Genomic DNA, 72089 nt, shown 5'->3' with positions numbered 1-72089 from the left:
CGGTGAGAAGCAACGTACTTGTATTCACCACACTGTAGATCGATTTTTACATATGGCTACGGATACATATGGAGAATAATATTACTACTTTAAAAGTCCCAAAGTTGGGGAGGGATAAATTGGGAGACTGGGATTGACATATACACACTACTATATATAAAATAGATAACTAATAAGGACCTACTCTATAGCACAGTGAACTCTACTCAATACTCTATAATGGCCTATATGGGAAAAGAATCTTAAAAAAGAGTGGTTATATGTATATGTATACCTGATTCACTTTGCTGTACACCTGAAACTAACAACATTGTAAATCCACTATACTCCAATTTTAAAAATACCAGAAAAAATAAAATAAAGTCCCAAAGTTAACTGTGTATTTTCCCTTTCAGAAAGGAAATTCAATGGCACGCTCCCTTCACTTTTCACATCTGTGCTGCAGAGCCAGGGCGGATCATATGACAAAGCCAAGAAGTTGGCACAAAAAGACCTTCAGAAGGAAGAGTCTAGTAAGACGGCTATTTGGAATCTGCTATTTCCAAGGACCAGTACTGCTCATGTCTTGGCATCTCTGGGCACTGCTCTTGTGCTGTGGGCAATGTCGCAAGGGTGCAGTGCTAAGCTCTGGAAATCTCTGATGTCGGCTCAAGGGCAAACACTACAGATCAAATTCTTGACTCTACTCGATCCTCAGTTTTACCCCCTACTTCCTAGGGCTTATGAAGGTTAATAGAACATTTCCTTAGAACTGAAAGCTGTTACTCCTACGTTTTCCCCTTTGACAAAAAAGATCATAAAAGGAAAATGGTTGTCAGAGGTTGGGAGGACAAGGGAGAGATGAAGAGGCAGAATGCAGAGGATTTTCAGGGCAGTGAAAATACTCTGTACAATATCATAATGCTTGATACATGTCATTAGACATTTGTCCAAACATATAGAATGTACAACAGCAAGAGTGAACCCTAATGTAAACTGTGGACTATGCGTGATGAGGATGTGTCATCAACCGTAACAAATCTACCACTCTGGTGGGGGCTATGGATAACGGGGGAACTATGCGTGTTTTGGGATAAGGGCATACGGGAAACCTCTGTACCTTCCCCTCAATTTCACTGTGAACCTAAAATTGCCCTAAAAAAAGTCTTAATTTAAAAAATTGGGGCTTCCCTGGTGGCGCAGTGGTTGAGAGTCCGCCTGCTGATGCAGGGGACACGGGTTTGTGCCCCGGTCCGGGAAAATCCCACATGCCGTGCAGCGGCTGGGCCTGTGAGCCATGGCCGCTGAGCCTGCGCGTCCAGAGCCTGTGCTCCGCAACGGGAGAGGCCACAGCAGTGAGAGGCCCACGTACCGCAAAAAAAAAAAAAAAAAAAATTGGCATGCAAAATGATAACCAATCTCATTAGAATTATGTAAATTCTAATAAAAAATAATAATGAGATTGGACTTCCCTGGTGGCGCAGTGGTTAAGAATCCGCCTGCCAGTGCAGGGGACACAGGTTTGTGCCCTGGTCCGGGAAGATCCCACATGCCGCAGAGCAACTAAGCCCGTGCGCCACAACTACTGAGCCTGCGCTCTAGAGCCCCCCAGCCACAAGTACTGAAGACCTTGCTCCTAGAGCCCGTGCTCCGCAATGAGAGAAGCCACCGCAATGAGAGGCCCGCGCACCGCAACGAAGAGTAGCCCCCGTTTGCCGCAACTAGAGAAAGCCCACGAGCAGCAACGAAGACCCAACGCAGCCAAAAATAAATTGATTTAAAAAAAAACAGGTACTAGAAATCATCATTAAAAATAATAATGAGATACTATTCCCCAACATAGGGACCTTTTAAATTGCTACAGTAATAAGGTGCTCATATACAGAAGGTGGGAGTATATGTTGGTGTGTTCCTCTGGACAGTAATTCGGTAAGATGCGTAATGATCCTTTTGAAGAGTTCTTGACAATGTATGCAGAAACAGTTCCAAAAGATTACACAATAAAGTCTTAACTCCTTTTAAGAAAGTCATTAGTTGCCATGTAGATAGCGTCAATGTAAAAAAGCAACAAGATTAGCTCAATTCAAAATCCATGTCAAAAAAAATAAAAAACTTTTTTCCAGTCACCCATGAGGCCTTTCCTTGTGTGGCCTGAACATCACTGAATAGGGAGCGTCATACAGAGTTGCATCAAATGCTCCCCACGATCCAAAATACCTCCCCCCTCTTATCCTTACCCATACCTAACACCCCTGTATTATTGATTAAGATGCTGAGCCTGGAGTGTCCTCTGGGAAAAGAAAGCAAAAATCCAACTGACCCCCTTTACCCAGAGAGCCTTGAAGGACTGTTGTAAGGTAACCCCATGGGGTATGTCTGCATGATCGCTGTGGACCTGGTGCGGGTGTGACAAAGGACCATGTGAGATGCACGAGGCAATGAACTCTCATTATGGAAAATTTTCTCAAGAGCCAGTCCTTCTTATTATAAAAAATATAATCTGGAATAAAGTGATGAATTATTCCATATAAAATCACCAAATCCTAATTCTTTTCAACTGTTGATGTGTTTTTAAAGATCCATGATTCAAAGCACTCCTTTCACTTTTACTCAATCCCCTAATAAAAGCAGACTTGCTCTCCTCCTTAGGCCCAATTTATTGGCATTCAAAGTGTATTGACTTACTAGTATGTGATTGCCCTAATTACACTAATTACACTGGAACTTCCAAAGCCAAGAAACTCTGCTGATGAAAATAATCCCTCCCAAGTGTCTCCTTTCTGACTGGGCACCTCTGTGTATTGAAAACACATTTCAATGCAAACTAGGAAGGGCTTCCCTAGTTCTTATCACATTAATTTTGTGGTTTTAACTTTTCAACTGGAAAGTCAGTTTCTTCCAGAAGTCCTTTTCTTAAATCATTTGAGGATAGCCTGAGGTAGCTCGTCCATGAGAAGGCCCGGAGCAGATGTGGCAGGAAGGAGAGGGGAATCAGGGACCATCTTCAACATTTGTTCTTTAATGACAAGTAGCTTGACCCTCCTGAATAGATCGTTTGAGTAAACTACTCACTCCTGAAACTCTTGGAAATAATTCTATCAGAAAAAGAAGTCCCTCATTATCATATGGTTTTCATGAGCAGATATTTCTGGGGGGACAGGAGGCAAGTTAAGGACAGAAAAATGTCGAAATATGGCTACCAAAACCTAACATTGCAAAGCTTACAAAACACTCATAGCTACAAGCTGGAGTCAGTCCCATCCCCAGTATGTCACAGAGACGTTTCACAACATTTACAACATCACCTCCCGGGCACGTCTACAGCTTGCTCTGTGCCCTCGGACAAGTGCCTCCTTGCCTCTGAGTCTCATCTCTCATCCACAGAAAGACAAGGCTGGACTAGGAGACCGCTACAGTCCATCATGATCTACTCTGTTCTAGAATCCAGTCCACAGAATTACCTTGATGCTCCCCTAGTGGCCGTGCTTTGTCTTAGCGCCTTAATTCTTTATGATATCACTCTTCCCAAGACTCCTCAAGGAAGTGAACTCTGATTTTTTTCAACACCATGCCCAAAATGCCAAGAGAACCACTTCAGGTGCTTGTTAAGAGTGGTTCGTGGAGAACAGTTGGTAAAAGCCTATTGTCTGTTTGATGGACCTTCTGAACACCATCCATGCAGAATGACCCAGAGCTAGAGGTTGATTTTCCCTTCGGGGTACATCTGGCAACGTCTGGAGGTATTTTTGCCACATCCTCGGGGCGAAGGGTATAACGCTCTTGACATCTAGTGTGTAGAAGGCAAAGATGTTGCTAAACATCCTACAATGTACAGGACAGCAACCAACAACAATTATCCAGCCCAAAGTGTCGACAGTACCGAGGTTGAGAAGCCTGGCCAGTCCACAGAATGAGTGGGATGGTGCAGCCAGCTACTCTATCCCCCTAGAGTTGTCTGTGTGCATCTCTCTTCAATTCCACATTCATAAGGTTACTCTGATAGCTAGAAATTGGCCATTGTGGAAGTATTTACACCACAGATATTGGCACACTCTACAAACCAAGGCAATTTTTTTTTCTTTTTCTTTTTTTTGGCTGTGCCACATGGCATGGGGGATCTTAGCTCCCCAACCAGGGATGGAACCCACGCCCCTTGCAGTGGAAGCATGGAGTCCTAACCACTGAACTGCAAGGGAATTCCCACGGCAATTTTATTTCTGAGAGCTCGCTGTGAAACATTAGCCAACGCACTGCTACTCAGAGCCAACACCTAAAATAACTGATTCGAAACTCAAAAGTGCTTTTAGCAAGAAGGCTGCATTGTAGGGAAACTAGAGACGATTTTACCAATGAGCAAGGAGTCTGACCTCATAGCAGCATCATGACAACGAGGACAAACAGGAAAGGAACAGTATGGGGGACGCTGTGGGCAGATACTTGAAGACTATTGTCTTGTTGTTTTGTTTGCTTACTCATATGTACCTTGCCTCCTTCCAAAGAGCATTTGAGGGGACGACAGCCTTATTTATTAAACTCCTCAGAGGAAAAGCATGATGGAATGATAATAATTCAATATATTTAAGTTTGAAAACTTGACATACAAAAATAAAGATCAAATCACGACAGGTTGCGAAGCCCGAGGATCAAAGCCGAGAAGTCCGCCTTTCGGCACCTGGCCCGGGCGCCTGAAAGATGCGCTTCCTGCAAGAGCACGGGTCCCAGAAGTCGGCAGAGCTGGACTCCACTAGATCCCTGATGATGGACCGCAGGGACCACTTGTGCCCTTCAGGGCTCCACGCAGACGATGGATGCCCTACAGAAACTCAAGCCACATTGGAGAGAAAGCCTTTCCCCGAGTTTGCTCATTACTGTCTTCATATTTGCCTCTGGTTGCTATAACAAAATCTGGCCTTGGAATTTTTCTGGGAACAAATAGGAAATAGTTGGTGCCGGGGGCAGTGGGGGAGGAGTTCAAGACTCTACGCACATTTAGGTTTGGTTATAAACACTCACTGTAAAATAAAGCATTGACTCGTTAAACCCAAAACGAAACCAAAAAGTATGTTTTTAATCCCCATTCAAAACCTCTGTGTTCCAGAGGTGACCCGCTAGAAAGCTATTTGTTCTTGACAAGGTCACCAGCAAAATGAACTAACAGGGTGGAGTACTGACCAGCTGGGGTACTAGTCATCCTGTGCTAAGACACCCTCTGCTTCTAGAGTGTTTGATTTCCGGAGCTGGGAGCACTAACCCGACAGCAGACATTTTCCACTTGCTGGAGGTGATTATTGGGTCCAGTGATTATTTTTCACTGAAGAGAAAACCAGGGCTGCAGCCATGCAAACTCCAGCACCAAGGGTCTGGAAAATCTTACAAGGGCATTCAGACCTATGACACACCTCAGACCCAGATGTGCTGGGGTGTCTCTGTTTTTTTTTTTTTTTTTTTTTTTTTTTTTTGCGGTACGCGAGCCTCTCCCTGTTGTGGCCTCTCCCGTTGCGGAGCACAGGCTCCGGACGCACAGGCTCAGCGGCCATGGCTCATGGGCCCAGCCGCTCCGCGGCATGTGGGATCTTCCTGGACCGGGGCACGAACCCGTGTCCCCTACATTGGCAGGTGGACTCTCAACCACTGCACCACCAGGGAAGCCCGTGTCTCTGTTTTTGTCGGAAATTTTTTTCCTGAATCTCCACCTTTCACCTAAGCCCAAATTAATCTCCCAGTTCACATCCACTGACTTGTCTTCTAAGACCAGCCTTATATGTGGGAAGAAGCAGCTGTCACCCCGACAGAGTGATCTGAAGAATGGGACGGCCTCTCCACCTACATGGGCCAGCCAGTGTGACTGGGGGTCCACAGGACAGCTGCTGTCAAACACAAAGGCTACAGGAGATGTACCGGGGAGATACCCTACGGATCCTTCAAATGGCCATCTGGCTGCATAGCTCCAACCTATCATTCCCATCCTATCTCTTCTGGCTCCCCAACAAACCTCCTCCACTCCCGTTAAGCTCATACCTCACTATCTCTTACACCCAACCTAGATGCCTCAGAAATAGCGATAAAAATATGTTCCACACCGAGCAATTTTTCTCTCTCATTATTGCTCAAAAGAGAGAACGGATTTGTTTGGAGGAGATATTCAAGTAAGCCACTTGGGGAGGAGAGGCAAGATCTCAAGAGGTGTTCAAATAGCAAACAGTAGTCACTGAACTACTATTTATAAAATAAGGAAGGAAGGAAAAAGCAACAGGCCACTGGAGGCTGGGCCTGTGTGGGAGGGGCCTAAAGAGGTAATAACTATAAGAGTAGCTCCTCCTCTAGTATTTACCACTATCGGGCACTGTTCCAATCTCTCTATATGTATCAACTCATTGAATGCTTACAACCCCATGAAGCAGTCGGTACTATTATCCCCATTTCACAAATGGGGAAACAATGGCCCCGAGTGGCTCAACGACTTGCCCAAGGATACTGGCTAGTGAATGGTGGAGCTAATGAGCAACGGTCTGACCCTAAAATCTGTTCTTTGTACCACTCTACTCAACTCCCTCTGTGGGTAAACCTCTGGGAGTAGCTGAGGAGGGACAGCAAAGCAGAAGAATTTTATCAAACATAAGAAGATGCTAATGTAAGACACACCATAATCTTACGGATATGCTGCCAATTATACTATGACACACCATCGCACTAAGAAAGTAAGTGGTTTCAGAGATAGCAATTATTCAAGTATGAAAAAGGTGCATCTTAGAACTGATGAAATACAGCACTGAAGGGGGGCGATGAGCCTGTTTGCTGTGGGTTGTGCAATGAAACCTCATCTCCCCTTGGAATTCCTGAGTGAAATCTTACATTCCTCACCGATGCTTTTGTGGGTATGGACTCTTGGGGGGAGATGGTGGCGGGAGAGAACTTACAGAAGTGCCATTTGTGCACACGTGCGTGCACATGCACACTCATTCATCCATGCAGGCATGGGGGAAGAGGTGCAGAACAAAGACAATTTTAGCAAGTTCAGAAGCCCCCTACAGTTAGTTACACAAAGAAAATGCAGCTTATTTTCTATAACTGATCTAATCTTTCTCCAGAGCCCTTCAACTTACTATGTAGAGACAGAAAAACGTCAGCCCACCCAATAATTTAAACAGTCTCCTGGATATTTCAGTCTTGTAATTTTCCTCCCCAACTTTCTCTTCTTCTCCAAGACGACGTCTGGGGGAAGTGTTTAACTTTTCCTGGTGATGGCATGAAAGGGAAGGGAGGTCCTTGGTCCCCATGATTCATATGTGCGGGTCCTGTACCATCCTCCACATCCTCTGGGTCCTCCCCAGAAGGCCTCAGTGCTGCAGTCTGCAGCTGATCAAGGTCTGCTATGAGCTCTCTTGGCTTGGCCAGGGCTCCGCTGACTGAGCTCCACTCAGGCCCTCACAGGAGTCATGGACCCCTGAGGTCTGGCTATGCCTCCTATTTGAGCTCCAGCCTGGGCAGTCCCCACAGGGCAGCCCACTAGTAAGTTCATCAGCATGGCACTCATAGAACTCTTGCCCAATGAGCCTGGGTGTGACTGCAGAATCCTGCCCATCACAGTGCCCTGCCGGTCACCACACTGAAGTTGGCATATTAAATAAGCTCTTGCCATCCTGGATCTCCTAGTGATTCTCTAAGAGGCACACCTGTTGGTAGTTAGTTACCTGTGCCCAGAAGATAATAATCACCCGAAGTGGAAACCCAAACAAATATATAGACCTGCAGTTAGTACTAACGGAATTAATAAAGATCATTACCAATCGCTTATATGTGGAATCTAAAAAAAAAAAATGGTACAAATGAACCTATTAACAAAACAGAAATAGAGTTACAGATGTAGAAAACAAACTTACGGTTACCAAGGGGGAAAGGGTGAGAGGGATAAACTGGGAGATTGGGATCGACACATACACGCTACTATATATAAAATAGATAACTAATAAGGACCTACCGTATAGCACAGGGTCTACTCAATACTCTGTAATGACCTATATGGGAATAGAACCTAAAAAAGAGTGGATATATGTATATGGATAACCGATTCACTTTGCTGTACACCAGAAACTAATACAATATTGTAAATCAACTATACTCCAGTAAAAATTAATTTTAAAAAAGATTATTATCACCTACTGAACACAACAGCGTGTGTCCCAGTCCTAGTTCTAGTAAATATTATCTATCTTCCCCAGGAGAGAGAGGGGAACACACGCTAGCGTGAGCACGTACTGTTCGGGTCAGATACCCTTCTATCTGACTCCCCGAGGATAATCTGACCCAGTAAAGGCAAGCACTGCTTATGTGAGTGTTTCAGGAGTTTATCCAGAGCTTTGGATCATTATGGCTGGAGAAGTAAATAGGCCGACGAGCTGATGCTACTTCCGGAAGTCTGGGATGAACCCATCAGATCTCAGGACAGAGGGCTGGGCTGCCTATCTTCGCCCTCTGCAGACGGGAGCAGCTGAGTGTCGACTTGGTCAAGGTCCCAGGGAGCCAGGCCAGCGGGTCTCGTTCCACAATCCCCACCTTCCTCCTTCCCCAACATCTACCCTCTGTCCAGCTCAGCGGACCATCCCTCTGTTCAACAAGTGGAGTGTTTGAATTCCACGTTTTATCTTAAAAGAAAATCCTCAAAAGGCCAAATCTCAAAAAAAAAAAAAAAAGCAGGTGAAGGTGAGTTTTAGAAGAGAGACTGGAACAGGGGGCAGTACTGCTCTTAGGCCCAGTTAACAGGGGCCCCTGGACCTGGCACTACGGGTCCTCCACTGGCTGTGCTCCATTCCATGAAGACATGCCCACCTGGAACCTACACCTCCTTTTCCAGACCACGCCTTGGGTACCAGAGACCCCAGAATTCCCTGCCTGGTCCCGAGCCCACTTCCAGGTCCTTCTCCAGGCCAGATCTCCCAAGGGCAGGCCACGCCTCCAGTAATCACACCCCTGAGAAGTAGCCACAGGGTGGCCGTTTGCAAGGATGGAGCTGGGATGTGCAGGCCGGGGCTTCCAGGGGAGGAAGAGATGCAGAGCAGGCAGCAGGCCAGGGCAGGGAGTCCACAGCCCCTGAGCCAGCACATTCCTGTGTGGCACCCCAGGAGTCCACAGATTTTAATCCAGCCTGGCCTCTGTGCGGGTATATTGGTCGAGGCAGGAGGATGGAACATAGTTCACAGTCAGCTTGATTGACAACTGTTAAATATTTCGACACGTCCATAAGCCTCCATTTTTACACTTGCCAGGGCCTCACAAAAGTTAGTGGAGGGCCTGGGGAAGGGAACATGGGGGAACTCTCTGGATCCAAAAGGACCAAAATTGTTTCTGTGCTGTGTGGTGCTTGAAACAGCGTCTAGCACCTAGTAAGTACTCAAAATATTTGTCAGAAGAGAGAGGAGAGAAGGAAAGAGAAAGGGAAGGGTTTTGTGTTAAACCTTTCATACTTTCAGGAGTTTGTGATATAGCGTCAGAAAAGCCAGAATTCAAATCCTGTCTCTACTGTTCTACCTGTGTGTCCCCAGACAAGTTATTCAACACCTCTAATCCTCAGTTTCCTCACCTGGAAAATGGGGAAGCCATGCCTGTCATACAGTGAGAACACATAAAAATAAGTACGAGCTACTTGTATTATTCCCCTTCTCATCATCATTTTCATTATATACTCCAGCACTCAGTCCCATTTAACTTATGTCACATTCTGAGGACCAATTTGTTTCAAAGTCTCAGGAAGGCTACTGCTACTGATGTGCCCAATACAGAGACAGAAATATTTCATGGTCCCCATTTCAGCCCCACCAACATCCTCAAATGCCCACCTACCCCCATAGTAGATGCAGCTGGTGGACCACCCATACCATTTCAGTACTCAGCAGCCTGACTTGCGATGGCCAGCACCAGCACTTCTTTGCATAAGGGCAAAGTTCTCCAGAGCCCACTTTGCCACTTGAACAGCAGGACAGAAATGTCAGAGAATTAATGCCCAGGAAGCAATCTTCAACCAATGTCAAATGGGAGTGGGTAGAGATACCCCAGCTCTCTCACTCCTAGGGTAAGATAATTCTGAGGTGCATGTTCTATACTGAATCCCAGCAGGATCACGTTCCAGTTACCCTCAGTAATAACTTGCTGGATAACGAACCTTTGGTTGCTACACAACTATGCATCAGTACAGCCACGCCACTTATTATGGCCAGTGAGTGTTCCTTTTAATTGCTCAGTGTTCATACCTTACTACTTGTTAATTTTTTTTTTTTTTTTTTTTTTTTTTTTTGAGATATGTGGGCCTCTCACTGCCGTGGCCTCTCCCGTTGCGGAGCACAGGCTCAGGACGCGCAGGCTCAGCGGCCATGGCTCATGGGCCCAGCCGCTCCGTGGCATGTGGGAGCTTCCCGGACCGGGGCACGAACCCGTGTCTCCTGCATCGGCAGGCGGACTCTCAACCACTGAGCCACCAGGGAAGCCCACTTGTTAAATATTTTGAAAACCACCTCTTCACATTTAACCAGTAAGTTGCTACCACAAGTGCTTCTTGAGAAATGTCAATGTTCTATAAAACTAGATCTGACAGCAATTCACCTAATAAAGTAATAAGTATTTGTTATTTTTCCCTCCTGCCTACAATGGCATTAAAATTCAATAGTTAAGTGGTAGAGAACAGACAATAAAAGATCGTTCAGCGCTTCCACCTACATCCAAAAGCCAGCAAACACCATGGATTTTTTTTTTGGTTGTGGTTGGAAAATTTCCCATATATTTAAGTGAGGTACCATGACCCTACACAGTGTGTCATATAGGGCATCTGCTCTCAAATACTTTTGTACTTGGCAGTGACCGCAGGGCTTGACAAATATGTTGTCTCCATGTTTTTATTTATTTCATAATCCTTTGAATAGCGACATATTCTGAGATTACAACAAATATATTAAGATCCCAATATGAATATAATGTAACCAAAAAGATGACCTAGGTCTAGAGGGGGTGAAAGCCAACCCCAACAGTGGCTAAACTGGCAGCTGTTTGCAATTAGGTCCAATTAACACATTTTAAACACAGCATTACTGGGAACCTCTTTGAAGTGTGTGCTCCCGGAAGGTTTTTCTTTTTCTTTTGTTTTTTTTTAACATCTTTATTGAAGTATAATTGCTTTACAGTGTTGTGTTAGTTTCTGCTGTATAACAAAGTGAATCAGCTATACATATACATATATCCCCATATCTCTTCCCTCTTGCGTCTCCCTCCCACCCTCCCTATCCCACCCCTCTAGGTGGTCACAAAGCACCGAGCTGATCTCCCTGTGCTATGCGGCTGCTTCCCACTAGCTATCTATTTTACATTTGGTAGTGTATATATGTCCATGCCACTCTCTCACTTTGTCACAGCTTACCGTCCCCCCTCCCCATATCCTCAAGTCCATTCTCTAGTAGGTCTGTGTCTTTATTCCCGTCTTACCCCTAGGTTCTTCACGACTTTTTTTTTCCCCTTAGATTCCATAGATATGTGTTAGCATACGGTATTTGTTTTTCTCTTTCTAACTTACTTCACTCTGTATGACAGACTCTAGGTCCATCCACCTCACTACAAATAACTCAATTTCATTTCTTTGTATGGCTGAGTAATATTTTTCTTGAAAGGGGTTCCTAATGGGAAGCAGGCAAAATCCACAGCTGAGCAACTTAACTTCCTATTTTGACTTAAGTGCCACGTAGAGTTCACAGTTTTAATTCATTTTCCCCAGTTATGTGTATAAATATTTCAAACATGTAGTGAAATGTCTGAGAAGGCACCTTTGCTGAAAAGAACGTTTGTAAAGCCAGGAAGAGGAAAGCTAGGGGCTGAGCTCCTGTGCTCTAATTTGCGTGCTGTTGAATTGCCAACCTGTACCAGAAACGTAAATTGTAAAATCATAGTTATTCGTTTAATAAGCACATAAAAACACTGTCTATTCCGCATTCAAAGCTCCGTGAGAACAAGAACTTTGTCTCATTTATCACTGTATCCCTACCACCTAGACTGGCACATAGCAGACCTACAATAAATATTAGTTGACTGACTGAATGAATGGATGAATGTTTACTGAATGAATAAGCAAATGCATAAATGAAATAAAGAAATAAATAAGTCCTATACATGTGTTTGGAAAACACAAGCTAAAGTCCTTAACCCACATATATGCATATGTTACACAAAGGCACGCACATACTCAGAGAAAGGGAGTGAGCTGCCTTAATTCCCCTAATTATTTTGCGGGTGCTGCCTATTTGGGGATAATTTGGGAGTTAAACCTCAGCTTCACTTTTCATATCTGACAAAACGTTGAGGAATGCAAAGTTTGGTAGAGTGCCCCTAGAATGATACGTGGCACATGGCAATTAACACTAAATAAATATGTGAGGACTAATGAGTGAAAACACTAGATGGTGCTTGGTTCCATCGCCCCTGACCAGAAGAGGCTCCAAAGCTCCGACTTGGAGGATCTGGGGTGTGACCCGGGAACCTGCATAGTAACTACCACCCTGGGGACTCTGGTGTGGATGGTAAACCGTTAGAGACAGGGCTAGAAAGAAAGAATTCTGGAAGGAGGAAAAGTTTCATCCCAGAGTGCCTCCAGGAAAATAATTCCCACATCTGGATGTTTGATGTCATCCTGGGACATCTCTTCAGGGAAATTCTCAAGCATTCTCTAAACGAGACTTTAACTTACTTTAATTTAAAAGAGAATGCTGTAACACATATTCTGTCTTTTCTGTGGTGGTACGGGACACACACATACACACACACACAATCCAACAATCAAAGTGTCTGAGCTCCCCAAAAGTCTAAAAACTAAAGAAAGAGCCCCCGAGCACAATTTGGGGAGCCACACACTTCTATGTAGAAGACCCACTTTGCCCTCTAGGGAAAAGGCGAGGTTTGAATGTATCACAGAAACAAAAAGAAAGAGAAGTAGGAAAGAGTAGCTGAAAATGTTGATGCTAAAGAAGCAAATAGGAGGAGAAGAGGCTCTGACATCTGGAAGCAGAAGAGCTCTGACACTGACCGTGTGACAGCGTCTCAGGACGGGAGCAGGGCTGGGGCAGAACTAGACTCCACTAGAGCACTGGAATGACTAGTTCCTGCAACTTGATAATTTAGGGACTTGTAATGTATCTGTCCACACATCAGCCAATTTCAGAGCCAATGGTATACTCCTTGAAGACAACCTGGAAACGTGGAAAATCCAAGATGAACGGTCTGTTAGCACAAAGGATCTCAATGGTTTAAATCCTCCATATATCACGCCCACATGAAAGGGCTCCGCTGTAAACAGAGGAGCATTGGTATCTCTGTAAACAGAGAGATACCTGCCTTGTATCAAGACCTGCTCAGCCTGTTTAAAAGGGGCATTATTTTCCACTGCACATGTGGTTTCTTCACAATTTCACACACACACACACACACACACACACACACACACACACACACACACAGCCTATCTGTGCACACAGCATAAAACTCTTCGGGCAGGTTACTGAGTAATAAAGGGCTTAGCCTTTTTGTATTACCTTGGGAAATAAAGCTACAGACTAGACTTGTGCCTCTACGGTACCAACTGGTCAGGCTTCCATCTCTTGCTGAGCTGGTCATCAATATCTCTTCCCTACCTACTACCTTCTCACCCTGCAACCATCAATCTATTTGTTCTTGAACCACTCTGAGTAAATAGAGGTGCTTATTTTTGGTCTACTTGCCATCAAATACGGTTTTTAAAAAATTAAGTAATAACTGTATATGAGCACTTTATGTCAATTCTCCAACATATGAAATTCAAATCCATTTCTGTTGACTCCCAACCCTTAGGCTCATGGCAAAGGCCTTATGACGATATGATGGATATGGGTGAGTTACTCATAAATGAAGTCAGGAGGAAGAGAGGGAGGAGAAGGTACTGCATTGAGAACCGGCTAGTTTACGCTGTGGTAGCAACACTACCAAAATTTCAAAGTCAAGAAGAAGGCATCTTTCTCACTCCACTACATCCCCATCATCTGCAGCCAGGCACGTGGGAGAGGAAACATCTGCACAACCTCACACCAGCAATTACACGCTTGCACTGGTGGTGACACACATCACCTTCACTCACATCTTATGGCCCAGAGCTAGTCAGATGACCCAACCACAGTCACCCGGCTACAAGGGGGCCAGGAAGTGAAAACGTACCCTGCGCTCGGACGTCACAGAGCCAGAAGATTTGGAGAGCAGCGCTAATGACCACCAGGATGGTGGGGAGGAAGGGAGAAGAAGCCAGCAACTGCCCGCTGCTGAGAAAGGCACACGGAGAAACCTTACCTGCTGTCACCAACCGAACCCTAGTCCTGACTCAACAGCATCTACCACTGCCTGGAACATCCTGCAAAGCTGGTAATTAAAAAAAAAGATTTTGGGGGCTTCCCTGGTGGCACAGTGGTTGAGAGTCCACCTGCCGATACAGGGGACGTGGGTTCGTGCTCCGGTCCGGGAGGATCCCACATGCCGCGGAGCGGCTGGGCCCGTGAGCCATGGCCGCTGAGCCTGCGCGTCCGGAGCCTGTGCTCCACAGTGGGAGAGGCCACGGCAGTGAGAGGGCTGCGTACCGCAAAAAAAAAAAAAAAAAAAAAAAAAAAGGTTTTTGTTTTAATTATACAATTTTTTAAAGTTTTCAGTTGCCATGAAATAGACATTCTCGTATATTAATTTTAGTAACAAAGTTATGTCGGGTCTCTGTGGAATATTGTTTGTTGTGCGTGGAAAGAACATTTTAAGAGGTTCATTTCCCTTTGAGCCTGTAGTTCCACATCTAGAACTTAGTCCTTAGGAATAAGTAGAAATGCAGATAAAGATTACGTAAAAAAGATATTTTCTATAGCATTATCACTAATGCTCCAAACTGAAAGTAATATAAATGTCCAATGAAAGGGGATTGGTCTAATAAATTCTCCCATATCCATACGCTGTAATATTGTATAGCTACTGGATGAAATGGCTCAGCAGGATGGTGTGTTAATACAATGGACTTTTGACATTAGGAATCACAATTATGAGGGTTATCTAGAAATATGGAAATAACTACATGAAGTAATAACAGGACAAAAGAGAACTCAGTAATATACATATTAAAATCATCTATGAAATAGAGCAGGTCTGTATCAAATCCAGGATTAGGGTATACACATGACATTTCAGGGCTTTGAGTTTTTCTGGTGATTGCAAATTTGTGTTCATATGTTTTGTTCAACTCTTGTTCAGTGGATGAAAGGAGGAAAAACAAGGAGGAAGAGGAGAAAAGGGAGAGAGAGGAGAAAGAATGGGAGACAGCAGAGATAGAAAGTACAAATAGAAAGGGGAGCAGAGGGAGAGGAAGATGATTTAGAAAGCTCCCTGAAGTGACTGCAAGAGCATCCTGTGCTCGCCACCCCCTGCAAAATCCTGAGCAGGCTCCTCCTCTGCGAGCTACACACGTGCAATGTGATTTAGTCCACCAAAAAAGGGTGAATTTTTGCTGTTCATTAAATACACAGAAGGTATAGAAAAGATCTTCAACACCTCCACATCACATTCACAGATACACCTTCTACTTAGGAGAAGGAGCTTTCGCATCTAAGTAGCGTGGCCACCTGGAAGGTTCACCAACTACCCAGTGACCTGGCTGAGTGTTTCTGGGGTATGTGGTGCTTGGTCTGGCCAATCTCCAGTTGGCGGTGTCAATGAGCAAGGCTGAGTGTCAAGTCTGGGTCTGGGCTTGGTCAGACTTTTTGAGCTCCATCCTTGAGAGTGAAACAGAGGACTCAGAAGTTAGTATTAGAAGAAGTCTTCAAACAAGCCAGAAACTTTTCTCAACTCAGTAGGCTACCAGCAATGAGATACCATCACACACCCTCTAGAACGGCTACAATTAAAGACTGACAATATCAAATGTTGATGAGGATGCAGGTCAACTGGAAGTTTCATTCATTGCTAGTGAGAGTGTAAAATGGTGCAACCACTTTGGAAAGCTGTTTGGTTGCTTTTAATATAATCCTACTCCTAGGTACACACGTAAAAGAAATAAATGAGATGCCCACAAAGAGACTTGTAGAAGAACGTGCATGGTGACATTAGTCGCAATAGTTCAGATGTGTCCCATCTGTCTCCTTTCTCTGGGATGACTGGCTGCCAGGACATGGTTTTCTCATGGTAGAGTCCAGGGTCATAAGAAAGCAGGGAAGTTTGCCATGCCTCTTGAAGTCCCATTCAGGACTGACCTACAGTCACTCTGTCCTCTTTCTGTTGGCAAAGCATTTACTGAGCATTTAATACAGGTTTGACTCTTCTCAGGCATTGTAACATTTACAACAATGCAATGAGGTGGATACAATTATTATCCCCTTTTATATTGATAGATGAAGAAAGTGAAACTAAGGGAGGTTAAACAGTTTTTCCAGGGTCATGGAGCTGGTAAATATCAAGGATTTGAGTGCAGACAGTCACCCTCCAAAGTCCCTCATAGCGAACCAGGAGTTAGAAGACCCCAGGTCTAGCCTGTCCTCTACTGGCACAGCCGTCACACAAGCCTGGGGAGTGAGTTGGGGCATAAATTTTTAAATGGCTTGAAAAAAGTCATTTAACCTATCTGGCTTTCAATTTCTTCCTGTGTAAAATGAGAGCCGCATTGGATCTCTCAGCTCATTCCAGGTATAAATTTAATACCAAGGTTCTGTGAACTCAGTAGAACTCTTACCATTAATCTGACAACAGCTGTAAATGGATAACTTGCTAATCACTAAAAACGAGCCCACAAACTACCCCTGATTTCAGTACAAGTAACTACTCTCAGAGGTTACAATGAGATGGTAAAGTCTCTTTATGTAAAATAGATACCAATTAATTCCCACTTTTTAATATTGAATTTTACTTTTTGGTGGATCCTAAAAGCTCTAGGAAAAAGTAATTCCATGTAAAATTAGATAAATTCCCCTGTTAACACAGGATTTTGCTTCAATTTTTAACTGCAAATTGTAGTTCCCATGGAAGCAGCGCTAGGCTGCTGGTGCATGTGTCTTACCCTCTTCAATCTGCACCATTTCCACGGTGGGGGGGGGAACATAGAGCACAGCTGATACCTGGAAGAGCTGCCTCTAGGTGTTCACACATGCAAATCCCATTCCAGCAAGAGGAAGGGCTGAAATTGTCTCACGTCTTTGTTACTTAAAATAACCTCTTAATGTTCTCTGAGGATTTTTTTTAAAACATAATCCTCTGGTCTCCCAGAGGAGTTAGAAGACTAACTCCTTACAGACTTAGAAAACAGCTGATTTCTACTTGTTGGCAGCCCTGTGATCACCTGTTACTATATTGTTTTGTAAAGATGGATGGATGGATGGGTAGATGGTCAGACTGGACAGATGGACAGGTCAACACACACGCTGTACCTCTGTCAGGAATGCCTTTTCCATCCCACTCTACCTTTCACCTAATTAACTCCTATTTACATGTCAGTTCTCAGATCAAACACTGCTTCCTCAAAGAAGCCTTCCCTCCATCTGTAGATGCCTATGGGAAAGCTTGTATGGCATCTGGAGGATTAATCTGAGCATTCCTAAGGAATGAGCTCATCAGCTACTCCCCCACCTGACTCCGGCCACACCACTTGTAATAGGGAAGAAAGTAATGCAGTAGAAACCATGAGTTGCCCCCTCATCTTCCTTGCTAGCAGGACCCTGACTATTCATTCAGGCAGCATTTTACTCCATCCCCAAAGCTGATTTCATGGTTGGTCTACAAACTGAGTATATCAGTCCTCTTCCCCTTTGCTAGAGGTTGGGCTAGTTTGGACATATGAGCCAGTTGGACATATAGAGTCCTAGCAAAGATTTTCCTCCTTGATAAAAGGAGAAAGGGCTGGAAAGAGATGTCCTTTCTCTCCATTCCCTTTGTCCTTTTTGTTTGGGACACTGTCCTGTAAGAACACGACTTTTGGAGTTAGGACATCCATCTTGCACTATGAAAGGAGGTATTGCTGACACATGGATATTAGCAGAATGTAGAACACAAACATCACGTCTCAAATGACATCATGGAGCCACTGCACCAATCCCGGGGCCTTGCACATCCAGGTAAGTGAATGTTAAATGTCTTTATGGCTTAAGCCATTGTTAATCCAGCTCTCAGCTACTTGTAACCAAACACATTCCTGATATAAATCACAACATAGTCAGTATGTTAGATTAGCATGGCACGTCACATTCCTCAAAATACTTTCATATCCATTACCTCTTTCAATCCTGCCGACAATCCTGGGAAGAAATAGCGCAACTATTATCCCTCATTTTACAAATATAGAAACTAAGATTTTAAAAGAATTAGTCTTGTGTGAAAAAACAAAGAGAACCAAAATTAAAATGGATTCAAGACTCTTCACTTTAGTCCAAAGGTTGGCAAACCATGGTCCAAATGTACAACCAGCATGCCAAGAATATTTTTTGCATTTTTAAATGGTTGGAAAAAAGCCCAAAAGAACAGTAATATTTTGTGACACAGGAAAACTACGTGAAATTCACATTTTAATGTCCATCCATAAGTAAAGTTTTATTGTAATACAGTCGTGCTCATTCATTTACCTATTGTCTACACTATTGTCTTTAATGCTTCAATTGCAAAGTTGAGTCACTGTGACAGACCCTATAGCCCAAAAAGCCTAAAATGTTTACTACCTGGCCCTTTACAGAAAAAGTTTGCTCTCCTGTGTTAGTCCTATCACGCCCACTCAAAAAAAAAAACAAAAACAACCCTCATGTTCCAATAAAAAACCATGTTGAGCCTTTAGGACACCATATTTTATATCCCAGCACAGTGATCTGAGGTTTGGTTTACTTTGGTTTGCTGTTTGTCATTTTTTTCATCATCTGAATATAACCTACTGACAGCTTCATAATCCCCAGACTATCCAGATAGGAGCAGGGAAACATCTTGACTAACTGCTAATTAATCAGTCTGGCTTAAATTCTCCCTTCTGTAAACACCAGAACACATCTGTTTAAAACAATGTTTTGATGAAACAGTCCCTCAATCATAAAGAAAAAACTAACATCCCAGTCATGCCAGGATACAGGAGTTTTTCTTCTGAGAGTGGCCATCACAGAAGTGTCAATGAATCATGCTAAATTTGGTGCTAAACATACAAAGACTTCCTCTATAGAGAGATTATGGGCAACCATATTATGTAAACCAAGGTTATGCAAATATAAAAAGCAGATATAAAATAAACACATCATTTTACTTCTTAAGTGTTTTCTTGTTTTGATCTTTGTATCATAATATTTAATGAACAATATATTTCTAAGTGAGAAAATATATATACAAACATTTAATACAATACCTAGTACATATTTTGTGCTCAAAAACTAGTTGAACCTGAAATTCCATGAATCATGAGGAAAATTTTTAAACCACTTAATTGTTAAAATGGATTTTTTTAAAAAATATGCATCTTTAGCATATAAATGCGAGGAGTCGGCACTACTAAAATCCATCTGAAAATAAATTTTTTCTCATTTTTGTGGCTTTGGTTTAAACCACTTCACAGAACCCCAAAAACGTGCCTTAAAAGATACAATGCCAACTTTATTCCAGCCAACATGGGTATGCCATGTTCATAAATCTCTGCATTGTTACAAAGCAGAGGCAAGATGCTGGTCTATAAAGATTCCTTTAAGAGTTCTAAATTAAAATTATACTCACCCCACTATCATCATCAAATAAAGGCATGGGTGCTCCATGATAAAAGATTCATTGTAGGACTTCAGAGCTCCTGGCTCCCTGTCACCCAAAAAACTCAATGTTTTAAGTTTATCTGCTCCTTCTGCTGCCTGGTTCCATGGTAATTACCAGACTCCAAGAGCTGGGCTGACATCTCATGTGATAGAAGTAGACAAGCAAAGAAGTAAACACAAACAGCTGTGTTAATTCCAGCAATGTTCAAACCTTAAACAAGCTGAGGGAAAGTTGCTGAATCAAAAAGGAGCAAACTAGGGGGTAACAGCTCCTCCAAAACTCTAACAAAGAACGTAAAGGCTACATCCAGTAGGCCCAACCGTCCAAAAATAAAGGTGGTGTCTCCAGGTGACTGTCTCCTACAGTCACCTGGAGACACCACTAAAATCCAGGAACATTGTTGTTCCTGTTCAACACTGTGAGTTCCTCTTTTGGAATCAGTTTGCAAGCTGTATCAGTTATCTGTTGCCATAACAATGCTGTGTAACAACCACAAAATCCCAGTAGCATACAACAGGAAGTACGTATTGCCCATCTCTCTGGAGCGGTCAGAAAGGCAGCTCTGTTGATCTTACTAGGCTCACTTACATGGGTGGGGGCAGTAGGGGTAGGAGTCAGCTGGCTCTCAGCTGACCTTAGCTGTCACCTGTCTCCCATCCTACAGTAGGCTAGCCCAAGCATGTTCTCACAGTAATGGCAGAGGTTTGAGAGAGTAAGTGGAAACCTATTAGCCTCTTGGGTCCTACGCTCAAAGGTGGCACACCCTCAATACCACTGCACTTTACTGGCCAAAACAAGTCACAGTGCCGGTTCAGATTCAAGGGATGGGGAAATGGACACCACCTTTATAGTAAAAGAGCATCTGCAAAGTCACAGGACAAACAGCATGGCTACAGAGAGCCCATCACTGCAATTAACCACCAGGCCATACCAGAAGAGCAGTCTCTAAATTACCTTCTCTTGGTTTTAGCCCACCTCTATCACTAGAATTTATTTCAGATGGTTTGGTCTTTGCCCCAGATTAAACCCATCTTCAAATTCCAGTTAATTGCCACCACTGAACATGGTGATGCTATCTCATGCCTTTTTAGTTCCCTTGACAACTGCCAACACAAGGCCTTATGAAGAGAGATGCCTAAACGATTTATGTCGGATGAATGAACAAACACATTCATATGTCATAAAAGTGTTTTGAGCAATAGCTTCTTCTCAGAATACACAGAAAGTCTCCTCCGATGACCATTTTGAAATGGATGCCACATCCTAATATGTCAGTGCTCCTGTGTTTGTATAAAAAAGTAATCCATTTCATTTAGGTAATATTGCTACTACTCAACACTCTAAAGCAGATGCTTTCTTACATTTACCTTACTTTTATCTTTTGTTTTTTACTCGGATGTCTAAAATGCACTTTCCAACCTTTCATTCATTATTTTTTGAATAGTGAAATCATTCTACAAATACATGCTTCCCTAAATTCATGTTGGGTATATTACGCACTGATCCTGCACTGGATAGAGAATGACTCTGAAAAGGATAACAATGACCTAACTTATGGTTAGGGGTTGTTCTGCAAAAGTTACATGATGGATCCCTCAAAGAATGGTTTGCAAATGTGCTTTTTGTAATATTAATTCTTTACATTTCTCAAGCTGACTTTCTCTCAAAGAATGCCAAGCACTTCACATACGGTCAGCCAGATCAGAGTGTAAATTATGCCCCAGGAGTAAGCGAATTGCTTGGAGGAAGGTGTTAACTCTTTCGGGTCACTAGGGTTCCACTTAGAGCACTGCAGGAGGGCAGTCATTTACCAAACAGCACCCCAGTGGCCGGAAAGTATACGCGTAATATAAATTATTCCCAGGGAGTCATTAATGAACTCAGAAAGTCTGGTTTATCATCTCATCTATTCACACAGTATCCCGGTGACGGAGACAACAAGGAAGAAGAGAAAAATTGGTGAGGCTGGCGATGCTAGAAGTTTCCTAAGCTCCCGCAGCCTGTCAGGGACGGAGTTCCAACTCGATTTGCCTGACCCTTGGGTTGACTTCCTCGTAACTAGGCCCCAGGATTTGGGGCTCTCAACTTGAAACTTCTGCTAATTGGGAGGAGGTGAGGCAAGTGAGGTGCCTAGGATGCAAAATGAGCCGCCTCCCAGTCTTGGGCTCTGCTGCTAATTCAACGAAGGATATTTGCTTTGCGTAGTGGCTTAAAACACCTAAGAAACCACAAAATTCGCACTGACTTACTACTTGCTTCTACTAACTCCGTAAATATTGATGAGGCTTCGTTAGTTGATTAATTTGTTTTCCCACACTGAGGAAAAGTGGAGAAGGCAATGGGGGCGGGGGTATGATGGCAGAGAAGAGAAGGCTGTCTTCTTGTTTTGTTGCCAAAGTTGGAAATGGTCAAATAGTGGGTCTATCTTAAGCAAAAGGAGAAGACTAGATTGAAGTCTGTGTTATGCAATTAATACATGGCCAAGTGGTCCCTTGGAATGTTTTGGCTTGAAGGTCCAAACGCTGAGTCCTTGCCCCGGCGTCAACCATGCACTTTGGCAGTATGTCTAGCTATTGCCTGTGATTTCACATCTTTAGGAAGCCTCCAGAAGCTCTGCGACAAGCACGAGGCGGTCTACAAAAGGATCAGGATGCAGGTGTCTTGATTCCCCACTCAAATCCCTCTTTCTCAACACATCTCTGTGCCTTTGTGATGAGACCCTGTGTATCTGCTAAGAGCCAATCACAGAAATATAAAGGCCTTTTAGGGAGGAGGGGAAAAATCTATTTAGCAATCTATTTAGTTCCCAGTGCTCAGCCTGGGAACTCTGCTATGCTCTAAAAGGCGGCAACTGACTTCTTTTCAAAGTTGAAAAAAAGTCAGTTGCCGCCTTTTAGAGCATAGCTCCCCATTCAGCCAGACGTCAACCTCTGCCACCAATAAAGAGTCCAATTGATTTCCTTGTATTTGGACTCATTTCTTGCCTCAACAAAGAATACTAAATCCCAATTTGAAAGAAAAATGATACAACACATCCCCCATGTACTCCCCATTACTGCCACCGGAGCACGCACGTGCGCACACGCACACGCGCGCACACACACACACACACACACACACACACACACGTGAAGTCATTTGATCCCATGTTTTCTCGATAGTAAGGGTGTGTCACTCACTCAAAGAGTGACCTGGGATAAGTCACTTAACCCTCCCTGAGTCAGTTTTCTCTCCTGGTAAGATGAGATTAGACTAGAAGCCTCAGGAGCTTCCCAGCTTTGGAATTCCATAATTCTAGAGGTGATACATCTCCTCAGAGTTACAACTTCAACCTAACTGGAGTCAGCAAACTATGGCCCTCGGGCCAAATCCTGCCCACCACCTGCTTTCATATGGTCCCAGAGCTAAGGGTAGTTTTCACATTTTAAATGGCTGCAGAAAAAAACCCCAAAAGAATAGTATTTCATGACGTGAAAATGACATAAAATTCAAATCTCAGTGTCCATAAATAAAGCTGTATGGGAACACAGCTGTGCCCGTTCATTTATATATTATCTGTGGCTGCTTCTGCAATACAAGGGTACAGTTGAGTGGCTGCAAGAGAAACTGTGTAGGCTGCAAAGCCTAAGATATTTACTATATCTACAGAAAACGCTTGCCCTTTACAGAAAAAGTTTGCCAACCCTAGATCTAAGCCACTAGACCATGTGCAGAGTAACAAAGTCTGTCACCCTCTTACCTGATGAAAGTTTTATTACCCGAAGAGTCCCATAAAGTAATCCTAAGAACCAAAAACAAAGTTATGGATAATCAGACAACCTGATCCCTATAAAAAAAACTGCTGGAAATCACTGATAAATCTACCATGTCAACGTCAGAATTGATTTCTCATGAGAAACAATTTACTCCAAAGAATTTAGCTACTTTACAATTTACTCTTTACAAAGAGGCCAATCGTCCCTTTTTCCCTTGTTCTTTTTTTTTCTTTTCTCTTTTTTTAAGTGGTCTGAAGGATAGCGCATTTATCTTTCCCTTATGAGTAATTGTATCATTGGTGAAAATGACTGTGAAAGAGTGAGCAAAGCATGAAACAAATCCCTGCCCAATAAAGTGGTGACTTTGAAAAGGAAATTGCCCTGCTCAAGTGATGGGTTCGGTTTCAGCCGTCATGACCCGTGTTATGAGGGAGTCCAGGGACCCGGGTCCTGGCCCTTCTAGGCAAAGCAGCTGCAAAGCTCCACTGGGAGCTCCGGGAGGATGCTCTGTGAATGGCCAAAGGCTGACCCGCAGCATTCAGCACCGAGTCCCCAGAGACTCCTCCACCTAGCCTGGAATGCCCCCCTCAGCTCCCCGGCCTCTCTGCTTACCTACCCCAATCAAGGCCCAGTTTGAGTTCCAAATACGGTCATACTCAAGGCCCATAGCCTCAGGATACTCTGTATTTTTTTTAATCATTTTATGTTTGTGTTTTCTCTTCCCCCGGACTGTAAGATCCTGGGGCAAAGAGAGCACCCATCATCCTGACATCTTTCAGGTAAAGACCCACAATAAGTTCTGATGCAGAGGATGACAGTGAAATGGGAAATTAGTAAGGTTATGAAACTTTTCTCTCAAAGAGGAGATGAGATGCTTAAACAATACTTGCTTCTCTCCTTCTGATTCTCTGGCAGGGTTTTCCAGACAAGAGGCCGAGACCTAGGGACCCTGTGAGAATTCTTAGCAGTGTGGTGTTGTTACTTTATCAGGGGACAATCCATCTATTCAGAGCGGAAGTGGTTCTCTTCTGGACTTTGTTGAGGGACAGCTTCAAATCAAACATATCTTTGTTTCCTCGAGAAACGAGAAGATGGAGCCGCAGAGCTATTGGGGGGGGTCCCTACTTCCGGCATTAGGGGGCTTTGAGATGGTGACATCAGGCCATCCCCTTGTCCCCAAGACACCAAATGCTTGCTTCCTGGCACTCGCTTTGGAAGCAGCTTTGCTTTTCATTGTCTGTGAAGGTCTGAGGAGATTTTTGTCAACATCAATTATAGTACTTTTAAATGTTGGGCTTTGCGGTCGGGGATCTTGAAAAATTTTAGGTTTTTTCACCTCTTCTGCAGTCACCTGAATGTTGTAACCATGCAAATAAATGTTCTTTCAAAACTAGGAGTATTTTCTTTAAATTAATTTTGTACTTTCCTTTATATTACTATTTAAGATAATTAGTAGTATTTCAAAAGGATTTAATATTTTGGAAGAGTCTCAGTCCTAGAACCTATCAAAATAGGTGAGCCTCTTAGTTTTGCTCTCAAAAAGAATCATGATAATGATAATGATTATAATCACTGAAAAAAAAAAGCTAATTAATACCTCAACCCTGGCTGCACTTGGAACAACTTAAGACAAAATACCAACTCCTGGGCTCCACTACCCAAGAAATTCTCATTTAACTGCCCAGGAATAGGGCCTAGGCATGGGTATGTGTTTGCAATTCTTCAGGGTTTCACTGGCCATGTAAAGATCAGACCTGAGCACCTCATATATACCTCTATCACAGCATTTACCACTTTACACTATGATTACTTGTGTCCACATCTCCCTCTCCTTAGAGATGGTAAGCGTACGGAGAGCCAGGAGTTGTATCTTATTCATCCTTCAGTCTTGTAGTAGACAGAGGTTTGTTAAACTCCAAGTGCCTGCCATTAACAAGGCTACTTCTGGGGGCCCAACTCCTGTGGAGGGAAGGCAAGAAGGAACTCTAGGAAGGTGGCCAGTCTCTGAACCACGTAACCCAACAACGTGAACATGGGTGATTAGCCTGGGAATAAGCACCTGACCAAGGGCTGCTGAGCTGCAGGGTATCCAGTAACCCGTATGTCCTGACCCAAAAGCTCAGTCCATTTCAAGCACCTAGTTAGTGCCCAGCAGGGCCAATTAGATCCTTTCACTAAAGGAGTTTAAATGTGAGATCAACAGAGAGCTGAGCAGTTGGTAGCAGGAGCAGAAGCCAAGAGACACCCAGAGAAAAACAGAGAGAGAGGAGCTGAATCACCTTGGCGGCTAAGCCTGTTAGAAGGGACGGCAGATGCCTACGGCTCAGGGGGCAGCAAGATAACCCAGTCACAGAGCCGGATCCTGAATGACCTTCCAGTTCCTGAACTTCAATCCAGTTTTCGTGAGGCCTGGCCGGGTGGCCTTTCCGGAAGGCTTTTCGGAGACACGTGGCTGAGTGGTGGAGATTCCGGTCAGCCTTCCTTCCACAGGGAACTCCCATTACATAGGGTAAACTCAGTGGTATTTGTGCTTTGCAACCCCCCCAAAAGCCCAGTCAAGCACAATTCCCAGGAGCTAGCACTTCACCTGGCACATAATGAGCACTAAATCATTGCAGGTGCTTGGAAGGCATGACCACCCTCAGCGAAAAGCCTTCTGAAAATGATGAAATCATTCATGGTAAGAACACTGACTACGGTCGCCTTCGAATTCCCAAAACAATGTTCAACTAGGATAAAAATATTAAGCTCGTGCCGTTTCCAAGTCCATCTACATTTCTACTGTAATCTACCAAAGAAGCAAATGTCACATTCAGCGGACCTACAGTAGCATCCTCATTTCAGCTAAGGTATGTTTGGATGACTTGATTTTCACTCCGCTTAATCTTAAATCACAGTAACCTTAGTAAGAACACTTTCCCTCCCACACTAGCTTCACTGACAAACCCCCAAAGTAGTTGATCTTTGACTTTTAAGAAGTTTAATAATATAGGATCTCCCCCCCACGTTGCCACACACATTCCCCCCGTCTATCGTCCGTATCAGCTACTCGAGGAACATGTACTCCCCAACAACCGGATGAGTCATAAAATAAGAGGTACATGGATGTAAACTGAGCCTGTTTACGCTCTCCCTGGCCCCAACTAATAAAATAAAAGAGGTCCCACTGAATCCAGGTCCAGTGGCTTCCGGAAAACAGGTTTCTGCTTAGCAAAGACATACATTACACAGTATATTATTTTAAAGGTAGAGCTAATTTCATGCCCTGGGTTAATGAAACGGATTTATGGGGAGAGCCATGTGCAGGGTGTGTAAGGACTTGCCCTCCTCATGTCCTCTACGAAAGAAGGCTCTGGCGCTTCTGGTGGTAAGCAAACCAACAAAAGGAATTCCTAAAAGGTCTCACAGATAACAGGCATAGGCGCTGGGCCCCTGCTCACTGGAAACGCAGCACCCAAGGGAGTGCTCGCTTAGGTTTCCATCTGCATTTTCGAAAATCTGGATGAAAGCAGGTTTTAGTCCAACCTCCCCCGACCTGTTCCTGATAAAGTGATCTTACGCCTCTGGAATTGGGATTCTGAATGTATGTGCCTACCCTACGCCTGGTATTATATTACAACAGCATGAAAATGGAGCCTAGGACTGAGGAGCGGGCCAGCCTCAGAAGCCTTCTTCATTGCCTGCCATGTAATACATGATATGCAAAGCCTCTGACTTCAGCCAGCAGATATTTGGAGACCGTGCTGGCCCTAGCATGGGGACTAAACTAATGTGTGTTTGGGTCAGAAAGCGAATCAGAAAAGCCACTGGAGGGCACGTCACGGAGTGACAGCCCTATAAATTCTTCCCCACTCTCAGCGTGCCCTGGCAAACACTCGGCTTCCCTCCCTGGGCCGCTGCACATCGCTCCTTCGCAGTGCTAGGAGAACTCCGGCCAGCAGCTGTTCTCCTCGCCACTGCCTTCTGCCCTGCAGAAAAGCCAGAGGGCTAGACACCCGAGGAGGAAGGAGAGGCTTCGACAGGCGCGACGAAAGCCCAGGGTAGCCCTCTACCCGACAGAGCCCCGGCTCAGAGAGCGAGGCGCGAGGGCGAAGCCGGGCGCGGGCGCCGCGGTCAAGTTCGGATTGCTCCCTTCGGTTCGTCTGCGCAGAGCTCCGCACATTCCTTCGGATCTACCCAGCGAGGAGGAGGCGCGAGCCCGGCAGCGTCTCGACGCGCTGAGCGCTCTCTCCCTGCACCCCGGGGAGGGGCGCCTCGCGTCACCCACTCGCACCCCGAGCCCCCGCCTCGGGAGCTCGGGCGCCTCCTCACTGTTCTCCGTTCCCTCCCCGCCGCCGCTGACTTTAGACCCCTCCCTTCACGGGGCCCCGCGCCTCCCCTCCCCCACCCGGCCCCCCGGACCGGGCTCTCAAGGACCAGCCTGCGCTCCTGGCGCCCTCATGTCTTCACGGGACTCTCGGCGCCGGTTGACGTGGTGTCTCGTTCGGATTTCCAGGCCAGACCTCAGCTCCGGCGGCAGCATCAGCCCGGCGCGTCTCGTGCTCCCAGGCGCTGCGCCCCGAGAAGGCGCAGAGCGCGGCCGCCGCCGCTGAACCGGCCGCCGCGCCCCCCGCCCGCGCAGCCCGGGCTAAAAGCGCGGCGCGCGCAGCCCTGTCACCCCCCACCCAAGGCAGCGGCGGCTGCTCGGACCTCGGCTTCTGGGGGTGCGGGGAGCCGGCGGGGGAGCTGTCTGCATCCCTCGCCCTTCTCGCGGCGGCGGCGGCGGCGGCGGCGGCGGGAGCCTTGGCCGCCGCCTCCTGCGCGCCCTTGCTGCCCCGAGCAGCCCCAGGATTGCGAACTCGTGCCCCTGACCTATCGGGCGGGGCTCCGCGCTCCTGCCCTCGGTCCGGATGGGTCTCCTGGCTGGGACTTGGGGCACCTGGAGTTAATGTCCAACTGGAGGTCTGCGGAGACCGGATCCGAGGTAAGCAGGGGAGCGGGCCTGGCGGAGCGGGCCTGGGGGGAGCGGGCGGGTGGCGCCTGAGTCGCCAGCGGGTGCGTCGGCCTGTGCGGCGCTGGAGACAGAGGGGGCGCGGCTGCACCCCAGAGCAGGCGGTGAGACTAGAAAGAGGGGACACTAGAAGGAACCGAAGCGCCGAGAGGGCAGAAGAGAGAGAGAAGTGGAACCGGGGAGAGGCTGGGTTTGCGGAGGGGCAGGTTGCCTTTCCTCGTGGGCAAAAATCTCTGGTGCCCCTGCTGCCTCTGGACCCGGGCATATCCGACAGGGGCAGTTTCCCTCCCCGACTCGGCGAGGTGCTCTTCCGTCAAGTCCCGGGAAGGTGCGGGACTGGAATCGCCTTTGAACCTACCACGACCAGAGTTGGGTTCTCTGTGGACGCGCAGCTGCATAGATATCATTAACGGGAGTGTAACTGGGTTTGGTCTGTTCCAAGGGAAAGTGTAGGCCCCGGGAGGGACTGCTGCAAAGGTGCTGAGAACCTAAAAATAGAGAGCTCACCTCCTCAGGCGCGGTCTTGCAAATCTACATTCCTAGCCCTGGTCGGAACCCGGTTGCTGGCACTGTCCTAATGCCCGATATCCCACCTCACCATCCCCGTCAAGCTTAAGAGACGGGCTTCCTGAACAGTCCAGGACCAGGGCCTCCGCCCCGAGCAGACTCTTGAACCTTCTCAAGGTCTCCCCTAAGCCATCTCGGTGATGGGTTGAATGACTTTCGTCTGTACTCTGTGCCACCTCCCCCAGTAACACCCCCGCCACCACCCTGGCACAGCCTCAGGGCTGATTTCGCTGTCGTTTGGTTTCCAGACCCACCGGGTGAAAACGAACCCTCTTCGGGGCGGGGAATGACTCCCGCCGGAACCCCCAGCCTCCTGACGCCTCCCTAGTTTCGGGGCTGGCACACGCGCCCGCAGAGCCGACGTGCGCGCCCCGGGGGAGCTGCCCAGCCCCGCGCTCGCAGCACTTTTGCTCATTGGTGGGGACAAACACAACTCTTCCGAGCCCTGCTGCGGATGTGTTAGAGCGCACTTCACTCTTCCGCAGTATATTTGGGGGGGAGTATAAGTGGTTTACGGTGTTGTGTTAGTTTCTGCTGTACAGTGAAGTGAATCAGCTATATGTATACATATATCCCCTCCCTCTTGGACCTCCCTCCCCGCCCCCATCCCACCCATCTAGACCATCTTGAATATACGCTTAATTATCCCAAAGAAGAGATGCTGCTGCTAACCTGACGCACGCACCTCTTCCCGCAAAGCCCTGGAAGAGGGAGCTGCTGGGCTTCCGCCCAGCCGCGACCAGGTCTCGCCCTCACAGTTTCGCCACGACTTCGCTTCGGCAGGGTTCAGGGACAGTGTCGCCTTTTCAACAAGTGTCAGATGTTCGGGGAGCCCGCTGCGTCGCCAGACCACTCTCGCAAGGGGTTCGGGTGCCCCTGGGTCTGGCACCCGGCCTCGGGCCCTTTAACAGACAGACCCCTTCCCAGACTGTCTGCAGAAGGCGGCGCTCATTCTTTTTCCTACTCTGGTCTTGGGCCCGACAGAATAAGTCCTCCGTCCGTCCAGGACACAAGACACAGTTAAGAAAAGCAGTTCATCTTTTCAGCAACTTCTGTCCCTATCCCAAAAGAAAGCCCCCGAGTTACAGCACGCCGCCACCCACCCACCCCCGCCTCCCTTTTCTCCTCCTGAGACCTGGATCTCGAAGGCAAAGCCTAAACAAACCTCCCAGCCTTCCAGACACAAGAAGGCGCGGGGGCACTGGCGGCGGGAGCGCTCACACGCGCTGAAGCTGTCACTGTGACGCGGGGGAGGGGGGGAGTTCAAAAAGCAGGTTGCCGAGAAACCAGCTTAAGTGAGGTGGGTAGAGAAAAATTAGTGAGGATGAAGAGAGCTAGGAGCCTGAAAAGCAGGGATGCTCGTGAGGACATCCGAAGTTCCGGGGGGGGTGTAATTTGCATTTGGGGAAGGATTGTAAGGGGAGCGCTCGTTCATCGGTTCTATGCTTAAAATGACAACGCAGCCCCAGCCGCGTGGGCGCTCCAGGACTCCGGCGGTTTCTGGTGCCCTCTGGTGCTGGGAACCCAGAAGCGCCCCACGGCGAGCGGCGGCTTCTGCCGGCACTTTTGGCTCTTGGGACGTCCTTTCCGCCCTGGACTTGGGGACCACCAGGTGCCGGCGCCCGCGACGCTCCCCTTTTGCCCTGCCGGGCGCGTAAGTCCTGGGCGTAGAGGGGAACCAGCCTGTAGGGTACGAGGACGGGTGCGGGGGCACCTGGCGGAGCCGACTTCGGGAGGAGAGCTTGGTTATCGCACGTGGCAGCGCGTTCCGCAATTCGCGCTCGTAGCAAAGGCGGACGGTTGCGGCAGAAATACGTCGGACAGATGTGCTTTAAGAAAGCGATAAAGAGACCATCAGGGAACCCGCGGGGTGTGGGGGGGGGTGGGAAAAACCTCTGCGTGGACCGCTGTGAATGCGAGCCGCCGGATTCCCTCCTCTTGCTGCGCCAAGCAAACACCGGGAACTAAAGAGCCGCTCCGGCTGCAGCCTGCCCCGGCGGTGCGCAGAGGGAAGATTGCGCCCTCCCCGTCCGGGGGAGGTGGGAGAGCTCTTTTCGTGGCCTGCGCCGCACCCGGCCGAGGGCGGGAACCGGAGTCGGGAGCCTCCTTTGGCGAGGCGGGGAGTTTTCCGCTGAACTCTTTTGCCAGCTTCGCCACACTTCTAATTGAGGATCTCCACATCCAATTTAAAAAGCCCTCCGTCGGCCAAGCAGGAAAAAAAGGAAAAACCCTCTTAATGCGGAAGGGAAATCTGGTGCCTCTTGTCGCTTCCTGCTGGCGGCCACCGCGATTTGGGATAGCGCATTAATCCCGCGCCTCCCCGCCCCTCAGGGCCGCCAGCCAGTTCGCACGCACCCGCGAGCGGGCCCTGGGCGAGGGGGCGGGAGGCCTCGCGTTCCCCAGTCCTCTCTGTTCGAGCGTCTCGCTGGGCTTGTTTTGCACGGCCTGGGTCAGGTGTTGCCTGGGCCCCCGCGCCCCAACCCAGAGCCTTTCCTTTTCCCCGGGTCTGTAAATCAGCCATTGGGGCATGGGGCGCCCGGAGCTGCAGGTTTTCGGAGTTCCTAGTCCCTACAGACTCCCCGAGCCCAACAGCTGCATAGCGAACAAACAGACGCCCAAAGGATGGAAAATGCATTCGCCTCCGCAGCGGTGGGAGGTGGCGGTCGAATGAAACGCTTTCCCGGGTGGCCTGCACCGGAAGCCGGGCGGGAGTTCTGGGTGGAGATGGGGGGCGGTTGCTGGAAGGGAGGCGGGCGCTCCTGGCTGCTAATGGAGAGGAAAGGGGCCAAAGTTTTTGTTTTTACCTGGAAACTCTTACTCTCTGCCACGGAAAAAGTTCAAGGAGATTTTCCTAAGAATCCCTTTTATTTGGAGGAAAGAGGGTAATCGACTGCATGAGTGTCGTAGCCCTTGGAAACTGAACACTGGCATTGGGAAGGCACTGGTAACACCGCACCGCAAGGCGCCCGGGTCTCCCGCCACCTCCTAATTGTGTGGGGCTTGGCCCCGAGTTGAGGGGGCCTTTTTCTCACCAGCCCCCTGCTGCGTGACCCTCCTTTCTAGGGGTGTGCGGAGGGACAGACCAAACGGAGGCCCCTGACTCAGAGGACCTGAGCCCCACCGCGCGCCCTTTCCTGGTCTAGTCCTTCTGGTGCCCGTACTCCTCTGTAGCGTCCCGGACCGGGTGCAGTTGTCCAGGAGTGACTGTGACCGGGCGTGGGGAGCTCGCAACTCCTCTGCGAGGGGAAGGGATTTAAGGCCAGAATCTCGCAACACTGCAAAAATAAAGAGGGCGTTCGGGGACACCACGAACATTTTCAAGACAAAGGCAATCCCTACCTAACAGTAACGCTAAAGCACTTATTGAGCGCTTACTTTCTGCTTGGCTAGGCCTTTTCCTGTGTTAATATTCATAACCTTAAGAAATGGAAGTAGTATTTATTTTAAACCGAGTTGAAGCTTTGGGAAGTGAAGTAACCTAACTCAGATATTCCCCGGACAGCCCCAAAGTCTCCAAGTCCCTAGTAACTTCTTGTTCCGACGACAAAACACTAAGTTAAATGGGAGGAGGAGGAGGAGGAGGAGGAGGAGGAGGAGTAGAGCTTCCCTGGTGGCGCAGTGGTTGAGAGTCCTCCTGCCGATGCAGGGGACACGGGTTCGTGCCCCGGTCCGGGAGGATCCCACATGCCGCGGAGCGGCTGGGCCCGTGAGCCGTGGCCGCTGAGCCTGCACGTCCGGAGCCTGTGCTCCGCAACGGGAGAGGCCACAACAGCGAGAGGCCCACGTACCACAAAAAAAAAAAAAAAAAAAGGTGGAGGAAAGCGTGGGCGAGGTTAGTGGTGCCGCTGAGCCTGCCTCCGCCTAGCTGAGAGCAGGATCAGGACCCCCCGGCGGTCCCGCACTTGATTTTATTCCTAAAATAAAAGGCTGGTCTCTTGCTTGGGTCCAGGGCTCTTCCCCGGGGCCTGTGGGAGCTGCTGGACGGGGCGGGAAGCACAGGGTGAGGGTTGCCCGGTCGCCCCCCAGGAAGCGGGGGCCGGGAAGGGGGGGGGGGTTGCGCGCCAGTGCTGGTGTCGTCGTGTTGGTACCGGCGGGGGCAGCGGCGCTGCTCGAAAATCCGACCCCTGGGATCCGGTGGCGGAAGAGAAGGGCACTTGTGGGATGGCCGCCAGGGAGGCGCACCCAGGAGCGGGGACGAGCAGGCGGCTGGGAAGGAAGGAGGATGTGTGTGTGGGGGGGGGGGGGGGGTGCCCGGGGAACCGCCGGGCTGCCGCGGTCCGGGAGGAGGGCGGTGCCGAGTTTGGAGGGGAGCCCCGAGGACCCGCCGGGCCGAGGCGCCTCGGGCAGCGCGGCGGCCCTCGGCGTCCAGGCCTAACGCGCTCTCCCCGGTTCTCTCGCCCGTCCGCCCGCCCGCCCAGGTGCCGCCGCCGGACGGGACTCTAAGATGAAGTTATGGGATGTCGTGGCTGTCTGCCTGGTGCTGCTCCACACCGCGTCCGCCTTCCCGCTGCCCGCCGGTAAGAGGCCTCCCGAGGCGCCCGCCGAAGACCGCTCCCTCGGCCGCCGCCGCGCGCCCTTCGCGCCGAGCAGTGACTGTAAGAACCGTTCCCTCCCCGCGGGGGTCACCCCACCCGCCGCTCGCACGCACCCCAAGTCAGCCCCGACCGCAGTGTGGCCTCCCGACCCAGGGCAGAGCCGCGCTGGCGCCGACGCCCCCTCGCGGTTCGTAGCCACCGACTGGTGCCCCAGGACCCCAACACCTAGTCTGTATGTGGCACGCGCTGGTTTTGCCCCGCAGAGGGGCAAACATTTTTCTGCTGCTCATTTAGCGTTCCGAGGAACAGCTGTTTTCCCCAGCAGTACCACCACCACCACCGTAGGAGAACACGCAGTTGTCCCCTTTCCTCTGCTTCCCCATCACACATATACACACCCCCGTTTTTTTCTTCCAAAGCCCTCTTTCTCTGGGTGTGCCTGGCTGTGCTGAATTCTCCATCCTAAACTGCCCTTGCAAGGGAAGAGGCTGAGGTTTCACAAAACCAAGCCAGAGTCGGAGAAAACACAGAAGGGCCTTGATTTCCAGAACAAGCATCTGGGCAGTGTCAAATCTGTTCAGAAAAGTTCCAGTTCTAGAAAGACAACGATACATAGTGCTAGCTGGGGCTAGGGGGAAAAGAAACAAACCATCGTTCACTCCACACATGACAATGTTAACTCTTAAGAAAAGACCAGGTTATTAATATTAGGAAATGAGTCTGTGATTTGCCTCTCAAAAATGTCTTAGCAGTTTATCAGGGCACGTCAGCTATGATTTGATATAATTTACCCTCCGCTCTTGAGAAGTTTATCTATTGCATAAGGCATAGTATGCTTCATCACAAGTTAGATTATTGGGGAGGTATGTAGCTAACAAAGGTAGCAGCAGAGAATTTGCACAACCCCAAACTAAAGCAGCAGTGAGCGTCACCGTAACCACTCACCACTCCCGTTACCCTTCAAGCTATTTTGCATTTGAAACATGCACAGTAGAAAGGGTCCCAGAGTCAGCTGTATGCTAGAGTCCCCCAAACCTATGGCCTTGGGCTAAAAATCGCCCAGGAAATGTGATGTGTTTATCTTATACTTAATTACAACAATTAAAGCACCGTCTTCCAGAAGTCCCAGGGAAAAGAAAAAGTGCATTTTTCTAAGGCAAATTAAGACTTCAAGAATGACTTAGGGTAGGAAAGAGAACACAGTTGATCCCTTGAAATTGAAGGAACTGTTCCAAGAGTTTCTGTCCATTAGTTGTATAAACCTATTTTTAAAGGCTTTGGTTTCAACCACGAGTTTCCATCTTAGCGTATACAATGTTTCCATCTTAGCGTATACAATGTTTCCATCTTAGCGTATACAATGTTTCCATCTTAGCGTATACAATGTTTCTGCAGTAGAAACTTAAAATGCCCTTTAGTGCCATTGTCTTCAGAACTGTACCCATGAGGGCTGAGTAAGTGGCTTTTCATTGGTTCAAGCAGCCTAGGTCAGAGGAACAGGAACACAGTGGAAGGTAATAGTTTTCTAACCAAGACATTCTGGGGAGAAAAATGACTGTGCCTGATTGTGACGCTGATTAATTCATGGAGGTTTAATTAGCATATCAGTATCCTGTCTACCTAGGCTTATTTAATGCTGGCTCCTGGTGCTGGCTCTGCTTTGGGCTAATTCTGTGACCTTGGACAAATTACTTACTACAGAACTCAATGAACAGTTTACAGCTATACAGTAAAGGAAGGCCTTTCCACTCCAAAATGCCAATGACCGTGAGATTGCTCCCCCCCCGGAACCCCCCCCCCCCCGCACACCTGCACACTCCACCCTAACCTTCCTTTGGGAAAAGACTCATAAGAAAAGACCCCTGCTCACTGGACTCACCTGGGGAACTTTAATGACTGTTGATGCTGGGCTCCACCAGGAGAGATTCTGATCTCATTGGTTTGGGTCGTGGCCTGGGCATCTAGATATTTAGATGTTCCCCAAGTGAGTCTAATGTGTAGTCAGGGTTGAATCCCTATGGCCTGATAATACCCTAAGAAAATCCGTGCCTCATGTAAGGTACAGGCAGTCACAAAGCAAGCAAGGTAGCCGTAATCCTACTGATGGACGGCGGTAGCTGGGGGTTCTGGGGAAAGGGAGATCACTTCCCTTTTCCAGAAGTGACGCTAAGTCATCAATGGACAAGATTCCGACCACTGTGTTTACATTAGAACCAGCAGAACACAACTGATTCTGTTTTACCTATCGGAAGACCCAATAGATCCTTGAAAGAGAAATGTTCCCAAAGAGAAAGTGAGCTGCGTTCTAAGCCAAACTGACTCCTTTCCAGGTATGTTCAATTCGGTAGCAAGCTGTCAGTGCGGGGAAGGCAGAATAATGACAATGTGCAGACTTTGAACACTCAACCGGTGTCAACATGCTGACATTTATATCCTGCACTGTACGCCATGCAACTGGTTAAGGCTTATGTAGAAAAACATTCAGTCACTCGTTTCATTTGAAAATAGAAAGTACCGTAAATACTGGTCCCTCTTCTTTTCAAATGCTTGTAACTTAATGACTGAGCAAAGGCTCGTTCATGCCACCTTGAGTCATTCTGTGCTGTTTAAAGGGGGCTGGACTGCACCCTGTCCACACACACACCTTTGAGGTTGCATGTATTTTGCTGGTTCCAATATAAATGAAACAGCCAGAATTCTGTTCCTACCATTATCATGAGCTGAACCAACAAAGTAGAATTCATAACTGGCTCACTTGTTTGCCTAGAGGTTGACAATAAAGTTCATGGACTGTGGTTGCCTCCTGTAGCAACTTTGAACTTGTCTAAACTCAAAGACTTGTGATTTTCCCTTTGGGGCATCCAAGACTTTTCCCTTTCACTATCTTTGGTTTTTTTTTTTTATTTTGCTTTTTACCCATATCTTCTCCAAAGGGCGATTAGAGCAGGCCTGAGGCATCTAGAAAGCGAAACTAGAAGGTGATACGCACAGATGTCATAGCATTTTAGAGCCCAAAGGTACTCCTGTGGTCCCCAAGCCTAAAGATGTAAAGCAGCTTGGCCAAAGTGCCAGAGTTCCATGATGGCAGGAGGATGGTTTTTAAAAATTTGTGATCTAAAAGCACGTATTCATTCAACAAGTAATTAATGTGTGCCTGTATGTGCTAGGCACTGTCCTAGGTGCTAGGGAATCCTTGGTACACAGGCAAAAGCCCCGTCCTCATGAAACGAACTCTCTAGTAAAGGTACAGTGTGTGGTGCAATTTGGTAGCTTTGTAAACTAAAACTAAACATGAAGAACCTTGGGCTGAAAAGGTGGGCTTTCTATGTGACCGGAAACCAACTAGAAGAAACACTGGGCGTTCTTAAATTATTGCAGGTAATCCACAATTTATTGTAATCTAATGGGGTTATATTCCACCAGTTTGGTAGCAAGTCACACATTTTCCTAGAGAAACCATCTTACAAATCAAGCTATCAAGCTCCCAGACTAGCCCACAAAAATCTATGTAAACCCTGATAGAACTGAGATATAATTCACAATATTATTGGGCTAGAGTCTCTTCCCAGGTTGCCGGGTCCCCTAATCTGCAGAAGGAGGGCATAGAGCAAATCATGGAGTTTCAACAAGCAAGAGCTCACGTTCACACATTCAGATCAGTCTATGGTTTGGATCCCAGTCTTGCCACTTACCCAGCTGTTACTAACAGCTCTTAAAGCGCAGTTTCCTCATCTGTAAAATAGGAATACTATTCATCCTGCCTCCGGGGGCTGCTGTGAGAGTTCAACGAGATAATGCTTTGTAAAACCTGTGCCCCATAAACAACTATTGTACTTGCCACCCTCCTCCTTGCGGCATGCACCCAGTGAATGCCTTTTCTCCCGACACAGACTTTCACTTCAGCCCCTGCCAAGCCGTTGCTCTAACTGGTGGAATTTCAAGCAGCCCCGACAAAGCATGGAGAGTGAAAGAAATGCAGGCCTTGCAGGGAGGCTATTTTGGGCCCCAGAGACAGTCAGTTGGTCAGCACGAAGGCGGGCCAGTCTTGCCTGGGATTCTGCCCCCCGGGTCAGCTCCCCCTGGCTCTTCCCAGGTTTCACAGCTCCTTCCCTTCCCCATTCTCTGAGCCCACATAGTTCCTATGGAATTGTTCCCACCAGATTCCCATGGTCATGTTAGGAAGACCCTCTTCCCCATGGGAAGAAGGGGATCAGGGCACACTAAGATCCTTACAGGTAGGTGATAGGGGGGCTGTGAGTTGGAGGCTCCCTGTCTTGAGATAGAGTATTTCTGTTTTAAGTGATCCCACCTGGATACTTAAGATGTGTCACAAACTCAGCAAAAAACAACGTGTTAGTGAATTTAGTAAACTTTCAGCCCATGGTTCTTCGGCTAAGAAAGCTTCTAGTACAATAAGCTGGTTAAATTTTAAGCTTTCAAATCTAATGTTGTGGGTTCAGAGTTCAGAATAAATAAGTGCTGTCCACCTATTGCTTCTTCTTATTTTAGGGACTATATGAATAGATGATACTGTAATAAAGTCCCTACGCTGAAAAAGGGCTCTGCCACTTGGGATGGGGGTCCTGGAATCAGGAAATCGCATGTCAGGCTTTTAGGACGCACTGATTTCTCACTTGAGATGTGAGACCAACATCTCATTCTGGCCTCAGTCTGAAGACCTATTTCAAACTGTTGCTGTTTAGAGAAATCTATTTCAGGCCTAATTTGAATTGGCCAGTCGTAGGACCTTAGGCCGATCCAACAGCCAAAGAATTATTCTCAAAAGATTCTACTTTCACTGATAGAAAAATAAAAGCTATCTGGCATTTTCCCCTCCTAATGTCCCTTTCATCTTTGTTTCTTTAGCACTTAATGGTCCATAGCCCCTTTATTCAATTAAAACACATATTCTTTCATTAATCACTTGAGCTCAATCAGGAAGCAAGTATTAAATATCTTTCATGCTCTAGGTGCTGTGTGGGCATCTAAAAGGCAAAATTGTGAACTTAAATAGCTTATGATCTAGTTGTAAACTACGGATAGGCTGATGGGTGGGTGGGTGGGTGGACTGTCAGTCCGAGAGATAGCTATGTCTACCAAGGCATGTATGTTAGCTGTGGTCATGGTAAGAATTCCTAGCAATGAAGTCATTGGGATTTGGAGATTATAGCAGGAAAGAATTTGGGGGAGAGGGGGGATTTGAGCTGGTACTTGAAAGATGGGTATTAGGAAAGGAAGGGAAAGGGAAAAGGGCACATTCCAGACAAAGGAGAAGCAAAGGCAAATTTGTGATCACGATATGGGGAAGGGGCAGGTGGTGGATACAAGGAGGAGGCCAGACGAGTCGCCAAGTACTGAGAACAGGTGGCGGGAAGTAGTGTGAAATTTAGGATATCTCTGTAGGTGATACCCAGATTATGAGATACTGTAAAATCCAGGAAAAGAAGGTGCTTGCTCTGTTTCTGATGGCAGCGGGGTGCCGCTGGAGTGTCTCAAACAAGCAGGTGGCGGCGAGCAGGATCTCACTGCAAAGCCTTCTTGCTGCAAAACTTACTCAAGTCCCAAGCTTCACGAGTCTATAGCATAGGCATAGTTTTCATTTTGAGTGTGCCCTTATTTTTAAAGTGTCTAGGCATAAGCACAATTGAATCAACCTGTTAATCCTCAAATAAATGAAGAGCTACAAATAAAAACTTAAGTTAGTATCATACAGATGAACGTATTTATGAAACAGAACAGGTGTGTTAGTTTCTACTTTATAACAAAATGAATCAGCTATACATCTACATATATCCCCATATCCCCTCCCTCTTGTGTGTGCCTCCCACCCTCCCTATCCCACCCCTCTAGGTGGTCACAAAGCACCGAGCTGATCTCCCTGTGCTATGCGGCTGCTTCCCACTAGCTATCTACCTTACGTTTGGTAGTGTATATATGTCCATGCCTCTCTCTCACTTTGTCCCAGCTTACTTACTCTTCACCCTAGCCATGTCTACTACAGGATGTTGAATATAGTTCCCTGTGCTATACAATAGGACCTTGTTGTTTATCCATCCTATATATAATAGTTTGCATCTGCTAATACCAAACTCCCAATCCATCCCTCCCTCTCCCCCCTTCCCCCTTGGTAACCACAAGTCTGTTCTCTGTGTCTGTGAGTCTATTTCTGTTTCGTAGATAAGTTCACTTGTGTCATATTTTAGATTAGATTAGATCCCACCTATAAGTGATATCATACGGTATTTGTCTTTCTGACTTACTTCACTTCTTATGATAATCTCTAGGTCCATCCATGTTGCTGCAAATGGCATTATCTCATTCTTTTTTATGGCCGAGTAGTGTTCCATTTTATATATATATATATATATACACCACATCTTCTTTATCCATTCATTTGTTGATGAGCATTTAGGTTGTTCCATGTCTTGCCTATTGTGAATAGTGCTGCTTTGAACACAGGGATGCATGTATCTTTTTGAATTATAGTTTTGTCCAGAAATATGCCCAGGAGGGGGACTGCTGGATCATATGGCAATTCAATTTTTAGTTTTTTGAGGAAATTCCATACTGTTTTCCACAATGGCTGCACCAGTTTACATTCCCACCAACAGTGTAGGAGGGTTCTCTTTTCTTCACACCCTCTCCAGCATTTTGTTATTTTAACAAATAGGTTTTGCATATTGTCCTAAAATCGAGTAGGTTTGAGCTATACTGGACAAGAGGAGATGTCATTTATCCCCGTTGTACAGATGAAGCAATGAGACCTAGAATTTTGCTCAAGGTCACAAATCCAATAAGTGGTGAAGCCAGCAAACCTCAAACTTCTAGTCCCAAAGCCAATAATGCTGCCTTAACACAGACTGCTCTCGTATTAGTAGATTAAGAAAACACAAACCTTGGCTTGCTAAAAATGTATTCACTAACTGAAACACGTATTTCTAGGAAAATCAATGAGCAAACTAATAGCAAGAAGCAAGGAATATTATATTTCCTTGAGGCCCTTTCTTTGATCCCTGTTTGGGCTGCAGTGGGCCTAGGCTCATATTATTACTGGATATTTCGAAGTCTAAATCAGGACATTTTAGGGAGAGAAGCATGTATTTCTCCGCACGGTCCTATAATGTCGATGCTTTTTGCAGTGAGAGAAGGCTCCCTAACTCTTCGGGACAAAGTGAGGTCTCCTAGGATGCTTGATAGGCCGATGGCATTTGGGAGGCCTTCGAGAAGGCATTTGCCCTCAGGTGGCTTCTGTTCCGCCCAGGGAAGGAAGCGTCCACTTTGGAAACCAAGGGTGACTGCACACGTGCCAGAGTGATGGCCTCTGTGGGAACAGGAGTGGGTGTGCACACACAGATCTTGGGTCACTATTGGGAATCAACTGCTTAGCTCAGTAGAGACAAAACCCACTTTTGTATGATTGTATAACTGAGCATGTTTTTTTAAAGTCTTCAAACTTTTTTGCTTGCAAACCTACAAAATTATGTTGAAAAACTATTGCACACTTCTAAAGTGATATCTGCAGTTTTATCACAAGTTTAAATAGTTGCAGCAGATGTAATTTCCAGCCCATTTGGGAACTAGATATGTGCTTCAAATCTATTTTTGGCAAAACCCTGGAGCTGCAAATGTAACTTATTCAATTCGTGGAAAATTATCAAACAAATCAGCTCAAATAAGTTTAATTTTTGGTCAGAAAAGGTCCAACTTCATTTTCACTTCAAATGCACATGTTAGTATACATCCATGACAAGCACCACGCCTCTGGATCCTTATTATAAGATGAATAGATGGATGGGTGGATGGACAGACAGGCAAATAAAGCGCCATGCTTTGCCATGAGTGCCTGGACAGAATGAAATATGGAACCACCTACTTTGATTCATTCATATGGGACTTTTTAGTAAGTGTTCATAGTACAGTGAACACCCATGTCCCCTTTTCACCAAGACTGACCTTTCATTAGTATTTTACTTCATTTTTTTTTTTCCTAAACCATTTGAGAATTACTTGCAAACATAACAGTCAGTAGTTCAGCATGAACCTTCTAGGAGCCAAGGACATTACCTTATATAACCACAATTCAGTTATCAGTCTCAGGAAATGTAACATTTACACAATACTGTTATCCAATAGGTAGTCCATATTCAGATGCCCCCAATTGTGGCAATAATGTTCTTCATAGTTTTTTCCCTTAATTGAGAGTCACAACTTGCATTTGATTGTCATGTCTCTTTATTCGCCTTTAATCTAGAGTTAGCTCCCAAGCCTTTTTTCCCACAACGTTTTGAGAAGTCCAGACTGTCTTGCCTGCTGTCCTGCAGACTGCCCTTCGGTTTGCATTTGTGTGATTGTTTCCACATGATTAGATTCAGGTACACATCTTTGGAATCCTAAGTTCATGATGACGTGTCCTCACATCATGAGTCACCGATACCAGTTTATCCCAAGGAGCCATGCACGCCTGAACTGTCCTTACAGGTGTCTATCCACCAGACAGTGCCTCGTGGTAAAATGAGTGAGACAGGCAGGAAGGCAGAAGGATGACTGTGAAAGGAAAACTGGCTGCAGGAGTATTCGTAGGTGGACCAGTCTTAGGACGCAGCGCATGTGGAATTTGAGGATCTGGACATTGATTCTCTTAAAGCTACCCGTAGACTCTGTAGAAAGTCCTCATGTAGCCCCAGAGAGATACATGCCACAGTTTGAAGACACCCATCTACGCCGTGGTGGACACAAAATATCGTTCATGGGCTGTGGAGTCAGCTGATGTTTGTGTGGTTAACTTGGGGGCATTTCTAGGAAGAGAGAAGAGGCAGCCCAGACTCCCAGGACAGGCCTGCACCTCCCGTCCACAGACCACCATGCCGGGGCCTCCAGGCCTTCTCCTCCATGCGACATGCTGGACGAGCAAGGGGCCAGTGTCTGCGTCCCCTTTGTCCAGAGCCAGCAGAGTTAGTCTTCACGCCACTGCCTCCAATGGAATGTCAGTGAAGAACGGGCACAGACGTGAAAACCGTAGGGACTTACTTTTGGTGCCATTTGTTAAGTACTTTCAGGCGCTGAACCGAAAATTTTCTTCCAATCCGTGTAACTCTCCCCATTTTCAGGGGAGATCGGGGCTGCACAGGGTCAATCAGCTTAACCAGACTGGACCCAGGAAGGCCTGAGGGAACACTCACTCTTTTGACCACACCACATGACCACTTCCTGCCAGCCCACCACTCTCCTACAGAACTCTTCTGGCTACATCAGCGAGGAGAAAAGTCAGGCGTGGAGGTTTTGTGAATGCAGCTGTTTTTGAATGGTATGTCTAGCTAATTACCTGAAGAGTCTTCGAGATTCCAGTAAATTCATCCACCAAGGGGTAGAAAGTCCCTCCTCACATCTGACCACAGGAATCCATCAGGCAGGCTCAAATGATAAAGAATACTTTTCTTTCACCCCCTTTATTCTCCTTTCAGCTTCTTCATCCCTCCTCTTCTTGCCCAGGTCCCTCAGGCCCTTCGAGTTCCTTCTACCCACTTTTCAGGTGGGCCCACTGGGAAGGGCCCAGGGAAGTTGAATGCAGGACCCCGTGGAACCATTGGGGCCTCTCAGGCTGCAGGCAGGGCTTTGTGGGAAGGAAGAAGCCAGGTTCTGTTGCTTTCCAGGTTCCTTTGGGGTTTCCCCTCAAAAAACCACCTGCCTCTGAGAACACCTCAAGGGATTATTTTCCCAAGGGGCGCTTTGTATGCGTCATTGTATTGGGTAACTTTCTCTCCCTCCCCTGTTAAGTGTTTTATAAGGGCAGTAGCTGGGCTCCTGGTGTGCACTCGAGCGTGAGGTGTTTACAGCTGGCTGGGGTCTGCTTTTAGCTCGCACCAGGTGTTCATGGATTAGCTAACAAATGGACACCCTATTGAGTGTTTTCCTGACTTAAAAGCAGAAGAATGGACCTCTTCCCCTCAGGGGAGCCATTCTGTATTACCATAAAATTATTAACATCACTATAATAGAAGTATGGACCACATAGGTGGAAATCAGAGCAGGGCAATTAGAAGCTGAGTAACAAAATGAATGTAGTCCAGCTTTCCTAAGTAGGTTTTTGGCTATTTGTATTTATAGAGTAATTTCCATTACAGTGATGACAAGTTTTCTCAGTTAAATTGTAGGATAAGTAGTCAAGACATGGTATAGCTAATAAGTGTGTGCGATGTTAGTCAAAGTAGGTGGAGGTAGTCACTAAAACGGCATTCTGGTGGGCAAACGGCCTTTAAAAGTACACCCAAGGCTTCTTTTTCTGTATTGTGAACTGGTTGGTCTTTTCTTCTGTCTTGAGAGGATCCAGAAATGCTTTTTTAAAACAACAAAACACTGGTGTTTTTACAACGCAAATACTTTTCAAATAAACCCATGTCATGTTTTATTGCCGGCAAACCACTGGTCATGGAGAGAATGCCCTGGTAGCTCTGGCAGTGGTCACAGTGACTTAGTAAATTGCCTCAGCTGGTGATTGTTCACGGGAGAACAGATGCTATGGACCCCTCTTGAAGTTAACCCAAGTCCACGCTGACCAGGATGGTCTATGTAATGCTGGATGAATACTCTGTCCAAAATAGGAAAGTAAGGGTGGTCGTCACATGACGCGAGATGCCTCAGCATTCCAGTACTTAGGGACCCATGGGTGCCTTATTTTAATTAGTTCAAATAAGTGGCAAAGTCAACACTTTTAAATAGTAGCAGATGGCAGAACTTTGAAGTTTTCAGAGAACTGCAACACGCTCCTGAACTAACACCACACGTTTCAGAGGTCGCTGAAGGTCAAATAAAAAACAAGCGTCAAGAGCCCCCAAGGCAAGCTGTGGGGCTCTGACAGTGCATTAGGTGGCAGTTGCAGTGGATGATTCTAGCCTTAGAGTCCTAAGACCAAGCAGCAAAACCAGAAATGAATAAAATAGAGATTTTGAGAAAATGGCAGTGTTGCCATTTGGGTGAGGGAGACTGCAGGATTATAGCATGTTGGTGTCCGTGTCCTCTCAGAGGTCACTGTCTCCTTCTCTGCCTTTACAGATGGAGACTGGGGTGTAAGGATACCTCCCACTAGAACCTGGGTGCTTTGAGACACAAGTATAGGGTCCTTTCTACACACCTCTTCACCTCTCCTAAATAAGACGTAGGAAGATGACTTGATGAGTTGAGAGGCACTTGGTTATTTCAGGTGTAACCAAGACGTTGAACCAAGAGGCAAACGGAAAAGGTTGAGAACTGCTAGAACCTAAAATACCTCTTATGGGGTCTCCTGGGGCCCCTGATGTTGGCGGTTAGCAGAATGCTGCTGGGGCATCAGCAGAGGCAGTCCTCTCCCTGATGGGGGTGACACCAAAACTTAGACTGTCCACATCTTAGGGCATTAGCACTGGGGGAAGGCCCCCGAGAGGGGCTAGCTGACCTCAGAAGGGTTCAGTGACTAGTCCAAGGTCACAGGCTGGGCAGGGACTGACCCCGGACTAGAATCCCAGGCTCTGTCCTCTCCAGCTCTGCAGTGAGACTTTATCGCTTGGTGCCAGCGCGAGTTTGAGGAGCTTCCGGAGACGGGGCCTCTCTGTCTGAATCTGCCACCGCCCGTGGCTGCCGGTTTTCCGGTTTTAACTGGGAAATTGCCAGTTCTGCCTTAGGGTGATACGCCAGACCCAGGATGTGGGAGAAGCTGCCCCTGAACGGCATGCTTTTCCCTTTCTGGAGACGATTTACTGTATTCTGTGGTCCACGGCAGCCTAACTTTAGAATCTACTCAGTGTGCCTCAGTTCACGCTGAACTTTCCAGTAGAAAGTGTATTTCTCACTTCCTGTTCTGAATGTGGTAAATGCACGCAGGTGAAATCACCACATCTTCCAGAGTAAGTTGCCACACACCCGACACTAGGCAGGCTGCACCGTAGAGGCATTTTTACTTAAAAACAGATAGGCAGCTTGGAGCCCTAGAGCAAGTCTGAGCTTTGAAACCAAAACCAGCTGAGTCTACATTCATGAGCCACGTGGCCTTGAGCAGATATTTACCTTCTCTGAGCCTCAGTTTCCTGACCTGTAAAGTACAGATAAATAGGCGACCCCGGCTTTAGCCTTGCAGGGATGTTGTCAGGGTTAAAATTCATGCTGGGTGGCATCCATCCCACCTTTGCACTGGTCATACTAAGTGCATCAAGGAAGCTGTCATTTCAAATAGAGGATGATGCATATTCTTGGTAACGTGGGGGATTTTAAAGGTAAGACTCCATCATGTAGTTCTCATAATACTGCAATATTAGTGAAAGAAAATCATGTTCGTACATTATTGAAAAGTAAAAACAGCATTCTAAAGAATGACATTAGTTGGGAATTTTCTTGAGAGGTTACATAAATCTTAGGCTGATCTTTTCATGTAAACATGCACGTGTATATGTGTATATACACATATATGTTTGTATATATGTGTGTGTGTATACACACACACACAACTTCTCTTTTTTATATATTTGGTCTACAGAGCAATTTGTACTTTACCTGGGGTACAGGTAGGCAACGAATATCAGATTAAATGTCCTCCCCCCCGGGGGGGTGGGTTCCACGTGCCTCCTTTTGCAGACAGCCTTTCAGGAGAGGCTCTGCGGGCACAGCATCTCTGGGCTCACACCCAGGGTCTAGCCCACCTCAGAACTGGGCACCACCTGGAGTGAGGGCACCCAGGTGCTGATTGAAGATGTGCCTCTCGCCTGTGTGGCCTTGACCTAGGCAGTAGGTCACCCCTGCGGACCTCAGCGTATTAACCCTTGCCCTTCCAGTACACAGAAGCTGGATGCTTTCCGCTGGAGTATAGAGGTGGGTCCTCCCCAGAGCGAGAAACACCTGGGCCTCCTCTCCAGAGCCTCTGCATCCTTGAGGCTAGTTCTGGCTCCTGTAGGAGAGGCCCACTGTGCATGCTAGGGTCCAGCCCTCTCCTTGCTGGGGCCCACCCCACTCCGGGTAAGGGGTCACCTCCTCACTGCTTTCTACACAACCTTGTGCTGCCTCCTTCATGGGCCCACAGGTCAAAGACAGGCTGAAAACTGGCTTAGACACCCAGCCAGGCCGGGTGAGGAGGGGGACAACCCAATACGAGTATAAAATGACCCTTTGATTAAAATACAATTAACCTGAAAAAAAATATACATAATTAACCTGTACTCTTTTGAAGAGAAATCTGACATTTAAAAGAATACTTTGTCCGCTAAATACCAGCTTAGCCAAGATAATGTTTTGAATTATGTGCTCCTTGGTTCAGCTATTACAAGGAGTACTCCGAGGTCTCACCATTGTTGCTATAAAAACTCAATTAACTCTACCAGAGAGTCAATATCCCAGGCCTTTGTTCCTGAGGTAATGTTACTGTTTTCCCATAATCGAGGGGGGCAAAGTCTCTGCAGTGAATGGTTTGGTTTGTTCCCAGAGTCTGGCCCTGTACAAGGTTTCATTTGTTTAAATAACACTGTTTATACAAAGGACACATCAAAGTTAAAATATTTTAAATAGAATAATGCCCAAATATTTAGTTGCACCCTGAAGGATGACTTAAATGCATTTGAGCGTTTTGCTTTTTCGAAAACTTTAGCTTCTAGATGTCCATGTTTTCCCAGATCTAGCCTCCAAGTGGGTCTGGGAAATGGGCAAGTGTTTGACTTACTTTTTAAAAACGATGCTCCTCTTTTGTGCTTTGCAAGTGTTTTACTATCAAAGTTCATACTAACGAGGGCCATTTGTGTAGCTGACATACTGCCAAGCCCTTTATAGGATAAAGAAAGTGATATGCCATTAAGTCTTAATTTGAGGAACTAATCCAAACCCAGCCCCTTTGCTGCCCCTGGCTCAGTGAATTCCAGGAACATGGAGGCAGGTGGGGGGCTTCTTGGTCCCCCGGGGAGTTTACTTGCCTGAGCCAGGTGTGAGGCCTCTGCAGAGACCCTAAAGATTGGCTCAGTGGGGGCCTGGCTCACAATGCCCCCGCCAAATGCCTAGTGTTGATAACTTGAGGTCTCTTTAGAAATGAACTCAGTCAGCAGCAAAAGGCCTGGGATTAGGAATTCAGTTGGAAGAGACAGACCAATTTGCTCTGTGGTTTGGAAAATATAATGTTGCCCTTTTCTAGTTTCCAAAATTCATATCCATGTAAAACTTTCAGCATAAATATGTATTTTTTCCTCTATTGTTCAAGAAGGAGAAGAAAGGGGGTAGGGGGGAATCCCTTCAGTTCAATAAGAATCACCTATGTCCTGAACCTGAGGCTTAAATAAACATTTCCACCTTAACGACAATGTATGAGGGAGATGTCCCATCAAAAGCAGTCCTCATTACCTACACTCTTTCTTTTTCTTTTTCTTTTTCTTTTTGGCTGCATTGGGTCTTCGTTGCTGCGCGGGGGCTTTCTCTAGTACGTGAGTGGGGGCTACTCTTCGTTGCGGTGCGCGGGCTTCTCATCGTGGTGCCTTCGCTTTGTTGCAGAGCACGGGCTCTAGGCGCACGGGCTTCAGTAGTTGTAGCATGCAGGCTCAGTAGTTGTGGCGCATGGGCTTAGTTGCTCCGCGGCATGTGGAATCTTCCCGGACCAGGGCTCAAACCCGTGTCCCCTGCATTGGCAGGCGGATTCTTAACCACTGTGCTACCAGGGAAGCCCCTACGCTATTTGGTTTAACACATCAAACACAGATTGACTGCTTCCCAGGTGCCTGGAAGCCTTTTAATTCAGGCCTAATGATCCATTCACCACCTCACCCAAAAGCATAAGTGGCTGGTGCATTCACACTGCTACACGCATCACCCCAAAAAGGCCAAGCAGAAATTAAAATAAAGGAACTAAACGTTCTCATAACAAAGGATAAGTATGTCCCAAACATTATTGAGGACTGCTGGTACTAAAAATTTATTTGCTAGTTATCTGAAATTCAAATTTAACTAGGTATTCTGTATTTTATCTGGCAAGCAAAGCCAGTGGACAGAGTCATGTGGTCAAAATGTCTTAAAAAGGAGGGACAACATTTTCCAGAACTTTGAAAGTGTCAGGCAATAAATAAGAACATTATAAATGCTGATTCAAATCATCATTATAACCCTAGTAATATAAAATTATGTAATTTATCATGTTATATAAATTAATGAGTCTCTAAACCAGTGTAAGTTGAACTTTTGTAAGTCAAATGTTTTCCCATTCGTTTATGTTAAAATTTTAGTAATATTTCATCCTCATTTCTGATTAATCCTCAGTTGATTCTCAATCAGTTTTAACTTCCATGTTCCCAGGTTCTTAAGTTAATGATCTATTCAGGAGTTCTTGAAAAGAGCCAGGGACCCCATCATGTGGATCCTTTTGTAAAACAGTCTCTTTAGAAATTTGAAGACTTTTTTTTTTCTGTACTTTGACTAATCACCCCTAAGATACCAGGTTTAGAAGTTCAGACTTCTATTCAAGTATGGGTTTTTGAAACTGAGCACAGCTAATTTCCTCTTTTATAGCTTATTATTGAAAAAAAGTCACAAATAGCATAAGCAACTCATTTTTCGAAATAAGTAGTTCATGTCTTTCTTTTTTTACATCTTTATTGGAGTATAATTGCTTTACAATGGTGTGCTAGTTTCTACTTTATAACAAAGTGAATCAGCTATACATATACATATGTCCCCATATCTCTTCCCTCTTGCGTCTCCCTCCCTCCCACCCTCCCTATCCCACCCCTCTAGGTGGTCACAAAGCACCGAGCTGGTCTCCCTGTGCTATGCAGCTGCTTCCCACTAGCTATCTGTTTTACATTTGGTAGTGTATATATGTCCATGCCACTCTCTCACTTTGTCCCATCTTACCCTTCCCCATCCCTGCGTCCTCAAGTCCATTCTCTATGTCTGCGTCTTTATTCCTGTCCTGCCCCTAGGCTCTTCAGAACCATCTTTTTTTTTTTTAGATTCCATATATATGTGTTAGCCTATGGTAATTGTTTTTCTCTTTCTGACTTACTTCACTCTGTATGACAGACTCTAGGTCCATCCACCTCACTACAAATAACTCAATTTCGTTTCCTTTTATGGCTGAGTAATATTCCATTGTATATATGTGCCATATCTTTATCAATTCAACATTTTTTTTTAAGAACAGAGAAGGAAAGGAAGGGAGACAGGGAGGGAGGAAGGATGGAAACTTCCTAAGGAAGTCCAGTAGAAGCGGTTCAGAGGAAACGACAAATTCAGATTCCAATACTCTCCCACTCTTCCAGTCCTTCTTGAGAAAACGTTACTCTCCTGGAGCCAGAACCTTTCTGAATCCTCAGGATGAAGTGGGCTTTGAGAGCTGACACTTTAAAGCTGCCGGAAGCTGGCAAGGGAGTGAGCTTGCTTATTCGCTGCTTATTCGCTCACAGGAGGGAGATGACTGTGCTGCTCTTCACACTGCGGCTGCCCGCCTGACGGAGGCTGTTTATTTTGGAGGCTTTCATTTCATCACGGTGCGGTTCTCAGCTGAAGCCCAAGTGTCCCCTGGATAAATTAAGGACTCTCTCTTTCTCCCCTCATAAAGTGACCTAACTCGTTCAGAAATCACTGTGGGCCTCCAGGGACCAGATCCTATTGTAGGCACCTGGGCTCCACTGGTGAGCAAGCCATGCAAAGGTCCCTGCCTCGTGGAGGTGACATTCGCTCAGAGAAGACAGACAACAAGTAGTCAACATAAGGAAAGTTAGACAGTGTGTTGGAAGGTAGTGAGTATTATGCTGGGGAGGGAAGAGGGCAGGAGGTCTGGCTTTGGGCTCGGGAGGGATTGCATTTGAAACAGGGAGGTCAAGGTGGGGCTTGGTGGTGGTGACATTTGAGCAAAGACTTGAAGGGGATGTGGGCGTGAGCCACTGGGTACTCTGCAGGAATGGTGTTTCAGGCAGAGAGGGAACAGCTGGCGCAAAGGCCCTGCGTCCCTGTTTGTGTTCTGATCTGTGTGGTTCTCAACCACGATGATCTTGCCCCCAGGGGACATTTGGCAATATCTGAAGACACTTCAGTTCGTCACTGTTGGAATGGGGCTGGGGGACACTACTGGCGTCTCCTGGGTAGAGGCCAGGGATGCAACTACTCATCCTTAAATGCTCCCACAACAAAGAATGTTCCAGCCCCAAATGTCAGTAGTGCTGAGGTTGTGAAACCTTGTGTTTGAGGAACAGTGAGAAGGCCAGAGAAGCTGGAGGGGGAGGCAGTAAGGAAGAAGGAAGTTGCATACGAGGTCAGTGGTAACAGAGGCTGGGACGCAGTGGGTGGCCAGGTCAGGGAGGGCCTTGGGCCAGTGTCGAATTTGGCTTTTATGCCAAGGGAAATGGGGAGCCATTGGAGGGCTTGGAGCAGAGGAGGGACATGAGCTGCGTTAACAGTTTTAAGAGTGTTGCTCTTAGAACTGCAACAGACTGAAGGAGGGTAAGGCTGGAATGCAGGGGCTCGGGGGCAAGAGGCGATGGGGCACAGACCAGTGGAAGCAGCTTTGAGAATTCTGTGCACAGGACCATCCAGTGCCAAATTTTAGGTTTTAGCTTTAGGGCAACAAGGTGATCTGGAAATTCCACACCATCCCCACTCTTTTCATTACTATATGTCATATGTTTTGCACACACACACACACACACACACACACACACACACACAGATGAGAGAGAGAGAGAGAGACAGAAATAGATATGGTTACGTTGCCTTAGCTGGGTTATGTTTTACACAACAGGATACCTGATATCTGTTTTAACAATTTGTTCATAACAAAACAATTTGACGTGGGTTAGGCCCAGTGTAATCCTTCTCTGCTTTAACATGGGCTTGGCAAAAAAAATTCCCTCTTGCTAACAACTCTTTTGTGGCATATTGTCCTAAGCCACATATAGCCCTAAACATACTAAATTACCTGAAAATGGGATGGAGAGCATAAAAGGTTGAGTACCTAATAAATGGGCGTTTGAATTGCTTTCCTCTTTTAAAAATGTATTCAGTTGTTCAAAGTTACTCTTCTCTTACTTGATCAGCCAAAGCAAATGCTTGAAACGCAGCAGAAAACGCCACGAGACTGCAAATTCATGCGTTTGTCCAAAGGTCTCAAACATCGTAGAAGCATCGCCTCAATCATTCCTCCATGTGATCTCCCTAAAATGCACATCTCTTGTCCTCTTTGCACCCAGAGCCAGTGGGAGTCATGTGACAGCCCGCAGCAGAGGCTGGACACCCCCCTCCCACCATCTGCCCACAAACAGCGTCTCAGTCCATGTACTGCTATGATACATTTACATGTCATCTTCCATGTCCTGGCTATTGTAAATAGAGCTGCAATGAACATTTTGGTCCATGACTCTTTTTGAATTACGGTTTTCTCAGGGTATATGCCCAGTAGTGGGATTGCTGGGGCGTATGGTAGTTATATTTTTAGTTTTTTAAGGAACCTCCAACTGTCCATCAACAGATGAATTGGTAAAGAAGATGTGGCACATATATACAATGGAATATTATTCAGCCATAAAAAGAAATGAAATTGAGTTATTTGTAGTGAGGTGGATGGACCTAGAGTCTGTCCTACGGAGTGAAGTAAGTCAGAAAGAGAAAAACAAATACCGTATGCTAACACATATATATGGAATCTAAAAAAAAAAAAAAAGAGATGGTTCTGAAGAACCTAGGGGCAGGACAGGAATAAAGACGCAGACATAGAGAATGGACTTGAGGACACGGGGAGGGGGAAGGGTAAGCTGGGATGAAGTGAGAGTGGCATGGACATATATACACTACCAAATGTAAAACTGATAGCTAGTGGGATGCAGGTGCATAGCACAGGGAGACCAGCTCGGTGCTTTGTGTCCACCTAGAGGGGTGGGATAGGGAGGGTGGGAGGGAGACACAAGAGGGAGGAGATATGGGGATATATGTATATGTATAGCTGATTTGCTTTGTTGTAGAGCAGAAGCTGACACACCATTGTGGAGCAATGGTACTCCAATAAAGATGTTAAAAAAAAAGAAAGAAAGAAAATACATTAACTTTAAATACTCAAAAAAAAAACAGAAATATAAGGTTAAATAAAATATACGAAAAAAAATTTTTAAATGTCATCTTGGGCTTCCCTGGTGGCGCAGTGGTTGAGAGTCTGCCTGCCGATGCAGGGGACATGGGTTCGTGACCTGGTCCGGGAAGATCCCACATGCCGCAGAGCGGCTGGGCCCGTGAGCCATGGCCTCTGAGCCTACGTGTCCGGAGCCTGTGCTCCACAACGGGAGAGGCCACAACAGTGAGAGGCCCACGTACTGCAAAAAAAAAAAAAAAAAAGTCATCTTACAGTATGACCATATATTTTTAAAGTCATGCTAATCCAAAGAAGTGGTAAATTAGTCTCTGTGTTAGTGAAAAGTAGGCTTAATGTTTTTTAAGGAAGCTCTAAAATACAGTTGAGCTCAAGAGCTTTTCATGTGATCTGTCAGAATGGTTCTCGTCCCACTCAGCTGAGCAGAGGTGCTAAGTCGGGGTGGATTTCAGGAAAGAGCACTCCTCAGTATTCCAGGTGAAAGCAGCAGTGTCTTCCAAGCCCAATCCAAGGTTAATCCTTTTTTCACCCTCTAAGACAGGGTTTCTCAACGTATGCTCCATGGACCACCCCCATCAGAATTTCTCCAGGGCTCGTTAGAAGTACAGATTCCTCGGCCCCTCCCCACGCTTCCCTTAAGGGTCGGGCTAGGACTCTGCATTTCCGTGAGCATCCCAGCACAGTCCCATCCACACTCACATTTGAGAACCACAACTGTAGGTTACGTTATTAGAACAAGAAGAAGGGGCCTCCGTCAGCATCTGCACCCTCCATACAGACGCGTTACAAAATGGCAGATGATTCCGCTTCTAAGGATCTGTTTTCAGCAGGGAAGTGTGTCACGCCCCGTGTCAGTCTCCTCTTCCGAGCATGAACTTCCTTCCGCGGAGTCTTGGAGGGCACCTTTCGGCCTGTGTCCTCAGGGTCGGGGCGGACAGGGTGACAGCGGTCCCTGAGCTGGCAGTCTCACCCCGAGGCCGAGCTTGGCCGCCTTTAGGAGACACTGGGGTCTTGGAGGCTCCTCGAAGCGGTCGTTGCTGTTGTCTCACGTGCCCGTTTCTGTTTTCTTGTTGCACAGCAAATATGCCAGAGGATTATCCTGATCAGTTTGATGATGTCATGGATTTCATACAAGCCACCATTAGAAGACTGAAAAGGTCACCCGATAAACAAATGGCCGTGCTTCCTCGCAGAGAGCGGCACCGGCAGGCTGCAGCCGCCAGCCCGGAGAGTTCCCGAGGGAAAGGCCGGCGGGGCCAGAGGGGCCGAAATCGGGGGTGCGTCTTGACTGCCGTGCATCTGAATGTCACTGACTTGGGTTTGGGCTACGAAACCAAGGAGGAACTCATTTTCAGGTACTGCAGCGGCTCATGCGATGCAGCCGAGACAATGTACGACAAAATATTAAAAAACTTGTCCAAAAATAGAAGGCTGGTGAGTGACAAAGTCGGGCAGGCGTGTTGCAGACCCCTCGCCTTCGATGACGACCTGTCCTTTTTAGACGATAACCTGGTTTACCATATTCTGAGAAAGCATTCCGCCAAACGCTGTGGATGTATCTGACTTCCGCTCCAGAGACCGCTGTGTATTGCATTCCTGCCACAAAGTGCAAAGAAAGGGACCAAGGTTCCCAGAAAATGTTTGCCCGGAGTGGAAGATAAGGACCAAGGAGTCGAGGAGGAGGCAGGCAGCCGTTGTGGGAGCCTGGCAGAGGGAGATTCAGCGACAGAAAACTGGGCGGGAGAGAGAGGAAACAGCTGTCTGCATTCTCCCAGATGGCGGCCAGCGTCACCAGAAGCTCAGGGCTGGTGTCCCTGCTTGGGTGTTGCCATCGTTTCATCCGATACAGTCCACCGTCGCCGGTCACGGGTACAGTTGCGGATGCACTTGAAACCAAACCAGCGTATCTCCTGTGGTTTGTTTTCACATGTCTGGAGACACCAGGGAAATGGTCCTCCTGGTGTCATTCCCTGTCATTACGTTTTACTGCTGAAAGCAAGAAAGGTTTATTTTTCTGTCACTCAGTGGAGACATACACCGGCAAGGAGAAAAAAAAGCAAAGACGCACACGAGAGGTAGTAACCTTTGCTTTTGAAGGTTCAGGCCTGAGGTTTACTCCAGCCAGCGTTTTGGGGAACAGTGGGTGATTGATTTCAAACATGGTGTGTGAGGTGGGAAGAGGTTGGCTAGGAACCAGAAAGGCTGTCCTCATGACTAAAACCAAACCTGAAGGTATTTCCTTTCTGTCCTTGGAAACAGGAAACCAGTTGTGGTTTTCGGCAGCATTCTTGCAGGAGAGCGTTCGGGGAAGGCCCCCAGCTGCACTGGGGCGGGGAGGCCGCCGGGCTCTCGGTTTACAGAGAGACAGATGTTACATACACCCCAGCTCCGTTATGCGTGGTCACCAGTGACCAGAGAAGCTACTCGATGCAATGCATCTGTTTCAGATACAGAAGTATAGAGAAAATATTTATTGAGATTTAAGTTATTGTTATTTATTACCGTTCACTAATGAGTTTCTCTTTTTTCCCTTATTTATTAAAGTTTCTTTTCAAAGGTGCCAAAGTATATGTGCTCGCAAAATGCAAAAGAAGGTGACAAAGGAAATTTTAATTGGGAACAAGGGTCCATGCTTTTCAAAGTATTAAAAAGTTTTTCGCTAGGCAAAAAATCACTTACTTTACCTTTTTTAAGAAGAGCTCTCGTGTGATTCCCCCAGATCTCAGTGTCTTACCTGTTGTTTTCATATTTTAGAGAAGAAACGTGTCAGAAGGAACATTTCTGACCGGCTCCCTTTTCGGGAGCAGGACACAGAGACCGGGGCACTCGGCTTCATTTCTTCACGGTTCTGTCTCCCAGCAGATAGGCTGTGTGCTCCATTCCCTGTTGTATTTAAGCTCTCACTCCCCTCCACGTGTATCTGTCTATCGTGTGCATAACCATATATATCAAAGGTTAAAGTCCCCTTAGCAGGTAGTCCTGGATTCAATGCAGACCTCAAAGTAACAGTCCTGTCAGGTAGCCAGGGTTCTGCCCTGATTGTGGAGACTCTTCCTCTATCCTTCCATCCACCACCTTCCTGAGAAACATGCTCGGCCCCAGTGCAGCCAAGGAGTGCCCCAGGCCTCCCGGAAGTGGGGTCAGCCAGTTGCCAAAAAAGCCACCAGTTGCTGCCCCTCCCTCGGAAGAAGGTGCCCCGGAAGGGTGGGCAAGCAAGACGGGCCCGGGCCAGCCTCAGCACACATGCCCTGCCACCCGGATGCGGAAAGCCTGTGACGGGGTGGAGGTGGAGGGTGAGAACAACCCTCTCCTAAGCGCCCCAGATCATGGATTCGTCTGGCAGCTGACCCATGCTCAATGCACTGAGCCCTACTGTAGAGCTTGTTACACATCTCATAAAAGGGATTTTTATCAGATCATCCCTCACTATTAGCCCCAAACTATGACAGATTTAGCCGTTAAATAGCCTACTGGCCTCCCTCAAATAATCATGTTCATTTTACAAAGTAACCAAGAAGCAGCAGTTACCAGACATCCCTTCCCGCGCCCCGCCCCCAAAGACCCGAGCTGTCCATCGTTCTGCACCCTCTGTCCTTTCAGTTCCCCTTACACGACTCGGAAATAGAGGGAAAGGGCCTCCCTTCTGTCCTTTCTTGGGGCCCAAGCAGGGACCTTGCTGAGGAGCAGCCTGCTCAAAACAGGGACAGACCCAGCCGACCAGTCATTCACGAAGCACAGTTCGATGCAGGCCAGGATCCTCTGTCCGATTCAGAGAGTCCTGGCTGACCTGGTGGCTGGTGTCCCCAGGGGTCAGCCCCAGCCCCAGCTCCCCGTGGAGAGTCTCTGCCCACAGGGGCCGTGGGATTCAACGGGTGCTGACAGCTTGTTCCCAGCATCAGCTACACACCATAAGCAGGTTTTAACTGAAGCAAATCGCTCCACCAAATCCACAAAAGGGTAAAGTTTGTGATTTTTCTCTATCATCGCGATTACCATCTGATCCAGTAAGGAGTGCACTTCTTTGGAAGTTTTGACTTCTCTGATCTGTCTCGGTCGTTTGTGTTATACAACCAAAGCTCTCTACAGACTTTATTTTTGTACAATATTATTTTGTAACTTTTTACAAATAAAAACTCATTTCTATTGCTCTCTGTACTTCTGTGCTTCCTCACCGGCCCGGACCATGACTGGCCCAGGCTGGAAGGCCGTGCCCTTCACTACTACTCAGCCCACTGGTCAGTGGCCTTGTCCATCAACTCCCCACAACCAATCACCACCCAACTGGGGAAGAACTTGCAAAGCTGTTCTTCATTTATTCATTCAACAAATACTTGGGGCGAGCGACACTGTGCCAGGCACTGTCCAAGGCACCAAGGATCCAACACTGGCCAAAAAAACAAACAAACAAAACTCTGCTCAACCCTGTGGAGTTGATATTTTATTTGAGGGGGAGACAGACAATATTCAAAAAAGTAAAAATATGTAGGGATTCAGGTGTCGATAAATGAGTCACCATTTGTAAAGAATACAAACAGGATATCATGATAGTAAATAGCAGGGGCCTGCTCTAACTAGAGGTGACATTGAGGCGGGACTTACGAAATAGATAGGACTGTCCTGGCAAAACCCTGCGGCAGGCAAGCGCTTGGACCGCACCACCGCTTTGCACAGCCCTGGGAGACGCCGTTCACGCGGGTTCTCCGCAGCAAAGTAGCAGAATCCCTGGAATTGTGCAAATGGTGACCTTGGGCTTAGTTATTGCTGGCAAGAAAAACACACTGAAGAGAGGAAATGCCACGGCCCTGGACTGCGGGGAGAGAGCACGCTTCCTCCTCAGATGACACACACCCCGTGCTGTGTCACAGGCGGCATTGTGACTATTAAAAGGTGGCCTTGTACAGTGTTTCAAACCCAAAATGAAACTCTGACGCTCTTAAGACTCTTCTAAGTGGCCACCAGCCTAGGCTTTCCAGCCGACCACAGTCAGGGAAGTACAGGAAATGCCCTCCCCTTCCGGACACTCACCATCCCCCAGGTAGAGTGGCTGGTACCCACTGTGGGCACTTGGAGTCCTGCTGCCAGGGCAGTGCTGAGGCCAGCTCACCTTCTCTAAGCCAGATTCTGGTCCAAAGCTCGGAGAGGAATGCGAACGCTTGCTTACCTCCACTCCTTTTACCGTCTCTCCAAAGTGTGTTCCCAGGGTGATGAACCAGGTGAGATGCTCGTAAAAAATGGGGTAGTTCTCTGATCAAACAAGTTTGGAAAACATGGAGTTAAACAACGTCTTTTTGAAGTTAGAGAAGTGTAGAACTTATCAGAGCCTTTATTAAACTAATGAACCTTGTGACCGTCCAGGAGGGGCAGAGCGTGCAGACTTCCCCAGATGGATGGGACCATGAAACTGCCCATGATTTTGTTTTCTTTCTCATAACACCTGTTGTCCGTCCCTTGAAACTACCTTGGGCCATGTTGCCCGCTCCTATAAGCACCGGGATGAGCAGAGCGGGGGACTAGAGATTAATAAGAGTCAGCAACTACTGGGCAGCTCCCCACGTGCGCGCGCGCACACACACACACACACACACACACACACACACACACACACACACACACACACACACACACACACACACACACACACACACACTATGGACATTTGGGCATTGTGGGTTTCTTGTTCAGCATGATCAACAAGTGGTCAACTTTGGAAATTTCATCCAACCAAGAAAGGGAGAGTTGAAAGCTGGGAAATTCTTAGCAGCAATAAGAAAAGGAACTCTCACCGTGCTTACCACAAATGCTCACGCAGTTCAATTTGTTAGGAACCACCAGTGCTTTGGCTGGTCCATAGTTTTGGGGGGGCGGGTGCCCCCTCACCGTGGTCCTCAGAGGAATGTTTCTCTCTTTGGGCGTCTGACTCTGAGTCCTTGCTGCTGAGGGTGGCATGAGAGCATGGGACCAGGAGCCCGGACACCAGGCTCTGACGGTCTTGTGGGGCTGTACCCACCGTCATCTCAGGCTGGTTTTCTCCTGTGTGTCAGATGCCAAAGTAACAGTTTAAAAGAACTTTTAAAAGAATCGATCCACTCCCAAAGTTAAGATGGAAAATAAGAATTCCCTGAACCTAAGTCTCAAAAACAGAAAGCCCTCCCCTTTACACACAGGCACCGTCTTGGGCCACAGCTGATTTGCTACCTGACCCCAGCAACACGGGGAGGAGGGAGCCTGAGCCTTCGCACCCTCTACCTTCTCGGAGCACGGTGGCAGGGAGGGACCATAAGTGCCCACCACGGGCCTCGGGCTTTTTTCCATCAGGTTGTGAAGTGTCTGAGCCCCAACTGTCTTCCTGGGACACATCTTTGTTAAAAGGGTGTTACTGCAACCCCACACAGTAGCTAACTTGACTCTTATCTCCCCACACAACTTCCTGAATGAAATCAAAACCAGATCCTGCCAAGTCATCACTGAAAATAAATAGAGAGTTAGGGAAATAAGAGGAAAGCACCCACTTACTCACATGTGACAACTAATACACTGCCACGTCCCGGCCCCATGGCAGGTGAGGATAATGATGATGGGAGTGCAGACGGGGTGGAGGATGTGCAGTGACGGGTGCGTGGAAAGTGCCAGAACGCCTCCACAAGCAGCAGGTGGGAAGAAAGCCTGAAAAAAAAAAAATGAGTCAGGGAAAATTACAGAGTAGGCTTCCCGGATAATTTGAATTTCAGATAAACATGCATAATTTCTTAGTATAATTATGTCTCATGCAATATTTGGGGCATGTGCTATTTGGGACTTAACCCTACTAAAATGATTACTCATTGTTTATCTGAAGTTCAGCGGGGCATCCTGTATTTTAATTTGCTAAATCTGGCAAAAGAAAGCGACGTTCAAGCTGGGACTGGCACGTGAGCAGGAATCTGTCAGGTAGACGGTGCAAAGGGCGCGGGCGGGTTGAGGGACAGGCATTCCAGGTGGAAGAGAAGTGTGACGCAAAAGGATGGAAGGGCAGTGCGTTTTCAGGGTGTAGCAGGCAGGGTGGTGGGCTCGCAGATTTCTTCCTCATCCCACAGGGCACAGCAGACGCCGTGCCTAGGGGCCACGAAATGTTTCGTGATCCAAAAACTGTTTAACTTTTAGTATTTTTAAAATCTGAAGAAAAAGTGAATGTAACAATAACGAATATGGAATACCAAAGCAGCCTGGGTTATATTCGCCTTTATATACCAGTGCGGTCATTGGTAATTGTTAACATTTTTTATGGAGAAGGGGCCCACAAAGGCAAAAGGGCCTCCGACCCACAAAAGTCGTGACTCAGCCCTGGCTGGGCTGCCAACAACAACCTGTCCAGGTTCTCTACCTGCAAGTTTTTTCTAGTTTTCCCTTTCTTGTTCAATCATTAAAGCCGAACTTGAACTAAAAAAAAAAAAAAAAAAAAAAAAAACTTCTTCTCACCTTTCAGGTTAGATTGTCTTCTTAAGATATTTACTTCCTGTTTAGGAAAACATAAACCTAAGGATAGCCATTAACAGTCCAAGACTCATTCGCTCTTCTTGAAAAAGGACATGAATCAGGTGACCTGGATCAGATGTAGTTGAGGGGATGATGACGGAGGGAAGAACAGGCAGACAGAAGGATGGATGGAGAGAAAGGCAGAGAGAAGACTTCAGGCCCCAGGAGGTCAGAGAACCAGCAGAGGTGGGCATGACACACAAGATGAGGTTTTCAAACATGTAGAATAGATTCTTTTAACTTGGGAAATTCTTTCAAGTGAGACATGTAGGGGATTTTAACACACTTCCTGTACGTGCCTGGGCCTCATTCATCCAATTAATTATTGAGTATCTATCTCCTACCAGAGGAGGATATAAGGATATAAAGATAAAGCCCTTGAGGGGCTCCCAGATTAGAGGGACAGAAATAAGAGTATTAAAATACAAAGTGATAAGGGCAGTGATGAAGAGTCGCAGTGTGTTATGGGAGCTTGGAGGGACAATAAACCCAGCTGAGGCTGTGGGGTGAGGAAAGGTATCAGGGATGGCTTCTTGGAGGTGGTCTGCCTGACAGACTATTAAAGGAGAGAAGGAATTTCCCAGACTAGAGTTAAAAGGCGAAAGATTTATACAATCTGAAGAGAAACCAGAGTATAGGAATTTCCCCGACTGGAGTTGAGGACATTTCGGGCAGCAGGGACTCGAGGGCTAAGACTAGAGGCGGCCTGGTTTGTCGGTAGCTGGAGAAGGTGGAGATGGGGCAAGGCCAGAGCTCTGGAGAGCAGGACGGGTGAGCGTCATTGGGCAAGGGAGGGAAGGGAGCAGAGAGGCTGGGGGTGGTGAAAAGTGTGGGCTCCAACTCTGCATCCACCCTGGAGACAGGATCACTTATAATCGTTGCACCTGACCTCTCCCTTTCAGACCCTCTGTCCCCCACCCCCAGGCCCCTCTGGAGTCCCATCCTCTCAAAACCTTGTCCACACTGCTTTCCTTCTCCCACAGAAAGCCTCCCCTGGGGATGTCTACTTTCCCCAGGGGACTCCATAGGACTGAAAAGGCTCCCAGACTAGCATTTCCCGAACTGTCTAGGTGAACACTAGGGAAGCATCCACGGAGGCAAGAGTTCCTTGATTTTAAAAATTGGGGAAATGCTGCATAGTCTGATTCCATCTCAGGAAGAAACAGTACACGTTACCTATCAAACAAGGCCCTGAGAAGACCTGCAGAGGAAAAACACGTTTCATGTTGTTTAACTCAGCATCTCACAATCTTATTTGACCAAGGAGCATCTGTTGACATCTAATGTAAGTGTTTTGCTGGACACAACTTGGGAAATGCTATTTTAGAACCAAAGGAATGGACATCTAATGGAAGAACTGCAGACACTGGTAGTAAGTTATTTCTGGCCAAGGGGATCTTTCCACCCCACCACTGGTATACAGGCACCCTTGGCCTGGAGGACCCGAGAAATAACCGTCACGTTTTCTTACATGCATTACTGGTCCAGTGAGCAGCCAAATTCAGCCGTGTTCTCGTTTCTCCCAGAGCTTGAACAGAAGTAACCAACCCTCCTTCCCTGTCCTCACTCTCCACCCAGCTGGCCAACCCTGCCATAGTTCACAACTGCTGAGCTGGAAGACACTCCAAGGGGTTCTAATCCATGCTACACACACAGAAAAATCAGCTCTCGCGGTCTTCATTTGTGTTGTTCACCAGATAAAGACAGATCCCTTCCATTCCTGGCTACGTGGTGAGATTACACAGCTGGGTTCTCTTGTGCTTGACGGAGGCCAGTGACCGACCAAAGACCATGAGCAGAAGTGACATGGGCTTCTCCTGAGCCAACATTTAATTGCCATTGTGAGACTCAAGAATCTCTTTCTTGGGCTTCCCTGGTGGCGCAGTGGTTGAGAATCTGCCTGCCAATGCAGGGGACACGGGTTCGAGCCCTGGTCTGGGAGGATCCCACATGCCGCGGAGCAACTAGGCCCGTGAGCCACAACTACTGAGCCTGCGTGTCTGGAGCTTGTGCTCCGCAACAAGAGAGGACGCGACAGTGAGAGGCCCGTGCACCGCGATGAACAGTGGCCCCCACTCGCCTCAACTAGAGAAAGCCCTCGCACAGAAACGAAGAGCCCACACAGCCAAAATAAATAAATTAATTAATTAATTAATTATTTTAAAAAAAAGAATCTCTTTCTTCTTCTATAGTATGGCCACCAGAAACGTTCAAGAAAGGGGCTGCTCAGTCAACTTGGAGTGCCTCTGATGAACAAGGCCACTCCGCCAACCTGCAGCAGACGTGGCCTGGTGAATGAGAAGTAGCCCTGTGTCATCTGAGCCACCGAAATGTGGAGGTTATTTGTTACTGCAGCATGCCTTAGCCTATCCTGACAGATACAAGCTTCTGTTGTGATGAGGCACACTATGGGCCACGAAGAGAAAGAGAGCAGTCAGCAGAGGCAGGCAGAGGAGCGGGCGGGAAGGCTCAAAGGGAAGGGGGAGTGGTAGGAAATACAGTTGGAGAGATAAGCAAGGGTCAAATCACGTAGAGTCCCTGGGGCCGTCCTAGGGATTTAGGATTTTCTTCTGACTCAGGCAGAAAGCCATCAGGAGGTTTTAAGAAGAGGGGCGACAGGATCTGGCTTGTGATGATAAGGGACTGTTCTAGCTGTTTCGTTGAGTTACAGACCATGGAAGCGAGGAGGGCCAGCCAGGCTGAGGCAGGAGTCCACACGAGTGATGATGGTGACTTGGACCATCATCCCCCATCGCTTGGGGGTTAGCGATGGCAGTGCAGACGGGGCTCGCTCAAGACTGGGCGGCAAGGAGGCCAGGAGAGCGAGAGGAGTGAAGGTGCGAACAGGATGGCGCCGAGTCTGAGGGCAAAGCAGCGGCCTCTCTAAGAAGGCCGAGCTGTGCACGGCTCAGGTGGGGGAAGGTCGCAGTCTCATGATGGACCTTTTCCGCTCAGAAAGTCACCATGTAAGAAGAGGGACGCTGGTCCCGACTTCCTAACTCCGGGTGAGGCAGGAGCCAGAGCGGGGGCAGGGTTCCGAGGGCGCCTGCCAGGCCCCGAGGTCTGGAATGCCATTAAACGTGTGCGTGCCGGGCCGGCTGGCTCGCGTTCAGGAGGACTCTGCCACTGCTCCCTCTGACAGTGTTTAGCATGAAATAAAAAGTTTGGCTTTCAAATGATGCGACGAGGAAGATTCTTGAGCAAACATGGCCAAAGCCTCTCGGCAGAATGTTCTCAGAGGCTGGGATTCCACCCACCTCCAGCCTTCTTTTTCTGTCTGGTCCTTCCCAGCTGTGCACTGAGGTGGAGCCGGCCGGTTGCACTGGCCCCGCCCTGGTCCCCTGCCCCTCCAGCTCTGCTCGCTGTTGCCAAGTTCATCTTCCTCACCTCACTTCTCTACTCAAGATCCAGCGCTACCTTCCTGCTGCCACTCAGACCCCTCAGACTGCCAATCACAGCCTCCTCAACTTGTTTCCAACAAATCTTTTCTCTAGTTTTTTTTTTGTTTTGTCTCCCAAATCCTCCTTTTTAGCCTAACCTTTACCCTTCAGTCACTATGGATGACCCCATAGAACCTCAAACTACATATTGAGCTGTTTACACTTTCCATGATTGGACCCTTGCCCAAGCCTTTCCCTCTGCCAGGAATAATGTCCCTCATCTCTTCAGTGCTCCAAATTCCCCCCAGCTGGTACTCGTCACTCACTTCACTGTGGTCCTACAGCCAAGCTCTTCATGGGTGGATCAGGCTGACCGCATGGGTCCCTTCACTTGTGGCTGTTCGTGCACTGACCTTATGTTCTGTGCTAGGTTGAGGGCCCCTTGAGTGCAGGGGCCTCATCTGACTCGTCTTTGAATCCTGAAGAGCCCCAAGCATGTGCCCTCACCAGTAGCAGATGCTCAAAAAGAATGTTTATTTGTCAGGACTTGGAGTTACAAGCAGCAGAAACTCAACTCAAGCTGTCTTAAACAATGAAAGGGAACTGATTGGCTCATGCAACTGCAAAGTCCTGAGGTGGACCGCTTCAGGAAAAGCTAGATCCAGGTGATCAACTGACATCGTGAGGAATAGGCCCCTCTCACTCTCTCGCCCTTCACTGTCTTCCACTGTGTGGGCCTTAGTCTCAGTCTGTTTATCCCCACGTGGTAGCAAAGAGGTCCAGTGAAAGCTGTAGGCTTTGATCCCACTCTCTTAAATACCCAGTGATTAATGCCACCAAAGATCTTGGAGGAGATTCTCACTGGCCAGCTACAGCCAGACGCCAATTTCTCAGTCAATTACTATGGCCAGAGGGATGGCTAATTCTGTCCCGGCCTAGGGAATGTGCCCACCCATGGTACCACCAGGTGGCCCAGCTCCACTAAACCACATGGACTCAGAACATGGACGGGCAGATTCCGCAAAGGAGAGTTGTGTGCTGCGACCTCAGGAAGGGAAGAGAGACACTGAGCAGGCACAGACAGCGGGTGTCCGTGACAGAGGCATGTTCTACAGTGGCACGTTCCAGCAAAACAATTTGGAACCTCTTCTTTCAGATTGATTTTGACAACCATCTACTCAAAAAAATTAACATTCCTACCTTGGCTTACTCATTTGGCCAAAACAGCACAAAACAGTTCACACAATAATTCAAACAAAACAACAGGGACGGGGTTTCCCTGGTGGCGCAGTGGTTGAGAGTCCGCCTGCTAATGCAGGGGACACGGGTTCGTGCCCCGGTCCGGGAAGATCCCACGTGCCGCGGAGCGGCTGGGCCCGTGAGCCATGGCTGCTGAGCCTGCGCGTCCAGAGCCTGTGCTCCGCAACAGGAGAGGCCATAACAGTGAGAGGACTGCGTACCGCAAAAAAAAAAAAAAAAACAGCAGGGAGTAGGGGACACCAGTCAGGGCATAACTGGGAGAAAAATGAAGATGGGCAATCAACTTTTTTACCAAAAAAAATGGAATATTGGATGGATGGATGGATGAAGGACTGTTTTAATTTATTTGATTGTGCCATCTAGAAGATTAAAACCCTGTTATAAGGGACCCCATTAGAAAGACAATGCAAAGAAGGTCCAATTAATAGAAAACCCTACTGCAGTGATTTAAGTAGGGGCTTACTTACCTTACACAACTGAGCGTTTATGAATATATATACACAGTGGATGCCACAGTGATATGTTTTATAGGCAGATCCACTAATGGATGTTAAAAATAGTGGGCATATATTTGAGGAGAAAAGGATATTTGCATAATTTCAAAAAATCTCTCCCAAGAGAGCTATTAATTACAAAGAGGAAAATGGTAACTTTACAGTAGAGAAACTGGGCAGAAACCACCTTAAGCAGGTGGTGCAGGCTAAGATCATCAGTAATAAGACATATTGACATCATGTCCCCTGAAATAATGATGCACTAGGAAGGGCACAAAATCACCCTTGGGTAATTTTTGCCAAAAATGCAAAACCTCAAACTAGCCTTGAGAAAGCATCAAACTCAAACTGAAGGACATTCTACAAAATAGCTGACCAGCAATATTCAAAAGTGTCGAGAATGGGAAGAACAAGGAAAGACAGAAGACTTATTCCCAGGTTGGAGGAGACTAAGGAGACAATGACAACTAAATCAGGGTGGGATCTTGGATTGGATCCTGGAACAGGGAAAGAACATTAGTAGGAAAACTGGAGAAATCTCTTTCAATAGGTTCTGCAGTTTCATTAATAGTATTGCACCAAAGTTAATTTCCTGGTTTTGATCACTGTACACGGCCATGGAAAATGTTAGCGTTAGCGGAAGCTGAGTGAAGGGTATATGCGAGCTCTCCTCTTATTATTTTGACAATTTTTATATCTAAAATTATTTCAAAATTTAAGGTAAAAAAGAAAACTATTGTCTTCTTTCTTAGTAAATGTATAAACCAGTTGCCACCTCAATGCAAAGGTCCATAGGATTTACTGCCCTAATTGTAGGTATAGACAAATTATCTGAGTTTGGAGAAAAGGAGGGAGCAGTGTGGCCTTGATACTTTTGATGTCTCTAGGAAGGGCTTCAAGCAAGTCATGTGGGAACAGCTGTTCCCACAGACCTTGAAAGCATGAGCCAAGGGGTAAAAGGACTTCCATAGGTGACCCCAGCTGAGCAAAGATACAGAAGTGTGAATGAAAAAACATGGTATGTTCTGAAGGCTGCACAACTCATGCCCAGGCAAAGAAAGGGACAGTGGGCTCTCATATGGTGTAGCATTCTGGAATTTTAGGCTTGAGGTGGAATTGGGGAAGACATGGGGTTGACTGTGGGACATGGAATAATGGGGAAATAAAGGCAGCACCTTAGGAGAAATCAGTTATGGAAGAATAAGTACTGGACAAATTTCTGTACACAAAAATAAGAATGAGGTCTGAAACTAAAAGCCAGAAGCACACATGTGAAGAGAGAGCTTTTAAGGACACCAAGCTGATTTAGATCAAGATATCCTGGAGTGAATATTTACTTGGAGGGGCAATGAGTGATATGGGGTCAGCTAAGAAGTTGTGCTTATCTCAGTCTACGTCAGCCAGACCTCCTCCAACTTCAATGTGCATACAAAGCACCCAGGGAGCTTGTTAAAATGCAGATTCTGATTCAGCAGGTCTGGGATGGAACCTGGGATTCTGCATGTTTAACAAGCTCCCAGGTGATACAGGTGCTGCTGGCCCTCAAAGCATGCTCTGGGTAGCAACAATGCAGACCAGGGGAGACATTTACAGTGGGGAGACACAGTGAAGACGGCAGTTTAACACTATCAATCTGGGATTACGTTCAACGAGGCCAGGCTGACCTTCCTGGCCTTAGTGTGGGAGTAAATAGTCATAAGCAGACAATGCTGAAAGCTGAAAAATTTGTATGAAAAGCCCTATCAGGCAAGCAACACAGGCTCAAAGAGCAGATGGTATCCTGCCCACCCCTCACCAACCCCCCAGGAATGTAGAACCCAGAAGAGAAGCTGCAGTGCATCTGTAACACTGACGATTGCAACCAGTCCACTAAGCACAGCCCGGAAACGCAGCCGCATGGCCCAGGGCCTCCCAGGAGCAGCAGAGACCCAGCCAAGTGAAGGTTTCCTGATCACAGCCTCACTGCCACCAATGCCTGCGGCCCAGCCTGTTTGCATGGTAAAGTCCAATAAACCAAGCTCTTCCTTGTTCTTTTCTGCTTCATCACATACCAAGTCTCTTCACGTTCTTCCATCCCTTCCCAGCTCAAACATACCATTATCCAAGAACAGCCCTTCCAAGCTTCCCACCAAAATGCACCCCCGCATGCAAAAATGCAGATGCTGAAAGAAAAAAGAGATGAGCTTTGACCTCTCCTAGGGACTTATTCATTCCTCTTCTGGAGGATGGTTATGAGTTCTACTTCCTGTCCCCACCAGACAACAAGTTAGGAATGCCATCTGTAACCATCAATTGGGAAGGCATTTTCATTCTCTGAGGGTATCTGGAAGGCAGGCTTATTCCCTAAATAATGAGATGCTATTCTACCAAATGAGCAGAGAGTGAGTGCCTCCTGCCTGAACTGTGCGGCAACCAAGACATCTGCCCTTAAGATGCTCTCAACCTACTAAGAAAGAAGAACAAGGTAAAACTGAGGCAGGTACCAAAGGCTGCAGGAACCCAAGGGAGATAACGTCTAGTGAACTCTGGGAATTGGAGAACTAGGAGATACACCCTGAGTAAGGGGGTCTGTGGTCCCCTCTCACAGCCTCATCTCTGTCCTACAGGACACCATAGCGTCCACCATCTCAACCTGGGCTGGTGGCGCGCTCCCCCTGCTATTAGGTGCAGACTCTACTGAATCCCGCAGACTGACCGTTTCAGCCTCACCTGGCACACTGTCCTGTGCATTCCCCACAGTTGACGTCTTTCCTTACAGCTGCCTTATTTCTCTCCAGACTTCTAAATCATAGCCACAGAATCCTCCCAAATCCCTTTGCTCCAAGTCTCACTGTTCATTCGCTACCCTGGCTTCAGGGCTGTCCCCAGAGAGTGGGTCACACACGCTCTTTGTGGTGGCCATAGCACTTTGCCCACCTCCTCCTTCCTTGCCACCTTCTTACCAGTGCTGACAAGAATCTCCCCGTCCCACCATCTTCCCTGGTATTTGCTTGATCCTCTTCTCACGCTACCTGTTGTTTGGGACCACTTCCTCCCTTTTCCATCCAAATTCTAGTAATTCAGGTCTCTGCTAACAGAATCACTTTGGAACAAGCTGTCAGAAGGCTGTTTTCTACAAGCCCCAACTCATCCCTTAGGCATCTGACAGATAATCTTTCAGAGATTCATCTAAGTTGTAACATGTATCAGAACTTCCTTTTCATGGCTGAATAATACTCCTTTGTATTATATACACAATTTGTTTATCCATTCGCCTGTCAGTGGACATTTGGGTTGTTTCTGGGTTTGGGCTATTACAAATAATTCTGCTGTCAACATTTGTGTACAACTTTCTGTGCGCACAAGTTTCTGTGTGGATATGTGTTTTCACTTCTCTTGGGTATATACCTAGGAGTGGAACTACTGGGTCATGTGATGACTGTACGTTTAACTCTGAGAAACCATCAAACTGTTTTCCACGGTGGCTGCACCATTTTTCTCTCCCTTGTTGCCATCATCATTATCATTATCACAGCAGCTAATATTTATTGGGCGCACAATGGGCCAGACTATGTTTAAAACAACATTATGAAGTTGATATTGAAAGAAACCAGAATATGTCACCCCAAAATATGCCTCTTTGATATAAAAATTATCTTGAGCTAAAGGCAATTAAGAAGCAACAAACTCAGAAGTTCCCCTTTTTCTGTCTAAAAGCACAATATAAATTCTCCTTTTACTGGAGACAGATTCTTACCAGACCAGCGATAGCCCCAGAGGAATCTGCAGACAAATCTCACTCCATTAGTTCCCTCCCATTTATTTGCCTTCCCACTGTTTGCCACCCTTGGAAGCCTGTAGCTTCTTTCCTTTGTCCTGTCATTTCTCTCCAGCTTTACTGTTCTTTGTTGAAGATGCTAGATAAGTTGAAATTCTAAGCCACGCTTTGAGTTACTTTTTATTCAGGTTTCTCCCGAGTGATGTGTGCTGCACGCATTAGTAAACTGCTTTTCTCCTGTTAATCTTTTTGTTGAAGAGTCCCAACTGAAAACCTAAGATGAAGAGAGAGAAAGTTTTGCCTTTCCTGCAATATCATCACTGTCTTCATTTCACAGATGAGGAAACCGCGGGCCAGTACTTGCCCAAGGTCACACAGGTCGGATGTGGTGGGCGAGGCCTGCCTCCGAATACTTTGAGCACAGGAAAGAACTGTGTATACAAGGCAGTTGGGGCACAGAGGAAGGAGAGTTCTGGGGTGTCTCCATTAAGGAAGGGGCCCTAAGCTAAGGCTTGAAGGATTACTGTTCCTGCCAGTAGATGTCCAGTCTCAGGGGAGCAGCAGAGAGAACTGAGTGAGCGAAGGCATTAAGCTGAAACAACACGTGCTTGGTGTAGACGGATTGTAAGGTACAGGATGATAGTTATTTTTACTGCTGTGTCTCCGGCACCTACATGGTACCTGGCACAAAGCAGGTATGTGATAAACGTGTACTAAGTGAAGAGGTTAGAGAAGTGAAGTAAAAGAGAAAGCTGGAGAGATGGACAGCGTCCAGGTGCAGGTGAGCTTCACCTGCCTCAGTGAAGAGTTTGGACTTTATCTTGCAGGTGACACAAAGCTTTGAGGGTCACATCGTAATTACATGTGAGCTGCAGAAAGATCCCTGCAGCAGCAGCGTGGAGTATGGCTTGGAGGAGATACGAGGAGAGACAGTGACACAAGTTAGGAGGCAACTGCAACAGCCCAGGAGAAAGATGTGGCTGAAGGTCTGAACCGAGGCAATAATAGCTGGAACGGGAAGGAGAGGAGGAGACCAGTGTGATGAATAGAAAGAAGAAATAATCTACTGGATGTGGTAACAGGTTAGATTTGAGGGCAGGGGGGGAAGGTGGGATTGTGACTCATTCGCACGTTTACGTTTGGATGATGGGATTGACGGAGCCACTGGTGGGCACAGCAGGTGCCCACCGATGCTTGATGACCAGTTCACCACATTGGATGTGGCGCACTTAGGCTGCCTATGGGACTTGAAGGCAAAGATGGACTTGAAGGTGAGCCCCAAGCTCAGCAGAAAAGGGAAGGGGATAGAGAGGTAAGGGTCACCAGCGCCCATGTGATCACTGATGCCACTGGGTGGATGGATCCCAGGGATGTGGGTTGAAGCAGGAGAATGGGAACCTGGAGCCAGACCCAGAGAAGACAGTGAATCATATTGACACACCACCACCACTTAGACACTTACTGCTTGCTTCCTTATTCTCAACAATTTAACTAACCTAAGGTAGTCAGAGCAGTCTAGAGACCACCTTCCTCTCCCACCCACACACGTTGTAACATCATCACTTGATTTCTTTTCCTTCGCACATAGGAGACATTTCAAGGAATATGCACATGCCTCAATTTCCTTGCCATACCGAATATCTCATTTATTAACTTGGATTCATCATTTTCAATCTTTGGAAAATATATGACTGTACAACTCCGTGGAAGAGAGAAAGCTTTGCCGTCTCCTCAGAAGAAAGGATGTGCCCTTTAAAATGGGGTCTGGTGGCAACGGGAACAGAGCTCTCACAGATGCAGATGTGGGCAGTGTCCTCCCAAAGGAAGAGGAGCCTTGGCTTGGGGACTTGGTGCCCTTGGGCCCCCGTGGCAGGGCTGACTCAGATGCTCTCTCCCTCCCCATTAGACATTCGATTCCTCTGACTCGACTGGGTTCTACGGCTGCCTGCTACAAGGAGAGAATGAGCTCGCTCTGCCAATGGGGGATTCTGGACCTCTGCCACGGTGATTTCGCGCCGGAAATTAACTAATCCAGCTGCTGCTTTCATCTCAATCTTAGGAGCTTGGGGAGGATGGGTCTGCCCCTGGACTTGCCCTTGATCTGTGGACAAAATGCAGTGACAGAGCCTGTGGGCTGAGGCACAGCCCTTGGACCTGGTAAATTCCCCAAGGCCATGACTTCTGCCTCAGAAGCAGGCCACCCTCCACAGGAATGACTTGGGCTCTCTTTTCTCTGACTGGGTCTCTTTACTTTGATCACCTGTCACCTCTTTCCACCACCCTTCCACCTCGCTCCTGAGTCTGCCGTGAAATTTTTAAGTAAATGTTGTTAATGAAAAACCATCCTCAATGTATATTTTCTAGTTTAACCATTAGGGATGGTGTTTTAGACATCAACTTCTAGACTGTGAAGAAAGGTGCTCATAAAATAGTGTCAGTGCAGTTGAGTAGATTCCTTAAATCACCATTTCTGGCTGCATTTTGTGAAGTCACAGCTTAGAGCAACAAAAGCTCCCAAATGGCTTTAAGAATGGAACCATTTTCAGACTGACAATCAGATGAATTTATAAACATTTTCTCCCCTTTACTTCTTTAACTTTCACCCTCCAAATGCAGAGGTAGGAAACGTAACTTGCGTGGAAATGTACTGATGATGCTGGCGATGAGGGGGGCGCAGCTGGGATACCACCTGCCCCCAGCCCCCCCACTCCACACCCACGCCCCCCAGCCCCCCACCCCCGCGAGCAGGCACACCCTCACGCAGCAGGACACACCGGGACTCATGACATCAGGAGGCAGCCAATGAGACTGCAGCTAAAATACAATCTGCCTCAGCCCGCCGAGCTGCTCCCCTTCCAACCACACCTCCAGGGTTCATTTTGCCCTTCTGACAACTCCCCACGCCTCTTCAACCCAAAGCCTGGCTTTTCCTGACATTTTCCTTCTCAACTTTGTTGCTCCAGGCTGCCTTGGTTGTTAAGATAAATAGTGTTTATGGAGTGCCTTCTATTT

General features: G+C 47.1%; 1 protein-coding gene across 3 annotated transcripts; it reads left to right on the top strand.

Annotated features, from left to right (window-relative positions):
- Positions 1-28442: 28442 nt before the first annotated feature.
- Positions 28443-54237, top strand: GDNF (glial cell derived neurotrophic factor; the record flags this gene model as incomplete). 3 transcript variants are annotated; one of them, XM_082652372.1, is made up of 3 exons in its annotated part: positions 28443-28479; positions 33492-33590; positions 53753-54237. In XM_082652372.1, 2 exons carry the CDS (start codon positions 33518-33520, stop codon positions 54235-54237), a joined length of 558 nt encoding a protein of 185 aa, XP_082508498.1. The 3 variants fall into 3 exon arrangements, with proteins under 3 accessions (XP_082508498.1, XP_082508496.1, XP_082508497.1); XM_082652370.1 differs by lacking the exon at positions 28443-28479 and adding an exon at positions 31696-31729 and having other exon boundaries at positions 33492-33668; XM_082652371.1 differs by lacking the exon at positions 28443-28479 and having other exon boundaries at positions 33503-33668.
- Between the last annotated feature and the right edge of the window lie 17852 nt (positions 54238-72089).

Source organism: Grampus griseus (assembly GCF_964374135.1).
Source record: "Grampus griseus genome assembly, chromosome: 3".
Lineage (NCBI taxonomy): Eukaryota > Metazoa > Chordata > Mammalia > Artiodactyla > Delphinidae > Grampus > Grampus griseus.
This window is presented reverse-complemented; position numbering and strand designations above follow the sequence as displayed.